The sequence below is a fragment of the Chlamydotis macqueenii genome, chromosome 13 (assembly GCF_036417535.1).
Source record: "Chlamydotis macqueenii isolate bChlMac1 chromosome 13, bChlMac1.mat, whole genome shotgun sequence".
Classification (NCBI taxonomy): Eukaryota; Metazoa; Chordata; class Aves; order Otidiformes; family Otididae; genus Chlamydotis; species Chlamydotis macqueenii.
This window is the reverse complement of record NC_141568.1, coordinates 20,573,616-20,643,490: the sequence shown is the minus strand read 5'-3', so window position 1 is coordinate 20,643,490 and position 69,875 is coordinate 20,573,616. Positions and strand designations below refer to the sequence as shown.

General features: G+C 39.8%; 2 protein-coding genes across 2 annotated transcripts; one reads left to right on the top strand and one right to left on the bottom strand.

Moving 5' to 3' along the window:
• The first annotated feature begins 9,790 nt into the window (after nucleotides 1-9,790).
• Nucleotides 9,791-52,496, top strand: ADCY7 (adenylate cyclase 7). Its single transcript, XM_086758198.1, has 27 exons — nucleotides 9,791-9,936; nucleotides 19,773-20,310; nucleotides 21,498-21,698; nucleotides 23,928-24,092; nucleotides 24,913-25,062; nucleotides 27,340-27,488; nucleotides 27,807-27,918; nucleotides 30,124-30,251; nucleotides 30,498-30,656; nucleotides 34,304-34,436; nucleotides 35,747-35,932; nucleotides 36,869-36,912; nucleotides 37,677-37,757; nucleotides 38,396-38,468; nucleotides 39,269-39,366; nucleotides 40,080-40,164; nucleotides 41,805-41,942; nucleotides 43,067-43,129; nucleotides 43,723-43,761; nucleotides 45,174-45,337; nucleotides 46,531-46,612; nucleotides 47,190-47,345; nucleotides 48,048-48,194; nucleotides 48,619-48,726; nucleotides 49,505-49,619; nucleotides 50,218-50,342; nucleotides 50,461-52,496. Exons 2-27 carry the CDS (start codon nucleotides 20,140-20,142, stop codon nucleotides 50,605-50,607), a joined length of 3,219 nt encoding a protein of 1,072 aa, XP_086614324.1. The 5' UTR covers nucleotides 9,791-9,936; nucleotides 19,773-20,139; the 3' UTR covers nucleotides 50,608-52,496.
• Nucleotides 52,497-54,408: 1,912 nt separating this feature from the next.
• Nucleotides 54,409-69,300, bottom strand: BRD7 (bromodomain containing 7). Its single transcript, XM_086758000.1, has 17 exons — nucleotides 69,155-69,300; nucleotides 68,526-68,734; nucleotides 67,614-67,743; nucleotides 67,150-67,207; nucleotides 65,371-65,515; nucleotides 64,317-64,427; nucleotides 63,781-63,965; nucleotides 62,753-62,876; nucleotides 62,084-62,159; nucleotides 61,093-61,200; nucleotides 60,403-60,535; nucleotides 59,394-59,505; nucleotides 58,191-58,247; nucleotides 57,044-57,155; nucleotides 56,758-56,901; nucleotides 55,590-55,733; nucleotides 54,409-54,611 (listed from the first exon to the last, which is right to left on the bottom strand). The coding sequence occupies exons 1-17, from the start codon at nucleotides 69,201-69,203 to the stop codon at nucleotides 54,547-54,549; spliced, it is 1,962 nt and encodes a 653-aa protein (XP_086614126.1). The 5' UTR covers nucleotides 69,204-69,300; the 3' UTR covers nucleotides 54,409-54,546.
• Nucleotides 69,301-69,875: the final 575 nt, after the last annotated feature.

Sequence of the window (69,875 nt, the reverse complement as noted above, 5' to 3'; positions counted from 1 at the left end):
TCTTAATATTTGTTGTGGTGAGTTGAATCCTTGCTTTGTGTTCACTGGATAGATTTTATTTTCAGCCATGATGTTGATAAAGCAGACATCTAGTATTCATAGTACACATAAAATATCCCTTGTACTTGGGATCTTGACTGCAGCTTCGATTTTACTTTATTTTACGACTTTTGTGTGTCATTGTGTCTAAGAATTAAGAATTTCATAAGTCAATGTTTTGGGTGAAGACTTCAGTGAGTGCTAGTTTCTATCTTCATTGCCCCTAGCTATTGTCTAAATATAAAAAGATTTTCTTAATGCTTTCTTAATTTGTGTTTGATATCTGCTACAGGCAGTGTACAGTTTGTTTCCCAATAGGGCGCTTTTTTCTTTTACCCCACTGATTTTGTTTTGGAACATCACTTGACCTGTTAATACCTTTCCTGCAAATCTGCTATGCCTCCTTCCCACCCATTTTATTTAAACTCCATCTGAAGCTGACAGTTTGTGTGAAAGACAGTCTTTCTGTGCTTGTCACCGAACATATTCAAGCAGTTGTGTCTTTTTGTATAAACACTGGAGTAACTAAAATGTTTTGAAACTTCAGTTTTGACTGTTTGCTTGTATTTAATTTCAACTTATTTTCTCATCAGTTTTTGTGCTTGAATATACTTGCTATATGTACAATTACCAATGAGATGGTGATGAAATTATTGGTATAGTCCAACATCTATGTGCCTGAATACATATATCATTAAACAATAACTACTTACACTCATTTTAAGGAGTGGATTAGATTTTTTTTTTTAACAGAAATACATATCAGACGTTTTCGCTTACATTTTTTCCTTTCCTTATTTCTGACTACTTGCAGTGTCTGTATGCTTAAACTTAACATAGTGATAAAGCAGTTGAAGTCTAGGTGTAAACCAGTGTTTTATGATTTAAATAAATGTTACTGCATTTTTATGTCTGTGTGTAATATGTTGAGTAGCTAAAAATGTAGATGTGCCTGTTTTATGCATGGTTTAGGTCACTGAAAGGTTGCATATGGCTTATGTTTTTCCTTACCCTGAACCATTTGTCTGGTAGCTCCTGGATGAAGTGGTCTGACTCAGTGATAGATATGAATACAGGATTTGTCATATTGTGCATTATATTGTAATTCAGTGGTTTCTGCTTCATTTGTTAAATTTTTGCCTTTGAGATACTTTCTCTTTCAAGCATTGTGGTATTTCATAGTGAAACTTTATGAAAGTCAGTTAAATGACTTTATTTAAAACCAACAGAAATATCTGAGGGAAGTGTTAGTGTAAAAGTGGGTTTGGGATTTGTAAGTATTTGGGGAGTATGTTACTTCAGAAAGAGTACACACACACAAATGTTTGTGGCTTCTTTCTTTGTCATTGGGAACTCGTATGTCTTTCTAGACTGGTAATCGAATGTAAAAATACTTGATTTTAAGATTTGTCTAGGGAAGGTGTGCAAGATACATAATTTATGTTTTATGAGCTCCAAAATGGTCACAATATTTTTTCAGTTTGTGTGCTTTTGACCAAAAGCATGAGCTAAGCTTTTGAAATGGTTCTTTTAATCTTGAAACTCCTTCAATTAATCTCCCCCCTTTCCTGCACTTACGTACAGATATTGTTGGTGTACATCTTGCCATGCAACAGTTTTAAGTTGGAAGTAAAGAGCGCTTCCACACCCCCCCCTCCTCCCCCACGAAATTACCGTTTTTTCAGACAGCAAACTTGAAGTGTGATTTAGAGGTGGAAGCATAAACTTGGCAGTCAAAAGATCTGAATTGTGTTTGTAGGGTGATTCTAGCAAGTCATAATTTGTTCTGGCTTTTTCTTTCTGCAAAGTGTTGGTAGAAATAAGAGTACGTCAGGTTTGATTTCCTCATCTTGGAGGCCCCCAGACAAAAGTGGAAAGCGTTCTGGACATTAACAGTAATTTGGCTGCTGGAAGTTGCCCAAAGTACTGGCAAAGTTCTTGCTCTTACTGCAAAATAAAGTAGCAGTTCTCTTTTTTTTTAATCAGCGTAAGTCTGCTTGGATCCTGCTCAGCAGCCTGTTGTGAAAGTCATCACTTCTAATAGCACAGTGCCCCAGGGACCGCCGCAGGGCATTGACTGGCTCACAACTGACTCAGAGCCTAAATCGTTGACACTGCTCATCTAGAAAAATGATGCAATTATGATTCTCCTCCCTAGTCTGGGAAAGCATCTTGGATCTCCTCATTCACAGCTCCAGTTTTCAGAGATGGAGTGAGCCAGGCTGTCTGGGGTGAGTCTTCCCTGCTTGCATATATTAAATTCTTGAATGTTTCCTGGAGATTATGGACTGCATATTACTGAACTGTTAATGGCTTTTGTCAGGGGTTGAAACAGAGAATTACAGACCACCCTGGCAAAGGTTTAGCAAAGGCATTGAGAGGTCTGTTTTCCCCCAAGAAGTTGATCTTTTCTGTTGCTGGCTCTTGCTTAGCATCTCTCCAGTCTCTCCCACATCTCAGGGCACATGTGGGAGCGCAATTCCTTCCCATGGTGGCTGCAGCAGTATTTTCAGGTTAAGGAGCTTGTTCTGCCTCTGCTCCACAGCCGGCCGCTCTCAGCTGTGCTGGCTGAGCTGTCCGCAATCACTGACCCATCTGTCTTTAGGCAAAAAGAAAAAAAGCTAGGAAACACAAATGGTTATTTTTGAGCTGATCTGACTGTGTGTGATCCTAGAAACAGCAACGTGCACTTAACGAAAGAGTGATGTGGTGTGGTGACAAGATAGGAGCGAGCGGTGGGGAGGAAGAAGGGAACAGGGGGAGAAACTCATTGAGCAAATATTACTGGAGAGGCCCCTGTTGTAGAGCCATAGGCCAAGACCTGTGGGTTTAATTGTTTAAAATGAGCAGCAAAAGATTCCTCTCTAGATTTCTGTTTGTTAAACTAATTTAAACTCCGTATATAGGGAGGGCAGGGTGGTGATTTATGAATACCCATGCATTTGCGGCAGTAGGTATTTGTATTTGAATACATCCCTGGTGGTGATACCTCTCGCTTCACACGGAGGCCCTTCCCCCGTTATATTAAGGTTTGTTTGCTCGAGCAGTGAGTTGTACTTTGGAAATAAGGAAGTGATGGTAATGATGCATGTGTCAGCTTGAACCATATGTTAAAAAAAAAAAAAAGTAGTGGTTGTGTTACAACCGTGTGCAAGGAATGAAAGGAACTTCATGATTTCATCCACTGTTCTATCTTGCCATTGCTCAGAGATACTGATTTCATTTGGTACTGAAAAAACCGGTGTTAAATGAAAGATTCCCTGCCCTTCTGTAACCGAATTTAAAGCGCTGATTTTCTGTGTTGTTTTTGTAACTGCCGTATCTGTCAGTGGGAGTTAAAAGACTGACATTCTGCTGTCCTGAACCTCATACATTCTTATTTAATTGTGTGTTTATTTTTTAATATAATAATATTGCACAATAACTTAATTATTATTTTATGTGATATTTAAAGCCCAGCATTGTGCTTCCTGCCACAGCTGAACAAACGTTCTCCTCCAGGGATTATATCAGTTTCTGGAAGTATGAGATTAAAGTCCAACAAAAGACTTAAATGCCAACGAAGATATTTACAGTAATGCATTGTTATAGTCCGAAATGATTTGTGTCTTATAAGCTTGGGACTACTATATTCCTAAAATGTCTTATGAGTATTCATTTATTTTGCTGGTACCTTTTGTGTGTGGATGATGGTATTAGGTCAGCCCCTTTGGGAGAGAAAAAGGGATGCCACACACTCGGACCCAGCCAGCAGGAAATGTGTGGGAGAACCAAAAGTTAGGAAATGGGTTTTGCGTTCTTTGCTTTAACCACAGTGGTCATCCTTCTCATACAAGGGCTAAGGGTTTCGGAAGGTTTTGAGAATTTGTGCACAGGATGGAAAGACAGGATTACAGGCGAGAAAAATACCTCTGGAATTTATTATGCTTTAACCAGAGGATGTGGTTGTTGAAATAACATTGTTGAGTTTTTGGCGATATTTTGACTTCAGGCCTGGTCTTAAACTGTGCTGAACAACTTCAGTGAAAGTTAAAAGTAACCAGAATTTTGAAAAGCAGGGTAATGGCTGTGACACGGATTAAATGGGAGATTTGTCCTTCCACTGAAGTTCCTTGTCTTACCAGGTAAGATTTGGCCAGTGAACTACTGAGCCTGGATTCTCTTCCCAGATCTGCTTCCGAGGTGCTTCATAGCATGGGTTTTGCTTGAGCACTTTCCCTCTCCGTGTTTCTCTGTAGAATGTGAAGTCTGAATCATGAACTATCTTTTAGGAAGCTACGAGTAGGTCAGATTTTAGGGCTGTGGCTTAAGTCCATTAGTATTTTGAATTTTGTTGATGTGTGGTGTTCATAAAAATGTATTATTTCCTCCCTCAATATTAAAAGGTAAACTCAGGGATTTGATGGAATTTAGCTGTATAGTTTAATTACATTTCATTAAAAGATATTGCTTTTTCTCGGTTTTGAATGACTGCCTCCTAGATTGTAATTTCTGAATTTGTCACTTTAAATTTTTTTATCTCATTATGCTATTTGACCTGCTTATAGGTGAATAGTTGAAGTCCACTGTTGCATTATTAGTTTGCAACATTTTCTGTCTCCTTTGGTTGATTCTGTAGGGTTTCAACTCTAGTGCTTTTCATTCAGGCTAGTTTTGGTGTAAATCCCTGTCACTACCAGCTCTGTCAAGGTGTATGTGTAAAGCAGCCGGTAGCTTTAGGTAGACCCACAATGAGTTTTGGCAAATAGCTTCTACGGAAGCTGGAGAGCTGCAGCTGCAAGAGCAGAAACCATGTATTCTTTGAAACAGCCTTGTAGTAACGATGATTCTGTTTTTGCATTTGCTTATTAAAAAAAAAAAAATTGCAATTTTAGATAGGAACAGTAGTTCATGTTTAAACATATTTAAACTAAGTTCTTAATTCGTGCAGCAGGTAGAAAAACTCTAATTATGAAACTGAAAACCAGTAGAGCAGTGCTACATAACCTTTAGACCTGTCACAGAAAGAAAGATTGTACCAGAAACTTTTGGAGACCTTCTCAGCAGAACTTTTAAGGTTGGCTCTGCCTGTGTGTGTGTTCTTAATTCAAACTTCCCGCATTCAGGAAGTAGTTCCTACATTAATTACATATTACTTTCAAAAACCCAGAAACCAGTCTTTGTGTAGAAATCCAGTTTTCCAGGTGTGTCCAGAGGAGGATCTCATTTCCTGTGAGTTTATAGCACAGGAGTATCCAAGTTCAAATGCAACAAGAGGTAAAATGAAGAAGGGAACTGAAGGCAGTTCAGTGAGTTGTAACACATACAGTCTGCATGCTCCTTCATGTTATAGTTTAGGAATTTTAAAATCCCTTTTATGGGAGGAATTGATACACTCTCGACTCGTCTTGTGGTTTTCAATAGAATTTTGCAGGTGATGTGGAAGAGGAAGTACATGCCAGTTTTATCTAATATTTTTTTTGCTTTGTTCTGACTTCATTTTTTGTTCCTGAGCATTTTTATAGCTTCTACAGGAAACTGTTGTGGACGATTTTGGATGAAGTAAACTTTAAGCTAAAGCTTCGGTTCAATTTATCTTTCCTTGTACTATCATTTAGGATAACATGGAACTGATTTTTAGAAGATCTGTAAGTGTTAGCCAGGCAGTAAAGCAGAAAGCAGCATCTTAGTCTTTGTAATAGTTTTAGTTTAATTTCTAAGTGAGTGGTTATTTTAAAAAAGACGACAAAAATATTTTTTAAACATTTTTGAAAAGTATGGAGAGTTCTTAAATATGGACTACATGTAGCTGAGGTGGAACTAACTTCAGCAGTGTTATAAAATGGTGTCTGAAGGATCTGCCTGTTAAGATACAGTTTAAGTATAGCATGGTATTTTAATAAGACAAATAACATTTTTGGTTTAAAATACCTTTTTTTTTTTTTTGGTTAAAATTATTGCAATGAAATGTATTTTTTACAAATTTGATATAAAATACTTCCAGACTTGTACCGGGTACGCATTATGCCGCTGTATTTTGCCCAAAAAGACTTCAAATGAAAGACAGTATTTCAGTTCAGTATATTTATTAGTGAAGTCGTTCAAAAATGATACAAGATATTTCCTGTTAAATATTTCACTTCTTGGTGTAAATGTGAGTAATTTGAATTTAATTAAGGTATTTCTACAATTGTGGATATTCAGGATGAGCATTCAGATTAGGGCTCCAGCAGTATCAGTGTTGCTGTTGTGCCGTTAGCAGGGTAAACTCTTGAGACTCATGACAACTTAGAAGTTAATAAATAAACTCGGTCGATAAGGAGAAACCCTCGGACTGCAGTGCTTCTTTAAAGAGGTTTGTGGAGGTGTCCACTGAACCAGTCGGAAGGTCTGAGTAAGGACAGCGTGAACACTTCTGAAAAGAGTAGTCAAAGCTGTTATCATTGGTAATTTCTACTGATGTTCAAAAGAGGAAGCTGCTGGTCAGAATGCGAAGTATGTGTCATAACTGGATCAAAAGAAAAAAGTGAAGGAGGCTGCTTTTTGAAAAAGGAGTCAAAACGGATGTTTTGTTAACTTCTGTATAGTTTCCATAACCACAGTGAAATCTGGATTTCCACAGTTTGTTTAATATGCTGGTGAATGATCAGTGAACAGATGTCTTGAATAAAACTGGGAAGAATCAAACAATTTTGGAAGTCTTTGCTCTAAACAAGTGTTACATTTGGTGAAGTATGATAAATCTGGGATTTCGCAATACAAAAATAATCCCTGTTTCCATTCTGCAGTTTCTGTTAAGTGATTTTTTTTTTTCCTTGAACTAATTAAGTTTCCCTAAAATTAGTCAAGAACCATTGTCATGTCCTTTTCTTCTTTGTGCTTTAATACTCCAAACCTAAAGGAAAGGAAAAAAGTTGAAAAAATAAAGCAACAGACAGATGTGTTACTAAGGAGCAAAAGGAAGACTTTTTTTTTAGTACTGTAGGGGTTTTCTTCCCCTTTTAACAGTTTTATCTTGATAAAGTTTAGATAATTAAAAAAAAAAAATCCACACTAAAGCAGATCTGTGCTGCAGGTGCAGCATTGATCCACCAGCTCAATCCTAGGCGAATAACAATTTGGTAGGTGTGAAAAGCAACCGCTGTTCTAGCAGCAAGGTGCAGAGCTCATCACGTAACTGGTTAAATGTTCTTCAGTCAAAATGAAAATGGCCTGCAAGCAGTTGCTAGGGAAATAGGTGCCTGTGGTTAGCGTTGAATGCAGAGAGGTTTGTCTGTCTTGCAGATCAAAAAATGGCTCAAACTACTCAGCCTGCCTGTCACTTGTGGAAACTTATCAGCAAATTGGTCTCAGTGCCTCTGAGCAGCTTCAGTTGCAAATATAGAGAATCTTTTTTTAGTTTTTTCTTTCTTTCCTTTCCCCTCCTTTTTTTCTTACATTTTGATGTAAAGTAGTTCTCCCACTCGTTATATTTGTTTAGAATGTATGTATATGATAGGAAGTATACTGTCCTCGGGACCTGATCCTGAGAACACTTCTTGGGGAGCGGCAGCTTGATCCCTCTGCAGCTGAAGTGAGTCTTGTATATAACAGTTTATCGGGGCTCTGGTGAAAGTTATATGTTTTCAGGCACATCTCAGAAAAATTAAATAATTAAAAATAAACCAGTGAAACTTTGTGAATTTGGCATAGTCAAATTCGTTCTCTAAAAACTAAGTACATTGCAAGTTTGAATCGCTACAATTAAGCACCTTCAAAAACATTGAAAACATCAACCCTAGGTCCTTCCGCTCCTCTTCTGAAATCCCTGAAGGCTATTGTTTCTGCAATTATTTTGAAAAATTGTCATAGTATATTTTTCTAAAATGCATTATGAAATTTCTGGGACACCCTAACTGTTTGGGCATCCTCCTCATTTTCCCAGCTGAATACCAGTAAACCAGTGCAACCAGTGTTGCTCTCCAGACAGCTCTGGTCATTTCAAAGGAACATGAGGCACCTCTCTACTGATTATCAGGAACTCATCCTTAATGCTGAATACATAAAATTAAAGAATTGGTTTATTTGGGCATTCCGGATTGAACATGTAACAGAGGTTAAACAAAGGCTTATTTTTATCTGCTTTTACACATGCACAGACACAGCAGATGTGTATCTGCCTTTTCAGATGAACTCTGCAAGATGTCGTATTGTTTTTTCCTCTCATCTGTCTCCAAAGCTGCCAGAAGACTTTGTCGGGATCTTGACCTTTTTCTTAAGAATCTGCTCCAGTTTCTACCTAACCTTTACAGATACTGATGCCCTTTGGGCTTGGCTAGGTAGAGCTAACTCCTGGCCAAAAGATAATGGGGCTTGGTCACAACTGTCCCAGGGCTTAGGTATGAAATGGACATTTAACCCACTGTGACAGAATAGAGTGCCTATTGTGAGTGGTGATTAAAGCAGTTTGTGTATCCTAGCAAAAATTTAACAAAGTTACTACAGCTTTATTTGAATTCTTTTTACAATAAAATACTTTTCATCCACTCTGATTTTGTGACAGATTATTTGGCAGTTTCACTTGCCTTTCAGCTTCCGAAGTGAGTCTCAAGTAATGGAGCTTTGGTGGGAACAACAAAGTAGATGTTGGTACGTTCCCTTCCCAGCACAGCTATTTACTTGTATCAAATTTCCCACTGACATCTTAATTCCAATTTCCTGCTCTGAGCCTTTTCTCCTCTGGGTCATTGTTCCAACGCTGCTGTATAACCATTTACTCCCCTTCTTGGTTCATGTCCCTGCTGAGCTTGTACTGGATTCCAACAATGAATAGTGAGCAACTGTGCCTCCTACCAGTGCCTGGTGCTTTGCTGAAGTATGGAACTTCTTTGGCATCTTGTCACATCTAAACAGTTGTTCCCACAATGCGTGTGAAGACAATAAAGTAGAAAGAGAGGAAAATAAAGCCAAGAGCTGTTATGTATGATGTGGATTCTCCTACTAGAGACCTGGTGTGCTAAATTCAAGGGTGATAATCTGGCCATGTCTTCTGACCACCTGCCTACCTGGAGATAAAATTTTCTGTTCACAACATCCTAGGAATATGCCTTTCTGCCCTTCTCATGTTCCAAGACAAGCAAACCTAATGGGCAAAATATCTTCATTTCCACACGAGCAGTAGGGAAGCCTTTATCCAGAGCTGCAAGGTGCAGGGAGGGAATTTATTTATTTATTTAGCTAGTTTTCCTGCCATATTGTGGTATTCACTGATTTGTGATCCAAAATCCCGAGCAATGTTTTATGCTGTTTTGAATTATATATTGTTTTATTCAAGTTTTTCTTCTTGAGTTGTTTTTTTAATTGCTGATCTTGTTCTAAAAAAATTACGGAAAAACTTAGGTCTTTCATTATCAGGCATGTTGTAAAAGTTAGTTAAAAGATTCTTCTCTGTTTTTAGCAGAGTATCCTTTGCTGTCAGACAGGCCTTGTTTGAAAAGGATTGGGATCCGTTAGCATAAAGATGATACCTCTCATCAGTCTTCAGCCGGCTTCTCAGACCTTTCCATCTATCATTAAGTATTTCAATCAAGTTACATTCATGCTGCAGCTTTCCACAGTATAATTAAGTACTTTTTCTTCTATTGATTGTCTAGGTAAAATGTTCATAATATGTGCAGACAGAGACTGAGTAGTTTTTTCTTCCTTGAACTACACGGGGAAGAAACAGAAGCGTTGTTAATGCTTACATTGTTAATTCTTGGAGTGAAGATTCCCTGTCTTGTTGCAGGTTGGTGTGTGTGATACGTCTAAAGATTTCGTGTCAAGGATCATACCTGAGTGGGCTGCACTCACTCTACTGCAGGAATTTCAAAATGATGGAACAGACCATCATGGAGTGTGGAAATATGACTATTGCTGATGAATCCTGTGGCCTGTAAGGTAAGCAAACAAGCAGCATGTGTTTTTTATCAGTAGTCTCAGTAAGATTGAGGACCATAAAACCCCAGAGCAATCTGTTATGCACAGCTCAGCATGCAGTCCAGGTAAAAGGTGCTGTCTCAGTGGTTGCACACAGCACTGGGGATCAGTTAGATACTGATCGTGATAACCTTCGCTAGGGTAGTGGCTGCGTACTTCGCTATTTTGGAAAGTTCTGCTGTGGACTTCGTGTTGCTCTGAGGCAGTAACAGCACAGCTTTTTAGAGAAGTGACTTTTGCCTATCCTGAAGTTTTGCTGTGACTATCATATTATTTCAGGTTTTGGTATTAACTAGTTCTGGTTTAGTACTAGTTAACTGGACTTAGTATCAGCAAAGAATAAAGCTGCTTAAGCAGAATTTAATTTGAAAGTGTCTGCTGAGTTTTGGCTGTTGCCAGGTGAGATACCCGTGTTCCTCTTGCTGAGTCAGTGCTTTACATGGTGCAGGTTTCCAGTAGCCTGTTGGAGTTGGGAACAGTAGGGGTGGCTGTCCAGCAAAGCTTTGGAAAGATGGTGAAACGAGAAGAATGGTAGTGATTAGATTTGTGTTCAGATGTTCCATTATCTTAGTAGACAATCAAAACTAAGCGTGGAAAAAAAAATATCCCATGAGGTGTGCTGGCTGTCTGTGGAAAGCTCTCACTTCTTCTACATGGCTTGGCTCTTCCCGTGTTCCAAGAGAGCTTATCCAGGCACTCATCAATGCTTGGCTCATGTGGGACATCATCTGGATCAGTGAAAAATATAGATACAACTCCTAACGATTTTGAAGTGTGTGTTGCTATCAAGTGTGACTGAAAATACAAGATTTGCATCCCAATATCTCATTGTTTTATTTCAGTGAGTCTGCAAAGGATCTTCCTAAACCCAATGTTACCTTTTGGAAAACTTTTTAAAAAGAATTGTGCATGTTTGACGGCTGTTGTGTCCTGAGGTAGGGTATGACTGTAGAAATAGTGCTTCTGTTAGAAGCATAGATACGTCTCTTTGGTGGTGTTTTTAATACTTAACCTCCAAGGGAGGGAACTTCCTTATTGCAAGTGTTAGTTTTAGGGTTTTTGGCTGTGAAGTACGGATGTGGTGGTGTAACAAATGTTGCACGGTTGACATGTGAAGAAGTTTGGGGAACATTAAAATTCCTCTGTAAAAAAAATCTTATTTCTATATAGCATTTAAAACATGTACTTGATAGGATTTACTCTTCAAGTACTAGTCGTTAAGTAGAGTGGGGATTGGATTTAATCTGTCTCCTTCCCTTCACCCCTGTTTCATAAATAGTATGAAGGCTTTGCCTTCTTATACTTAAAGGGTGTTCTATACCTTAACAAAAATATTTGTACTGTAGTATCACCCTGCAGTACACTGCTCCAAGTACTGATGCACAATCCTGTTCTTTCTGTTGTCCATCTCTTGGCCTTGGGCTGAGGTTTATTTTGAAAATGAGATTGCCAGCGGGTCTGATTGCTTCAAGAGGAATACTAATCGGAAGAATGTTACAGATGATGGTATTGAATAAGCAGAAAATCAGATAGAAACAATCACTTTGGCCTTTGGCAGCAGACACAAGTGATGATGTTCTTACATTATGGTTTACTCTTGCATTTTGATTGTGATGTTTGGCAAAATAGCTTTAAAAAATACTTAGTTCTGTAATAGAACTCTGTACTGATAACAGCACAGTGGGAATGTAGTGCTGATTTATACTTCAAGCAGCCTTAAAAGCCCATTACCTACTATTCAGTGAGACATGTTCAGTGTACATGTCACTGCTAGTTCATCTGAAAAATTAGAGATGGGGGGGCGGGGGGAGAAGCCAAAGAAACCAAAGTTGTTGTTGACGTCAGTGCATGAATTGGATTTCAGCTGCTTGTATGTATTTCTAGTAACTTCAGGAGTATGGAAGTAGGAGAGAGAGGTTTTATCTTTGAGCCTCCTTCTCTGTTTTACTGCGTTTAGTTGGACTGAACCTAAATAGAAAGCTAATTCTTATCTTGCTCAGGGTAGGTTTTATCTTCTTCCTGCCCACAGCGTGGCCCTTATCCCTTGTGATTGCACCTGTTCTGGGCAAATACACTATTTACCCTAGAGGTGGGAAGGATGCATGTCTATGTTGAACTGTAACACTCCCTCTAAATAACTAAGTGAGACAGGGAAAAAATAAGAGTACTGTATGATGCTCATTACATTCCTGTTCATAGTGATTGGGGTTGTTTGGTTTGGTTTTTTTGTTTTTGAACATCTGTCAGTATATCTAGCCATAGTTAGAAGGGTCAAGTTACAACCTTGTACTCTGGCTCTGGCACATCAGCAGTCTGTGCTTCTTGATTGCTTTAGTGAGATAGAAAGGTTGAGACATATTTAAAATATTGCTATACAAATGAGAGAGATTTCATTCTAGATGTAATTAAGTAATTGTATTGAGCTTAGGAAGTTTGCCAGTCTGAGAACTTCTGTTTGCCATATGCTTATAATTCTGTATCCTAAATGATGATGCCTGAAAAAAACTCTCAACAGTTTAAACATATCTTTCTTGAGGTGATTTTTTTTTTTCCTTATTGTTAATTTCAATATAGGCTGAGTATTACCTAGTCTAATTTTTTTTTCCCTGAAAAAAAATTCTGAAAATATCAAGGATTTTAACTTCTATAAAAAGAAGGGGTATTTTAGTAGAAATTATTGAGGCTTACACAGATACACACTCCATTCCTGTTCCTGTTTCAGTTGAAAACTCTGTTTTTCCCCATAGTGTTCCAAGTTAAATATTCTGTGTTTCAGGTTTTTTTCTGTATGAGCATTCTGCTTTTGATTTAGCGAAACTGAAATCACACAATGAAAAACTATAAATTTTAAATAGGTCACTGAAAACTTAGTGGAAGTGTGATATTGACTTTTGTAGTGGTAAGTTCAATTTTAAAGCAGCTGAAGTCAGAAAAATCTATCTGTAAGATGTGACAGGGAGTCTGAGAATCATGAAATAATCACGCACCTTAGACTTTGAAAGATGCAAAGCACAGCTCCAGTTCCCTTCTGGTGTGATATATCTTTTTACACCCTGGAGTTTGCTGCTTATGAAAAGCAGTATTATAAAAGGACACTTCCCCCACTTCCCTGCCTCTGCTGAGCCAGATCCAGCAGTTAATTATAAGGCTTAATAGATCTGTTGCTTGAACCATCATGTGTTTGCACAATAAACTACTTTAGAACAGCAGTAAACCCTCCTATGTAATTCAGTTGCACCAATCTGGTTATATGGAGTTGTCTTTGTTTTTTACTTAGCTTGTGAGCCAGGCTTAAATTAGAAAGCTTCAGCTTCCTGAGCCATCTTCTGTCACCATTTTTCTTTCCTACCTGGATCAGTAGCGTAGAGATTTCTTTCTCTGACTGTAATCTCTTTCCTCAAAGCACATCCTGTAATAATAGTGATATTTAAAAATGAGAAACAAACCCCCAAACTCTAGAAGTGCTATCTTGGTGTTCCTTTTCTTAGGCGGTGGACCTGTGAGAAGTGATGCGCCAATTTACCAACTCACTGCTGCCCTTGCTTTCCTACTTTTGGTTTGCCTTGGCTTTCCAAACACTAGGCCAGCTCTGGAGCTCGTCTATACTTCTGCTAGCTGTTGCACTCCACCACCCTGACAGAGAAGTGATCTGCCAAAAATAGCTTTATCTTGTTGTGTTTGGTGAATAGATAGGCTCCGAAGAGAGCCCGGCGGGTGCAGGAGCTGGGTGCCCGGGCAGGCAGGCCGCGCAGCTGGTGCGGGATGGGGGTCCGGGGGGGTGAGGCCTCCTCCTCCTTTGGGTGGTCTGAGCCAGCTGTTGGGCTCAGGTGTTTGTGAAACCGCAGCCTCTGTTATTTCACATCTTCCGTTTCTACTACTGACACAAAAACTGTTTTCAAATTACACAATTTGTTATTCCTATTTTAAAAGCTATTGTGGAACCAATGACCCAAGAAGAAGCAATCTACTGAAATAAGAATGTGAATAAAAAAAGTTCAGTTCCAACGCTTTCTTTGCGCTATCATTGCCATAGCTCTCTGTTCAAGGGCACAGCCCAGGTGATGTAGTGTTGTATTTCACCCTGATTCTGGCATGTGATGGGATTTCTTCTGCCTCATGATTTTTTTTCCAAATGACAGACTACCTTTTTATATCAATATGGTTTTTTTATGTAAATATAGTTTTGAATGATGATGAGTTGAAGTGGGTATGCTCACTTTTTAAAGAAAATAGAAAGTAAGTATAAGTAAGATTTTTCTGTATTGCAGAAGGAGCTCTTCAGAAATTAAATTTAATTAAGGAAGGTGAAATTTCACATTAAAACCTTCAAAATATAAAAATAAATATTTACATTTGTAAAGAAACTTACCTGTGCAAGTAATACTTAACACTGCTAGCAGATAGATCACTAAAAATGCATCTGTTGTCCATTTAGTATTTTTGAATGAGAAGAAAAAATTAAGGTGACTGCAGGCATTCAAAAGCAAAGTCTAAAAGGAGGAAGTGCTGTCTTTAACGTGAATGGTATTTCCTGCAGTGTACGTTTGGATTGCTAATGTTCATCTCCTAGCCTGAATCAGTTGTGGGGTCCACTAGACTGGAGATTGCTTTTGCCTGAGATTCATAATTCATCTACTGATCTCCTTCAATTATTCTACTGGATGTTTACAGATTCCTGATTCCCTTTTAATATCTGCTAATGGGTAATAACGGTCAGCAATCATTCTTGTCAGGGAAATTGCTAAAGTAATTTCAGAAACACTGTTGTCATTTGTGTGAAACAGAAGATGGAATGGAAATCAAAACTGTACCCTCTGTCTTTGGTGCTGTAGTAGTTAAAGATGGAAAAACTGGTTCTGTTTGCTTTTGTGCAGCAGTTATTGAGAGGAATAAAGCATTGTATATCACTTTACTGGATTCTTGCTATTAGGGTTTGGTTTAATATTTCCTGGGTGAGACTTTTTTTAGTGGACAGACAGCATTAGGTGAGCAAGGCTCGAGTCCCTGGCAAATGAGCAGCTAAGTGAAAAAATACTTTAAAAATGATCCAAGCGGTTATTGTGGATGTGTTTGTGAATACATCAGTGGTTTTGAATTGAAGAACAGAACTGCAGCATACTTGGATCCCATTCGGAAGGGCACTAGTTTGTTCAGTAGCTGCTCTGGGTAATTCTCCCAAGAGAAGGGAGAAAGGATGTGACCACTGGCTGTCTGCACATCCTGTTGTGCGAGTGAGAGTGGGCAGGAGGGTGCAGGTTTACCAGACCCACTCCCCAGCCTGCCACCGAGCTAGCACCTGAAAACTGCTTGTGCTCTGCAAGTACACGGAATAAAGTTCTTGCCATCGCAAGAACTGTTTTGCTGTTACCAGTCTGATTTTTGTATCGGGTAGCACATCATTCTTCCTGTTGCTCCACCTTGTACTGCCAGGGAGGAGAATCCTGTGTGCCACAGTTCAGGAGAGAAGTGACTGTGATTAGTGGCTTCTGCTCTGCTCTCTCAGTGCCTTCAGTGTTCTCCCATTTCTTCCTCCTCTGTCTGCCCTTGCCTTGCTCCTTGCAGACAGTTGCTGGGGAGGAAGGTGCTGAAGTTACTTCATGCATCAACACCCTTGGGCTGATGTGTGACTTGTAGTGCTTTAAAAAAAGGAAAACAACAACAAAGGTCCTAATGCAGTGTGCCTGAAACAAAATGAATTGATTTTTCCTGGCTATTCAGTGCTTGCCTCATCAGTGCTGGTTGGAGTATCACAGGTAGGGCTGAATGAATCGCTGCGAGGTAAAAATTACCTCCATCTCGCAAACATTTACATTATTTTACAGATGGTCACCTGACCAGAGAATGAAAGTTGAGGTGCTAACGAAATTATTTGGGTGACAGTTGGCTATTAGAATGGAAAATACAGTGCTGATACACCTTGGAAAGTAGTAATAGCCCATTTAGAAAATGGGAGGAAGAACGCTCTCTTTAGTAACTAGCCATATCATGAAAATATATTCTGAAAATGTGCCTGCAGTGCAAGGAAGGCTGTTACCTAGTGATGCATTGCATATTGTTTATGACAAGGCTGGAGATGGGAAATGAGGGCAGTCCTTGGTGCTTTGGAGACCAAAGGAATTGTGTTCTCACCTCATCAGCTGATTTGCCATGTCTGCTCTGAACTTTCTGCTTTGCCTCCATAAAGGGTTGGTCTGTGTGATGTGTGTTCCCCAATTAGTTTTCCACATTAAGAGACTTGCTTTTTTTTGGTAGCTACTTATCTTGAGCAAACTGCAAAAGAAAGAGGCTTCTCTGACTTCTGTAATACGACTTGTTAGCGTAGCTCATTATATCATGTTGCTTTAGAACACGTGATCTCTATAGGCTCTGTGGGACGGTCATGTCTGTTCTGCAAATGTTGAGCCCAGGCCAATTCTTAAGAAAACGTTCTGTATTGACACAAAGCGCTGCGGACAGTTTTAACTAGCCCGGGAGAACAAAAGCGCTTCAGTCCAAGCCTAGTAGCCTAATGAAATATTTGCTTTCATGTTTTTGGTAACAAAATCCTATGGCTTCATTAGTCGGAGACTGGAGAGTTTAGCAATGGTTGAACATTCCCATCTCTGGGAAGGAAAGCAGAGAGCAGTGAGAAATACCCAGATTTGTGGAAGATAGAAATGTTGTCTTTTTTGCTTGCAAGTGAAGGGTGGCTGTGCGTGTGTGCCAGGCCTTGCCCAGTTCCTACCTAGATGAGTTTCTGTTGCTGAATCTGAACACCGCCTTGTTCCTGGTGGCTTGAAACAGAGGAGATTTGGAAGGCTGTTGCTGTTCTGATTCATGTTCTGGAAGGAATGCTACTGTCCAATTTTTTAATGCCTATCACATGTCCAGTGTTTGTTCTTACATATTCATTGGGCAAATTTCTTTATCTGACCAAATGTTGTTCATGCTAATTGGCATGCAGATGGCTGTGGAGCTCACCCAGATCTGACTAAATCATATTTGCGTGTTTGGGAGACGTTCCTGTGGGTTCTCAGTGCAACTTCCAACCCATGCTGCTGGGCTTTGTTTCTTGTATATACTAATCTGATTGACAGATTGTTCCTTCTCCTTTCTAATTCTTCAGAACATAGTGAAAGCTTCTAAAGAAATGAGGCTTTTTCTCGGTTCAAGTGACGATCAGAGCGCCATGGTTTTATGGCAGCACCCCAGATCCAGTCGCCATTTGGCTCGGTGTGTTTGCTACTGCTGCTTCTGGGAGTGCTGTTTGGTCTTTGTGGCCTGTTGCTGTCTCAGCGTGACACCTCTCTTGTGGTGTCAGAAGAGCAAATCTCCAAGAAACAGAGCTGAATTATTCATTTCAAAGTAGCATTTATGCAGTGTATTATATATTCTTGGAAAATCAATAAAGTACTGTTTGAGAGTTTCTTTGCCTAATAGAGTTTTGAGAAGAAAATGCTGTGACCCAGATGTCATTCATAATTACTTGTAAAGTGTATCTATGAAGATCAAATGGATAAGGTAGCAATCTTTTTTTTTTTTTTTTAATTAAAATTGATTAAACCATTGAAGAGACATGTCTCTTCAACTTGGTGTCCTGTAAAACTCTTAAGTAATATTCAGAGATAGTTCCAAGCTGGTATTTGACATCTTTTTCATCTTTTGAACATTAGGTAGCTGAACCGTAGCCACACAGTTCAGTTCTGTGTAGTTGAGACTGTCCCTGGTATTGTTTTTTCATTGGCATAGTCAGAAGAATAAATTACAGAAAGCAAGCAGTGAATTAATTTTTCTTGGATTTCAATATTAAGTAGCCAAAGATGGGATTACTTGTCTCTCATAATTGCGAATGTATTACTGCTTAATGTTTATTTTTAGAAAATTGATTTGATTCTGCTAACTGGAAAAATAACGCTGCCTGTCAAAATACCTATTACCATAGAATTTACCCTCAAAAACATATTTCTGCAAGTATATTGCAGAACTTTTTTTTTTTGTTTCTGAAAATACAATTTTAGAGGGAACTTGGATAGGAAGCCTGTCGTCTGTATAGAGTGGATCGCATCTGGCAGTGCGTTCCTGCATTCCCGCCCTCGTGGTAAAGGAATTCTTCTAGTGAGTTGTCTCCCTCTCTGATGGATCACGGTTGTAACCATCCCACTGGCGATAGAGTGTTGTCTTTGTTGCTGAAAGATGAATTCCAATTAAAATGCTTCCCCCCGTGCACACCTTCTGATAGTTTTGTCTTCAGAAAAGACTGGTCTACACTCAGGTGAAGTAATTCTGCAGTCACTTCTATGGTTTGGGAAATGCGTTAGGGCATGATTTGAATGTTTCCATTGCTTCTTGACATCTCCTTTATTTTAAAATGCATTCGCACACCTTTGCAAGAGTGTTTTTGTATACATGTAGATGGTATGAGGGCCAGAATAATTTTTCAGGTGAAAATGGGAGGCCTTTTATTATGAAGAAAAGCTTTGTGATAACCAGTACAGATGAGAGAGTAGGTGTACCATTAACTATACACAGGAAAGATGTATTGAAAGATGTCTTCAATTTTATTTCCATTTTTCATACATATGTGTGTTTATTCTGGGTTTTACTGAATGAAAGTGATGCAGTATGGTCTCTTATCTTTTTGTGATTAATCCAAGTGTGGGCAAGAGGTTGTAGTTACTCATTTTGCTGCAAAAGTTAACTTTTTAATAAAATCCCGTCTTAGCATTGCTGTATCTGTTTTTGCTTACTTGGCCATTAATAATTGGGTAGTATGTGGTGTTTGGCTCTGTTTACGTAAGGTCAGTCACTCGGTATGTTTTATGAAACTTTTTCCTTCATTCACCCCACTGCTGGCTGTAGCGTGAATGCAGCCTAAACACGTGTTTAGAGCAACTGCCTAGGATTTGGCTTTTCTACAAATCTTTTAGTGGGTTCTTTCTCTCCAGAGCAATGGCCTTGGGCACCATGGTGATGGCAGCCAAGTGGCAAAGAAGCTGTTGTCCTGTTATCGTGTTCTAATGAGACTACTTCTGAAATCCTGTTTTTCATGCTTCCCTCTATCCCATCCCCTTGCTTTTTTTTTGTTTTACGTCTCTTGGCATTGAGTGAACTGTATTAATGGAATCTATTTGAAAAACATTAGTCATTAGTAATTAATAATACAGTTCATTCCTTAATGTTCATTGTTAACAGAACACATCTGTTCCCTTGGAAACACTATTAATTAGAGCTGAATGAAATATATAGAACTAGATGTTAACTATCTTTAAAAAAAAAAAAAAAGTTTAATGAATTTTGGCTTGGACAGCTATATTGTTTTCTCATTTTTGATACCTTTGAATTAAAGTGTGAAAGGAATAAAAAACCCGATTTCTTAAAAATTAAGATGCATGTTTTGCAAAAGAATACAATGTGTGTTGTGATTAAAGATTTTATATATATACACACACGTGTGCACACACCACTTCAAAAAAAGTTGTTAATATTCAGTTACAGAACATGCTAATGGAAACTGTCGTTTGCTCAAAACAAAATAAACTTAGTACATTTTTCATATGAAGATGTTTAATTTGCTAGGGAGAGGAGCAGTGGTGTACGCAGAGCAGCGATTGGCGAGCGCTGCCAGAGCCCTGTGGCTACTGGACAGCGTTGCCCATGCACAGGGCTCTTGGACTTTTACCCCACCAGCAAGGAGCAGCTTTTGCTTGCTGGTTAGAGCACACAGATAGAAAGTTTAAGGAATGTACTTTCACTCCGCCTGGGGGAACGCTGTGTACGCTAACTGAATACATGAATTTAATAATGCTGTCTCTCTGCAGAGTTCATCCCAGGAAGTGAGATTCAAGCCTATGGAAAGGAGTTACAGACTTGCAAAATAATTAAAAAAACCCACACGCCCAAACCTCCCATCTGCACAAACACAAGTTGATCTAGGGATTCATGTGTAGAGCTGATGATGAGTTGCCCGTGGTTTTGCGGAGGCTAACTCTTTTGCTTTTGGTTGCATTGGAAATCTGAAGTTAACACTCATGAGAAGTAAAATCGGAGAACGTGGGTTACTCGATGTGCCTAAAGATCACAGAGGCAGCAGCAAAAAGACAAGACTTCTCTTTGAAGCAGTAGCTTCAGCTGTGTCTTACTGTGTGCACTGGGAACTGAGAGACGTAGCAGCCAACCTGGGAGAAAATGCCAGCTAAAGGTAAATACTTCTTCAACGAAAACGATGACTGCAGGATATCAGACCCGCTCTATGAGAAGTACCGCTACACAAGCCAGCAGCATCCGCTCCTGCTGCTGCTGCTCTTCATTGCAATCATCTTCTGGACTACTCTAATTATAATCTTTTTTGTCACTGATGTGAGTATACTTTTTTCTTTGTGTTGGATGTTTTCAAAGATGATGAGGAATCTCTATAACAACACACAAAACATTTCTGGCTAAATAATTTTTTGAGCCACATGGTATAAAAGTTGCAATGTTGAAAGAAATCAGGTGTATGTAATGCTGTGCATGTTTGAGGAGACAGTGTTACCAGGCACACGCACAGTTACTGTAAGCATTGTTATTTCTTTCCTGTATGTAATGAACAAATCATAATCTATGCTAAATGATAGCTATGATAGTAAATAAGGAATAAAGGGGCCAAGGAAGGAACAAGAATGTAAGTTAAAATGTCCTGTATTTCTCATATTTTCTTTTTAGAGTAATCTAAGAAATGTAAAATAATGTAGTGATTCATTGGTTATGTGTTTCTGAGGTGATTTTTTTAAAGGATTTGTAGATATTCATTCCAATTCTTTTTCTTTTTCTTTTTTTTTTGTGGTAATAAAAGCACAACAGGAGTCTCCCAGTACAACAGGTGATCTGTTGAATCAGTAGTTAGTTAGCAAAGAACAGAGATCCTATAGGCATAGGAAAGTTGCAGCTTAAAGAAATTTTTGTTGTGTAGCATAATGGGATTTTCTGTAAAGAAATTAGGTGTTCTTCAAACCAGCCCAGTTAGGAGGAGTTGGTTTAAAGATAATCTTGTAGAAAGGTAATAAGGAAGCTGTTCTAAGCCTTCATTGTCTTCTAACACTGCTTTCCAAATACTCTGCTTCACAATGAAGTGTCTTTAAGTCTTAAAGCAGCAACACTATTTGTATGTTACAAGCCATCTCCTGTACAGCTTAGGAAAATAACTGTTACACTCCTTAAATGCATTTCTTTGGGTACATCTGCGTTGTACAATATAGGACAGGTAGAACTTAGCTTAAAAGATAAAAAAAAGTCAAAACCGAAACAACTAATTTGGGAAATAATGGTGGAACTGGGATAGACTGGGTATCTATAATAGTTTTTATTCTGTTATCTCTGTATGTGTGAGTATCGGAAATTGTTAATGCTGCCACAGCTAGACTACTTAGCTTTAAAATGTGCTAACCTGAGTTCCTATCTAAGCTGTTTCCACAACAGTATAGGTGTATTTTTCTTTTTCTTTTTTTTTTTTTTTTTTTGAAAGAGGATGTTTAGACCAAAAATAACATTTTGTTTTGCTTTTGCAGGAAGCCTATTATCATCTTGCCTTCATTATTGCAGTATGTGCTGCTCTTGTCATATTTGCAGTCATGTACTTACTTTTATGTATTGAATCCCTGTTTCGGAGATGGCTACCGTTATTTGGAGTTACGATTTGGATTTGCTTCTTAATCGTAGGATATGTATCTCTTTTTGAAAAAGGAAATGATTATCAGCTGTGGGAACAGGTATGTATATCTGGTTCATTCAGGTACTTACAGAGAACTGGTAGTCAGTATATGAATGTGTGTGTGTGCTTTATTCTGAATGTTGTAACTGCATAATGATTTTTTTCTTGAGATTTAGATTCACTTTCCTAAACTGACTTTATAGTTTATTATAGTAAATTTTAGTTTGTATTTATTATTATTGTGAAAATACAGTTCAACTGAGAGAATTGGATAAGTGCATAAATCTGTGTGGGAATTGCATCTTTAAGTTGTAGTTGAATTGTATTTTTAGTTAAGGTTTTTCTAAATCTTAATTGCTATGAATTCATCTTTGAGATAATTTTTCATTAATAATACTTGCTTTGTTAATTTATATGGGTCAAAGTGGTGTTCAAGAAATACGTAAAGGACTCTGGAGCTGGGTGTGCCCTAGGGAGCATGTTTTCAAATCAGTGGGAGAGGTGAAGTGAACAATAAGAATTAATGACACATCCTGGCATAGCTAGGTGTGGCTGAACTTCATGGCTTAGTATCTCTGATCAGAAGACAGGCGATCTCATGATGCCAAAAATATCATAATCTGTAGGAAACTCCTCCTAAACTCTCATAATGTAAACAGAAGAGTTTTTAATGAAATAAAAATGACTTTTAATCTTGTTTTACTGACTCTTCCCCTTCCCCTCTTTATTTCAAATAAAGATATAAATTATCAGTTAAACAGCCAAAATCTGATTTGTATTATGGCCTGGATCCAGCACTGTGTATTTACAGTTGCTGTTCAGTATTTTTTAACTTAAGGAAGAAGCTATTAACGTAGGAAAAAACAAAACTTACTGTTCTTAACTGTAAGTACAAACATAACGAAGCAAGATTTGGTTTTGTTGCTTTTGGTGCTTTAAGCCAATGTCTTGTGTTGCTGTCATGTGGTAATAACTCGTTAATGTGGATTTAAAGCCTAAAATATAAGGATGCTCTAGATTAGATAGTAGAAGTGAATAGGTTCATTTCAGACTTTTATCTCAAGTTATGGGTTTATGACTAATTAAAGCTACTATTTAAATTCAGGTATGACCTTTGCTCATCCATGCTTATAAAACTATTACACAGCGTTGAGAACACTGTGTGACAGGGGTTGTACATATGGCAGAAAAATATTTTTTTTATTTTTTTAGCCCAGCTAAAATAGTAAAGATTAACATGAAAAGATTACTTTTGTTGAGTGAAAACTTGTATTTGCTCATTTGTTTGCTTATTGTTGTCCCAACCAAGCTATCTATTCTGGCAACACATTAACTACAACTTAAGTACAGTCTGAGCCTTGTGACTTCCTTGAAGGAAGCTCGTGTCTGGAACAGAGCGAGTTGAGTTGCAACGGTGAAACCGAGCTGAGCCAGGGGCACTGCAATATTTTCCTCTGATGAGGGTTGTTAGTTTCCATGTATATGGCTAAACACTATAACAAATCTATAAACACGGATTTAAGTTTTATAGACCTTCCTCTGATCCCTAGCAGCTTAGTGGACCTTTGTGCGTTTTGTAAAGTCTGTGCAGCTAGATATATAGTTAGTGGCAGTAATGATTTTTCTCTTGTGTCAGCACCAGGAAGTGTTGGTTGGATTTTTGTTTTTTATCAAGTATGGAGTAAAAATACACATGTGATTGGGTGATAATAAAGTTAGAATAAGAACTTGGAGAAGGTGAGAAATCTGATTCTATTCAATATTGCTATCCTTGCAACACACTGTTCGTGACACATGATGTGCAAAGTGCATCTTCAGCTGTCACGGAATAATTAAGGATGAAGGGCAGGAACAATTGAAAAAATGAAAGGTGATATGTCATATTAAACTGTGTTATATATGAATTTATAGCTGCTAATTCCTTAAAGCTTTTTGGTCTACCACTGTCCTTATGTTTTTAATTGTGCTTTTGAACTGTCAATATGTAATTGTTCAACCTGAAGATGAGCACGAACCCTGCTAATTTCCTCCTTGTTCTGTAGTGATTTTTGACAGGTTGTTGTGGTTTTGTTAGTGAGGGGGGGCCTAAGGTGGTAGCAATTGGTACCTGTTGTTCCCCAACCTTCAGTAATCCCACAACAGAAGGGTCCTTTATGGAGTATAGCAGGCCTCCACCTTAGGCCCCCCCCCACTAACAAAACCACGACACAGGTGCCTAGTAACATGTATGTGTGATGCTTTTTTTTTTTTTTTTTCTCTCCCTTCCTTTCTTTTTTTCTTTCCAAAGGTGCCGTTCTTTCTATTCATAATCTTCACGGTTTATACCATGCTACCCTTTGGGATGAGAGGTGCTGTCATAATTAGCGTTCTTTCTGCTCTCTCCCATATTATTGTTCTAAGCGTTGTGGTAAGCATGACTTCTCGGGAAAACAAGGAATCCATTCTATTTCAGGTAAGGAAATACGGCTTGGTTAAGTAAATACCCTAGTCGTCTTACCATTTGATATTGGTATAACTATCCTGTTTAGATAAGTTCCAAGCTTCCACATGGATGTTTCAAATTAATGGATTTGGAGCTTGGACGCGATGTGTTTTGCTCACTTTTTGTAAAATTGCAATTATTTTAATCGATAATGCACTTTGGTTTTCTGAGCTAAGTGGAAGAAGCAGAATTATTATTTTAATTTTTTAACTGAGTTACTCAAAATATGACAAACTTTGTCACAATTGTTCTTCCCAACCTGTGCTGTTTCAGATGGGTCTATCTGACTTCATCTGGCAGTGCATACAGGGTGGATCAAAAGGGCCATTGCTGCCCTGGGGAGTCAGCAGAACCTAGGAGTGCTACTGGGTGCTCTCAGTGTTCCCAACACTTATTAACAGGGCGTGTTCAAAGAAGCACCTCAGGTCTTTTGATGCAGGTGTGTGTCAGACTTCACAGAGCACTCTGATGCATGAGTTTGTAGACTAGCTTCTCCCTAAATCAAACACTGGTGCCTGCAAATACGTGTTAAATGATATAGCAGAATTTTCTGTTTCGTTATGCTGCTGTATGTTCGTTTGTGCGGGAGTGCCTGTGACTCTGAAAGTTAGCTTGTATTTCCCAGGTACATCCTGGCTAATTGCAACGCTGATTTGGTGTGTGACAGGGTAAGAGAGTGGAAAAAAAAAGAATGTGGCCTTGGATTGATCATTTTTAAGGGACTAGCACATATATGAGTGACGTATCAATGACTGTTCTGCAGTAGGTACATATTTTTCTTCTTGTGCAGCTACTTGCCAATGCTGTCATTTTTCTGTGTGGCAACTTGATGGGGGCATTTCACAAACGCCAAATGCAGGTTGCTTCGTGGGATTTGTACAGATACACGTTAAAATGCATTCAGGTCCGAATGAAATTGAAGATTGAAAAGAGGCAACAAGTGAGTGAACTTATTCATCTTCTGAATTGCTTGTTTTCGTTTCTGAAGTCTGCATGATTTTATAAGGTTGGTGACTAATGCATGTTGAAAGGCTTGGTCCAATCTTTGTGATACCCACCTAGTGTCAAAAATAAAAGTTCTGCCATTTGTAACAAAAGAAGGAAGTTAAAGAGAGGAAGCTGTTCTCTGGGGCTTGTCTATAAGAAAAATCACAGTATTTGAAACAGGAATGGAACTGCCAGTTATTTTAGTTACTTTTTCTCTAGTATAAAAAATTACTGGGACTGGCCTGAGGTAACTTAAAAGAGAGGCCTTAATGCCCTGAAAAATACTTATAAGGTAATTTCAGCAGTTAGTGTCATGCTTCCCTTGGTCGCATTTTTTTTGTTTTGAATTCTAAAGTATTATTTGTTCTTGTATTTTCTTGTCTCACAAAGTATTTTCCCTTTGCTAGAAGGAAAAAATTGGAGCCTAAGGGAGGAAAAAATAATATAGAAGATTACAGTATTCAAGTATGACATAATTTATTTCCATAAACTCCAGGGCTACTTAAAGAATAAGCAAGGAACATGAATTTCTTACTGAGGAAGGATTGTAAAGAAGTATCAAAGCTGAAACTAGGGCACCTTTCCTCTTTTATCCTGGTGTAAGTAGGGTTAAGAGCAGCAGCTCTAGAAGGCTGATGTGTACCAAGTTCTCTGCCCACCAGTTGTTAGATAAAAGGAAGGGGCTGAAAAGTGACTGACTCAATCCAATTGAAAAGAAGAAAACGCCGCACTGCTAGTGCGATCTGTTCTCTGATGCTAATCTTGTGAGATGAGATGACAAACCTACATGAAAGTCCTGGCAGGATTTCCCCACGTAGCAGCCAGGGAAGCATCTAATCAGCTTACACAGGCAGTGTGCTCTCATTCTTTGGGCGATGCGGTAACTTGCATGGTGGGGTTTTTTTTATGGTTGCTTGTTTGAAGTGTAGATGTGCTTAAGTCTATGGACAGCTTTCTTTTCATCTGTGTTGTAATTTATCACACAATTTTGAGTCTCCTTTTTGCCACCCACTTTTTAGTTCAGGGTTCATTATCACTTCCTCAGAAACTGTGCAATGTGTCAGCCTCAAACGGCCCTGTTACACTCACTGGGGCTCTGCTGTCAGTTTAGATTGTTCCCCAAGGTTGACTCTCCTGGTATTAAAATGCTAGAGGAGGGGAAGGAGGTGTTTCTGTTTCTGGGAGCAGACTCAAACTAAACTGCTGTCTATACCCAGTGCAGGCCAGTACTTGATGCTCAAGGACTCCCTCTTTCCACTGTGATCCCAAGGCATTTCTTTTTGGTGGCAGGCGCTGGTGAAGTAACTCTGGCAGCTTACTGCCATCCGTGTACTGCTGCATCAGGTATTCGGGAAGAGGGGACAAAGACTTGGTCCAAAGGGACAGCATTTTACTCCGTTACACAATATGTTGACCTTGCTGCTTATGGCATCTGAAAAAGTTCTGCTTGTAGCTGCTCGATGCAACCTTTCCTCCTCTGTCGTGACTATCTCTGGGGCAGTACTTTAACCCACTTCCTGGGTTAAAAGTACTCTCTCCTTGTCTTCCTCTTCTGCCCAGCCACTTAGCAGGGTCTTTTTTGAAGAACGGGCTTTTTAAGTCAAAGCTAGTGTAAAACAGGGCACTGAATAGTCCAACAATGCATGTGGGTTTTGAAGAGTTTATTCTCACTCAGTTCAAGAGACTTTATTTGAGTGGCACCAGTTCCTGGTTCGTTTCAGCTATAGCAGCGTGTTGTTGACACTTTTGTATCTGTTCCTGCTTTTCCAGCATTTAAGAATTCACAAGGGTTTTTAATACTGTGTAGATTGTTTGTTATAGATTATAAGCTTTTACTAGAAGCTTTATGAGATGATGCTAGCGTAACACTGAGATCGGACAAAACTCTTCATTTATCGAGAAACTGTAGTACTGAATACGGAATACTGAATTTTTGTGTCTTTCATGGCTAGAGAGATGTCACATCTAGGTCACAAGGAACCTAAAAAAAAAAAATTAAAAAAAAAAGGCAACGCCCTTACTTAACTTCAAATCAGTGATTTTGAGAATGGAAATGTGAAAGTCTCTTCTGAAAAACCTGACATGCATTACTCAGAAGCTATTTTGAATAAACATGTTTTGTGTTTTTTTTTTTTTTGAATTTTTTCTTGCAGTCACTAAAATCCTGCAGTTCCAAATGTACTATGTTAATAATTTTGCATCATTAATTTTTTTTCCCATCTCCTTTTAGGAAAATTTGCTTTTATCCATACTACCAGCTCATATCTCCATGGAAATGAAGCTAGCAATCATAGAGCGACTAAAGGAAACTAATGATAACAGGCAAATGCATGACAACAACTTCCACAGCCTATATGTAAAAAGGCACCAAAATGTTAGGTAAGTGCGAACTCTAGAAGTAGCTGCATTAATATAAGCTACTGATTGTTAACAGTGTATCTGGTCCAGTGAAATTAAAATTTGGAGGCAGACTTTCAGGCTGGAGTGAGCTTTTTTCCTGTTGTGGGAAGATAAAGTGTCTTGAACTGATGCACTGTCTTCTAAATTGGTTGTGATGCTTGAACCCTTTTTTCTGGAGTTATTGTCCAGAGAGAGAGAGATGCCTTTGATTAAATGCATTTTAATATTTAAGCTGGCTGTGGAACAGACATATCTTTCTATTTCAGTTCTGTTGTTTTCCCTTTTGTTCTTGTCTAGCATTCTTTATGCAGACATTGTAGGATTTACTCGCCTTGCCAGTGACTGCTCTCCTAAGGAACTAGTAGTGATGCTGAATGAACTTTTTGGAAAGTTTGATCAGATTGCACAGGTAGGTGTGGTATTTTGCTGTGCAGTAGGGATAAAGCCACCATTGGAATAAGAAGTAGTCTTTTCTGCAAGACAGAAGGCAGTTGGTGTTAGTGCTTCTGAAGTCAGGAAGGGAAGACCGCTTTGGCTTTAAAGCTAACTAGCAAAATGACATTAAAAAAACCTGGGAAATTTAGCAGGTTGTTACTGTAACTCCAGTTCTTGAGTCTGGAGGTTTATCTGCTTTGTTCAGGGAATTGTGAGTATTATGAGGCAAATATGGCTTTAGGAAAATAAACCCTGCATTTTATTGCAGCCTATGTGACATAAAAAATAAACACATACCAACCCAAATTCTGATTGTACAGATGTAGCATTGGTAAAGCATAAGTCAAGACTAGTGACTACCTATCAGAACTTCCCACGGTTTAAAGATGTTGGTTTGATTTCATAATTGGCTATATTTGGATATACTGAATATAAATTAGAAAATTAATGGACTTGGAAAATCTTGGTTTTGTGAAATTCTAAAAATTCTTCAGAAAAAGTGGGGAAAATGCTAGAATTATTAATATTACAGAGGAGCGACATTGCTTTAATTAAACCTTTGTGGATGTTGTTGAATACATTCTTAAATATATCACCAATTAAAACCTGGCTAAAATCCTAGTTAACCTTTTTGACTAAGTGACATTGCTAATCTTTGTATTTACATGAATGAATTCAGTTGCTGTTAAAACTTCAAGTACTGGCAGAAAAGAGAGTCACGTAACTATTGTAGTTGTATTGTTGTGAAGCAGCTGTGAAGAACACACAGAATAAGGCATGTCATCTTAGTTACCACAAGCTTTTTATACCACAGGAGAAGCTGACATTTGGTCATTTTTTTTGCAACTCTTCATCAGATACAAAAATAGAAAAGATTCTGGGTTTTAAGAGATATGTTTTAATTTCTCACTCCTCCCTGCAACTTGCACTGTTTAAAAAATGTCTGGATTTAGTGAGTCAAGGTCTTTTGCAACTCTGTGGTTGAGCCATAAGAAGAGATTCCTGCTTTTTGGGCTATTTTTGTTCTGCCGCGGAATATTCTCAGTCATCTTTTCCGTAATATAAAAGTGTTGTAGGCTCCAATTTACCTAATAAAAGTCGATGGCTAACCTGGACACGGAGTTAACAGCTCTAATCTAGGGCTTAGTTCTGCTGTTGATCTCTGAAACCAAAGCACAGGGCTATCTAAGCGCATCGCTTGCTGCAATGCGTGGAACATACTGGATGGCGTAAGATGGTGGAGAAGCTGGAGGCTTTCATTGATGAGGGAGAACAGCTTAGTCTGGTAAATTGTCGCTGATCCGGGCTGGTTGTAAATTGGGATATTTTGGAGTTGATTGAAGAATTGCTGGGCTGTTCCCACAGCAGGGAGGGTTGGGCAGCTGAGGGTGTCAGCCCACCCAAATTAAGCCATCTCTACTCATCAGTCAGACACTATAGAGCCTCGCAGAATTAGCCCTGGCTTGCTTGCAGCCTTTGTAGTTCTAATTCTGCAGTATGAGGAGCTTTTTGCTCTTCCGCTGTCCTCTCTTCAGCCAGTAATGGGCAGCAGTATCCTCTGTTGCACAACTAGGAAAAAGTTTGCTGCTGCCAGATAGTACCGCTGTTTTTTTTATTAGTGATAGTAAACTGCAGTGTGCGCCAGCTTCCTCTTCAGTCATATTTGAAACAAAACCCCTCGTTTTGCTTCTGCAAAGATACCAGGTTGGGCATCTTAATTCCTAACTTCTCCCTAAGTTTTGTGCAGGTTTTACGACACTGCGCAATATTACTTACGAGGCTGCCATGCAAAAATTGAGGAAAAGGTGAACAAACTGCCTTTAATTCAAGTGTTAATAAAGATGAAGATTAAAAGATAGATAATTAAATTCATCTTCAGATGGCAAACTCTGTGATAGTTTTATTTTTATTTATGGTTTCTCATTTGCCAACAGTTCTAAGAATAAAGTCAGAAACTAGTGAGATTACTTTATTTTAGGATTGCTTGAAGTGGTCATTTCTATTACCCTCCGGGGAGCAATGTCCAGGCATTTGCATGTGGGAAAGGAGAAGTAAGCTTGGCTTCAGCGAGGATTGAATTAAGCCTGACTTTCTCAAAATGATACAGACAGTCCTAGTTTTGGTTAGCCTACTTGCAGTTAATTTTTTCCTGTTAAATATATTTACCGTCATTTCACAGGAGAATGAATGCATGAGAATAAAAATCCTGGGAGACTGTTACTACTGTGTCTCAGGCCTACCTGTGTCCCTACCTCTTCATGCCAGGAACTGTGTTAAAATGGGACTTGACATGTGTGAAGCAATAAAGTAAGTAGAGCACAGAAGACTATCTATGTAGTATCTATGAAGATACTGAATAAAGTCATTCTTAGTTTTCTTGTAAACGTTCCAAGTGTATATATGAGCTGTATTGGATAGTTATGCATCAGGGCATAATTTTGTCTCTTGTCTTTGCGCTAAGTGTGTAATGAGACTAAACCTTAAGGGATCTCCAGGAGGAGGAGAGAAAATCGGGAGTGTAACTGAAGCTCTAACAGCCTCCTCCCTCCACAGGCAGGTGAGAGAAGCCACAGGCGTTGATATCAACATGAGGGTTGGTATTCATTCTGGGAACGTGCTGTGCGGTGTGATTGGCCTCCGGAAGTGGCAGTATGACGTCTGGTCGCACGACGTGTCCTTAGCGAACCGCATGGAGTCTGCGGGCGTACCTGGGTGAGGATCTTCCCCGTCGGTGCTGATTCACTCTGTCATCACGGTTTCAATAATCCTAGTTTATGAGTTTGGAATTCGTAACTGTGCCATGACACAAACCCTGATAATGGGATGATGAAAATAGGACAAATGCATACTGCACAACACCAGAGCTGTAGAACGTTCATATTTTCTGGTTCTGTTTTCTGAACTATAAAATTCTATTCTTAAGCAAGTGACTGCTGCTTGACCTTTCCTTCATTGGAGAAACTTGTGTGTCTTCAGCAGTAGATTATGTTGACTTAGTTTAATCCATGTTGTGCACAGAGATAATACTGTATTTGTAAGTGTAGCTAAATAATAGATATGCTACTTATGTTGACAAGGCAAAGCTGCATATTTACCTACTGTTCCTACATATTTACATACTGTAATGTATCGATCAGTCCCACTTGATTTATTTTAACTCTATATTCACCACCACCCGCCACGAAAATACAACTCAGAAATTAAAGTGCAGCCTAATGAGGAGCATCCAAGCAAGGAGAGTTTGGAGCTGTTGGTGGTTGTGTAGTCTCTCTGCATAGCATTTGTCATGGGCAGAGCGGGAAGGAAGGTGAGTACCCCTGAGCAGAATAAGCTGAGGCAAAGCAGTAATGTAAGCTGCTGTGTGCCTGCCGCTCAGCAGTGCGGAGGGCTGGATCTGAGGTTGATGTCCATGCTGCCTTTTTGAAGATGTTTGTTGAAAAGGACAAATATAAATATTTTTTTTAAAACACCAGCATTTTGCATTTTCCTCATTTAGGAAAGTGTACTTTTTTTTTTTCTATTTTCAAAATTGAACTTGGGGATTAGAATTCAGCTAAGAAAATCTTCCTTTGTTTTGTTAGGTTTTTCGGGTTTCTTTTTTTGGTCATCTTCACCAAAAAAAGGCCGTATTAAGAGGTTTCCTTTTTCCATTGCTAAAAGAGACCATGATTTTGTAGGTTCGTGGTAGTCTGTGCAAGTTAGTGTTTATTAATTGAATGGCATTCATGTGGGTATATGTGTAAGCATTAACATAATGGTTTCTCTTGGGAAGTGATTCTAACCAGTGACACAGGGTTTATGATTTCTGTGCCTCAAAGTTTTTAGGTATATGCCTGTAACTTAAAACTTAATTTCTACAAAGTGATAAGAGGATATGAATATCAAATTATTTTCTTGCATTGGCAACTGAAACAGAAAGAAAACAAATTGGAGCTTAGTGAACAGTTGCAGTACCATCCAAGTTGAGCACTTTAGTGTGTGGACTCAGCATGATTAAACAAGAATACAGAGCTGTAAAGTTTCTTTTGTTGGTAAAGCAAACAACATGACTTTGAATGTGGCACGAAAACGTACTTTTCTTAGTAACATTTAGGACCATTGCCTAATCTTGAAAACTTTGATTAGTCCATTATGTTGTTTGTGCTTATGTTTGATAATCTGTTAAAGAATAAAGCTGGTTTAGGTTGGCTTGCTGATTCTGAAACATTACACTCAATACTTCCTCTATCTGTACGTGTCTAGCACTCATTTATCACGCGTTTCAAAACTAGCCAGAGGAAACCTTCAGTTCGTGGCAGACGGAGCCTTACAAGGAGGACGGTTTTCTATTTCTTATGCAAATGTTATACTTGTTTCTTGCTCTGCGGAAAAAAAAAGATGTGTCTGGGATTCCCCATTCCAATATCAGATAGTCCTGCTACTTTGGAAGCAGAAGTTTTGTCACTGGGAGCAGTTTGAGGTTTTTATTTAAAATAGGAAGTATCTGTATTTTAGGTTTCTGTAAATGCAGGAATTCTAAAGACTTTTGAAGGGATGTAGAAAAACTTCTGGCTTTATAAATATTTTATTTCCATTGACAGAGTATCCTTGTTTGTATTCTTTCTGATTTTAAACATTATTTGCATTCTTAGCAATTTAATACACTAGTAAAGCAGAAAGGACTAAAATTAAAAATGCATTTGTGACCAATTCTCTCTAACATGCGTTTGCCTGAAGATCAGAATATGTTATTCTCAGGGCTCTTAGCCTGGGCAGTTGAGTGCAGTACGTGAGGTATGCTGGACTGGCCTGGTAAGCGCAGTAGCGCGTGTCACAGCTTGCCTTTGAGAGGCGGCTTTAGCGGTAGCAGCTTTTGGTTATGTGCTGATCCTGCAATCCAGTACGCGCTAGTAACTGCTGAGGAATCATTGGCATAGCAATTTAAATGGAAAGCAGCTTGCAGTAAGGTCTGAAATGTACGGCGGTGTGTGATTTGGGGAAGAGGGGAGAGGAAGCTTGGTAAAATGGAAAATGGTGGGGAGTGAACAAATGTACTGCCTTTTGAGATAAGTGGAAAACCACAGAAAGCTTGCTGCAGTACAAGATTGTGTTAAGGCTCAGTTAATACAGACATCACCCAGTATGCCTCAGTTCCTATGGGAGAAATGATGCTTTAGAGCAAGTGTTAACATTTTAGATTTGAAGGTTCGCCTCGATTGCAAACTTGAATAATCAAGGTAACAATTAAAAAAACCCCATATTTTTGAGACAGTTGCCAATAAACAAATAAAAACATGCATCCTCTATATTCCAAAACTCTTACCTTTTGTCTCCAAAAGGACTGAGGAAATTTTTGTTCTTCCTGTGGGAAGCCATAGCCAGTGGTCTCCGGATCTTAGCTGAATTACCTTTAGGCAAACCTACACGCAGCGTAAGGAAGGAGAGGTGGATGGGACAGTGATCCCCTTGCCTCTCTAGTTCGGCAGCAGTGCTGCATGCTCTCAGCTTCCATTCTGGAAATGTTCTAGTCCCAGCTTCGTGCTGACGGATTGTAAGACTGACAGCACAGTGCTTAACCCCTCTGTGCCACGGAAAAGTGAGAAAAGCTGTGGGAAGATGAACAATGAGAAAACAGAATATAAGAAAATAAATGCTATTTTATGAACACACCGAAGTGTCTTGTTGAGAAACTCTGTAGAAAGATATTACTCGTAATTTATATGGCAATATGTGATGCAGGATACTGAACTAAGTTACATTTACAGGAAAGTGTGAATGGGTACAGAAGAATACTAGATGCTCTCTTTTTTTTCTATTTTCTAAGTTGAACTTGAGGATTAAGTGTGTTGCTGGTGTTGCTGTGTTATGATTGCTCTCTGATTGCTTCAGTCAGAAAAGACAGACTTTCAGAATTATCCTCCTAGTTGACAAAAAACCTTTTCCAGCTTTTTTCCAGACTTTGTAACCCTTTTCTCCCCTCCTCATGCATTTCTAGCGTGAGGTAGTAGTCCTCGCTGTTTGTGAGCTTTCCTTGCCATCTGAAACAACCTGCCTGCGAGTGACTCTGTCTTGTCAGTCATCAGATCTCCTTTGATCACATTTCTTCTTGTTTTTTATATGTCTATGCTTATTTCCATTTAATTTTATACTGATACTGTCTCATTCTGGGAAGCGTTCTTTAGTATACTTACATGAAAGATGTGCAACGAAGAACTGCATTAAAGGATTGCAAATATGGTTTATGAGTACTGCAGTTGGCTGCCAAAGCACAAGAGGCTGAAACGCAGAAATGTCAGCAGTAGCCATTGAAATGTAAATAGAATGCTTACCGTGACCTTTCTGTAAGTGTTTGGGTCTCTTGTTCTTTCTCCCCTTCTCAGCCGCGTACACATCACGGAAGCAACGTTAAATCACCTGGACAAAGCTTATGAAGTAGAAGAAGGGAATGGACACCTGAGGGATCCTTACCTTGAATCCATGAATATCAGAACCTACTTAGTGGTTGATCCAAGGGTATGTGTATGTTTTTAAACGTGTATATATTCAAATGTATACGTACATTTTAGGTACATAGGTGTCTGTGGTGCATATACCTTTTTAATTCAGGAACAGAATTCAAGCATGGCATGAGTCATCTGAATGGTTTGGATTTGGAACTTCAGATCTGAAAGCACATCCTTAGCTTGAAGGTAGTAAGTGTTATGCTGAAACCTCTTATGTGGTCCACAGAGAGTAAAAATACAGATTTGACTATGTACTGCATGAAGCGTGTCTCTCTTAAAACCAGGTCAAAAGGTAGGATGAAGTTATGAAAGAATACCTGTACAGTGTGACCACTTTCATAGAAAATATTCCCTGTAAAATAGCTTCTAACATCTTCTTCCTTGCTATTTTAGATGTGAGATTCACCTTCTTTTCAAGGTGTAAAGTTAGCAACTGCTGGTTACCTATCCCTTTAGAGCCTGGTAACTGCACACACCTGGAGTATTGCTGTTTTGTGTTGGCTTGTGGTTGATGACTAACATATTTCAAAAGAAAAAAGAATGAAAATTATAAACTTCTTTACTTTAGGATCTTTACAGGAAGGAACAGCATAGAGCCACTTCTAATTGGCAAGAACTCAGTCTTACCTCTGTGGGATGTTTGATGTCCTCAATACTGCAACCCTCCCTACCTGAGATATATATATATATCCCTACCAGGATATATTCTCAGAATGTGGATTTAAGTCTATTAAAGTGGTCCCCGCTCACTTGGAGATACTTGTGAAATATTAGCCAGTAACCAGTCATTGATGTATTGGTTTATTCTGTAATTTCAGCTTCCTGTTAGACCCACAAGGGTGTTGCTGTATACCCCGTACATACTGCCTGACTCTTCAGCTGTGATGTAGGGATATAATCCAATGTCAAGTCTGTAATTTGTGGGATCTTCTCCCAGCCACTGTTTTGATACGCCCTAGCTCAGGAATTGGGGATCTATTTCCCCTGCTGTTGTGCTGACAACAAGGAAATGGTATCTGTTCGTAAGATCCTGCAGTCTTGTGTATCATCGTAAATAAACCAGGAAGTTTGAATGTTGCAGTGTTACAAGCAAAGGCTTGTAAAGGCAGCCGAAGCAAATTCTTTATGGCATGATTTGCTTTAGCTCATAGTAATTAAATGAGGAAAGGAATCAAGGTTGGCTGACACATTGCTGGTACTTGTTTAGAGTCCTACTAAAGCTTGATTTTATAGTCCTAAGCTACTCAAGTACGCAGAGCTTAACTTCTTTGTAATTTGTGCCATTTTCTGTTTTCTAAAAGCGTATGTTTTTTCTGTTAGTCCAAACAATGCATATCAAATAATCATCTCCCTAAAACAAGAGTTAATGATGGGCTGAAAATGCGAGCATCGGTTCGGATGACACGTTATTTGGAGTCCTGGGGAGCAGCCAGGCCCTTTGCCCACCTCAACCACAGAGAAAGTGTGAGCAGCGAATCTTCCAGTTCACAAGGAAGGCGAGCAAAGGTGAGGTTTGAAGTAATCGTTGTCATCCTACAATTGCAAACTGCTCCTCGTGTTTATGCTGTGAAACTTGAAATCTGATGTGTGTGTTATGGCTGCGTTTCTGCTGTTACTCTTGCTGTTAAATGTGCACACAGAATTAAGAGCGTTACCTGTGCAACAACTACTTCTGTCAGAACTTAACAGTATTCAAACTCTGCCGATCTCTAGTGTGCTATACTCGTAGCAAACCTTAAAAGTAAAACTTTGAAACTGTCTTTTTTTTCCTGATATTTTTCCATCTTAGGGTCCTGTTTGCTGCGCCTGGTTTTGGAAGGAAGATAATTTATCCTAGCTTCCAGATGTACTGAACATTTACATAAAATGTATAGAAATAAACAGTCCCTCCACATGCTCCACCTGCAACAGGGTTTTATCAGTAAAGAATTTTCAAGATTAAGAATTCTTAAGATTTTTAAGATTTTAAAATTCAAGAAAATTATTTTTTCCTTCTATTTGGCCTTCCTGAAAGCTGAAACGAAGGAGATGTGTGTGCTTTTAGGTGTGCTCCTGGAGGCACAGCAAGGTTGTACCACTCCCTTTAGGGAGACAGCTGTAGGAAGTTTAAAATTAAGTATCTGTCCATTCCAGTTTTTGGAAGTAGTTTTCCAATCTACTTGCCTCTGCTTATGTTTGTAATTTCAGGGTGTGGAGAAAAATGTGAGGGAAGATGTGTTCCATTATTTTCTAACAATTTTTTTTGGTCAGAAAATGCTCACTTGTTAAAGCAGACAACATTGCTGAAAAGGATTGATTTTAATAAGCTTTTCTATTTGAGAATAGTTCTTGATTTTTATTTGTGAATAAAAATGTTTTTGGCAGCTTCCTGAAGTTTATTTTAAATAGTTGTTTGCCATTTACTGAGTGTGTAACTTATTCTTAATTCCTTGTTTGATTTAGGAAATACCTTTGTGTTCCACTGGGCGCCAGAAAACTTCCGACAGGTTTGTCAAGTACTTTCTTTTTTTAAGATACCCAATCCTGTGCTCCTCGTGCAGTTCAGTGTACTGAAAGCATGTGATATTTTGGTGAATTAATCACTGTGCGTGTGGAATTCCTGCATTAGAAAGGTTAAGCTGAAACTTTGGCCTCTCAGTCGTTCCGGTTGCATTTTGCGTTATGGGCTGTGGCAGGATGGGGGGGAGTAGGGAAGTAAGAGACCTGACGAGCAGTGGAAAACAAATCGAAACACCTCATATATGGTGCACACGTGTATATTGTAATCGCTTGTGCTACCTCAGCTTTTAATTTTCTTACTCATAGATGCTAATTTGTTTGTTTGCAAATATTATAGTACAAAATAAATAGTTTAACGTAATATTGTAAGTAAATATCTGTTATATTTTACAAGATGTGGCTTTCTTTAGTAGCGTTAGTATATGCCATTGTAGTGTAATAAAAAATGGGCACTGCATGTAGAAATGCTTATAATGGGACCTGTACCACTGAATTAACTACGTAGTTTATTCTCACTTGTGAAACTTTCTCTTAGTTTATCAAAATGTTATCTTGAAAAATGCTTGACTTGAGTAACTACAGAAGTGCATAGCAAAGTGCTTATGGGTGTAGATGTTTATCAGTTTGGAGTGTCCTTGTTTAGCTTTTCCCCAGTAGCTTATCCCACTGGTGTACTGGCAAAGTCTGGCCCTCTGTGGCCAGTAATTGTTTTTGAACAGCGTTTGTGACATGGACTTCGTTTCATTCTCAGAAATTCATCTCAAAAGGGAAGGACAGAGGAAGATATTTATGATGAAATGATGTCAACCATTGAGGGCCTAAGTTCAGCTAAGTATGCATTTTTTTTCCATTCATCTTTTCTTTGAGAATAATCTGCATTCTCAATTTTAAGTCTAAAAATTTACTTCTCAAATATGAAAAGTTACCCGGATTTTTGTCTTTGGTCTTTGTTTTTTGGTCTTTGGTTTTTTTTCACTTATTTCAGTTCTTTCTTGATTTTAATTGGAATATAATGAGAATATTACTGCATATATAAATTCCTATCAAATGTAAACCAGTGAATTTGAGAAGAAAAACTTTCTTTCATCTAATTATAGCAAGGTTGTTATCACTGTACCTTGACTATTCCGAGTAGGAGCCTGATGTTTAGGGGAATTTTTTGAAGGCCGTGAGCCATCTCCAACATCTGCTGTTACACTTTTGTATTTGTAAACCTTTGGAAAGTCTGGAGTTACATCTTGCACGTAACTGCCAGATGCTGCTGTCTGTGAGAGTGCTCTGGATCTGCCTGTCAGCTACATAAAAACGTAACCGCTCATGTGTGATGCCGTGAAACGTAAAGACCTTGCAGAACTGTCAAATGTGTGTACAGCAGTGGCACTCTCACCCTGAGCCTCAACGACAATGATGCTTTTGCGTTCTCCTTGGCCTGCTGCGTGCCTTTCGTAACATGTGTGTCTTTGAATGCAGCCCGTGGTGCGGCAAATCAGATGACTTCTGTGGATTTTCACTCATTTTTGCAGAATCCGGTCTTGAAAAAGAGGTTGGTAAGAGGAAAAAAAATCCTTCTTGGTCCTTGCTTTGCACTTCAGAGCAGCATAAGAATGTATTTGAAACTGTCTGTTTTAATTTTGAAACTGGATTCTGGAGGTGACAGTGCATCCAAAGACATTTTTGGTAACTAATGGAATGCAGATCTTGTGATTCGTTTGAGTTGGCCATTCTTCCTTGATAATGACAATTCTGTAAATGAAAGGAGATTGGCTTTAATCCATAGTTAAATTCTTGCCATAAGGGAGTTAGTAAAGTTGCCAAGCTCCTACTGTGTGAAGAACTTATCTCAAAAGTAATGAGATTTAAAAAAAAAAAAAGTGTTTCTGCACCCATAATGAAAATACTTTGCTTTCAGTGGTTGTTTCATTGCAAGTATAATACTATTATTTGTTAGGTACAGTGTGCTTTTTCTGTTTGAGTAACTGTTCTTTAATTTACTGTGCTGTGGTGTACTGTGTGTAGTTACTGGTGTGTGTGTGTATTTACACTTCAGGTTTATGTCTGTGTATATACTTTTTTATAAGGATTTTGACTACGCGCATCTGTAGAGGGCTTATTTACACACTCAGTGGATTTCCCGCTAGGTTTGAAATTATCCTTTGGACTGGCCTGTTTTTTCTTGATATGTTCAAGTGAATTCTATTTGGTGGTTTTCTTTGTTCTCTTTTAGACTATGTATATATTTAATAGTACACTATAAATTTGCATATATATGTCATCACAACAATGTAATAAAATTTTTTAAGACCCTGGAATTATCCTTAAGATTTATTATAACCTGTGTTTCAGTACCGCACCATTCCTATTCCAAAACTGAAGAGTTACTTCGCGTGTGCCAGCTTTGTGTTCCTCTGTATATTTGTGATACAGATGTTTATAATGCCAAAGTAAGTGTCAGTATTTTAATAATTTATAATTCAAATCAACCAATAGCTGAAGAGAAACTCATGTGCATGAAACTTCTGGAAGTCTTTTGTAGTTCCTGAGGATTTATATTTAAGAAATGTAAACGGCTTAATTTACCTCTTAATAAAGGAGTGCATTTGTATTATTGGGATAAGAGCCTAGGTATCGGTATGAAAATAAGCTAGAAATACTTCGTTAATGTTGTGTTTTTAGGGCACACAGGGAGATGATCAGTTCAGTGAGAAATACTATTTCGTAAGAATAGTTGGCTGTAAGCGCAGTGAGTGAGCAATAGAAAACTGGGTTAGCTGGTACAAATGTGCTCAGCGATCCTTTTGTCTGAAGAGATAAAGGAGGGAGCTTTGAGCTGCTTCTCCTACCTCCGAGAAAGCAGATGTTTGATAATTCTGCGCTTTATGGCAGATTTGTGTTTAATGGCTGTTGCAGTGCAATTTCCATGTAGTTTATGCGCCGGGCAGTGGTTCAGGCTGTCAGTGCGGAGTAGCGTATCTTAAAGTAGTATTTGTGCAACAGAGCAGCAATAACCTGTGCCATGTTACCGTTGTCCAGTGCTGTTAGAAGAAAAAATCGATTGAAATTTAGAGAAACACAGTTAGTAAACGTTAGTCTGAATTGCAGTTTGAAATTTTTTTCATTTAACACTGGTTTCTTTAACGCTTTCTCTTCTGTTTAGAACTGCAAAACTAGGCATTTCCTTTGGCATTGTTGCAGTCATCATTATGCTTATTTTGTTTGTGTGCTTTGCTGAGAAGTGTATGGTAAGTTTATTTTAAAAAAGCTCAAGTTTCCTATTTTCAAAAGTGGATGGATGTAATTCAGCAACTTGGTCGTTTAGGATGAGGAATTAAGCTGTTAATTTAAGTGGGAGTTGGAGGAGCCTTGAGCCTCAGGTTACCATAAGATTTCACTTTCTGAAACAGATTTTCATGGCGGAAAATTCTCACTGTAATTCAGAATTATTTGGGTGCCAGAGTAGATGGGTAGGAGGGAGGAGGAAGACATTAACACTTGCTGAGTGGGGTTGAGGTTTTGAAATTTATTTTTGTGTTTGTCCCTAACAGTAATTTTAGTTTTAAATCCTGATATTTTCTGTACTGGAAACAATACTAAAATCAAAATAAGTTTGAATGCAAGGTTGGTTTTCATAATCATTTATAAAGCCCCATGAAAATCACAAACATATGAATAATTTATTGGCAACACTTTCGTAGTGGTTAGAACTCCAGACTCACCATTACATCAATTATGACACTTTGCATTTGTAGTTTGGTTTTCTTTGCATTATTAACTGTATGCAATTACTGTTTAAAAATATATGGTGACATAGAGACAGCCCATAGAGGCACAGAGTTCAACGATACAAAATTTAAAAAAAAAAAAAAAATCCTTCTCCAGTCCAAGAACTGTCTGGAGGCAGGGAAGGGAGAGGGAAGGGGTTTTAGAGAATTCCTTACACTCATCAAATCCATGTTGTGCTAGATGAAGGGTGAGAGGGAATTCTGAAGCCCTATTAAGAACATGTCACCGTCATCCTATTGCAGAGTGGTGATGGTGGTCTCCCAGGAAAACTGCCACAGAAACAAATATTTGCTTACAGAGCCACGTTCATGTTGTGTAAAAGGGAAAGGAGAAGAAAATGCAGTCTGTACATAGGGTAAAGCTTTATGATTAATTTAAAAGCACAGTTAGATAGCATGTATGATGTTTATGTATATATATGAGTGGATGGATTTTTGTCTGTTTCTGTGTGTAATTTGTCTATGGAGAGAGAGAGAGACGTGTCTGTTTAGGTATGCATGTATGGTTTCTGCATATGTAAAAACTCAGCAAGAAAAGAAAAAGAAAATTCCAGGATTTCAATTGCATCAAACTTGAGTCTTACGCTGAGAGTGTTTTGGTGTAGCATCCTTGGATAATGCTTGCAATCGTTAGCAGTACGTGCTTTACTGGATGTTTTCCTCTGTAGCAAAAAATGGTGGCTATGAGGATGGCAAGAAAGGGGAATGTCTGTGATTGGCTTCAGCATAGTCATCTGAACAATGTACTTCCAAATATAACGTTATAGCTCTGTAACGAAAAAATGTAACATAGGTTGTCGCTATATTTTTGGTAATATTTCTCTGGAACTTTCAATCAGATCATAATTTTGTATTTTTAAAGAAGACATTCAGAAAATTTCAGCACGCAGCCCCTTTGAAATGAGTAAGCATTGTCTCCATTTTCAGTTGTGGAAAGGCATTAGGCATTTAATATGAATGACTCGATTCAGAGTTCTAAATTCGGATTCCACTGAAGACTATTGACACTCTCCTGCAGAGAAAAAGTATTTTGTGTTTAGCACTACTTCATGTATCAAAGTGCTATCCGTGTTACTGAAACAAGCTTATTTTGTTTACAGAAGCGCTGCTCAGAACAGCGGCCTTTCCTGCACCGCCTTTGTGCTATCTCAGAAAAGGTGGAAACGATGCCTTTACTTAGGCTTCCCTTAGCAGTCATTACTATCGCTGCCTTGCTGATTATAGCCATCTTTAATTTGGTAAGTAATCATTGTCTTTATTCTGTGAACTTACTGTAACATCTACAGCCCAGGTAACTGTATTCTTTTAAGTACCTTCTTTTTGCTGCATTTCCTAATATCTGATTCACAACATGAGTTGATTTACACAAGGATAATGCATGATGTCATGCAAAAGCATTAAAATTTCCCGGTCTGTAGAACTAAAAGTTCATGTAATAGACTTGAGTTCTATTTTACATCACCTTTTCTTGCTTTCAAGGTGGCGTTTGGAATTCCTGTTGATTATAGCCACCGTCACTGAGATTGTCTTCCTTTTTTTTTAATGTGGGTTTAAATGTTTGGCTGCAGCGGGTAGAAGTTTTAAGCAGTTTAATGTGCTATTTGCACTAGCTACTAATAATGCAGATGGGGAGGGAACAGTATAGCTTGGCTTTCTTTTAAAACCAAGACATTATGGGTAGTTACTGCTAGACTAAGATGCAAGTGGAGTCTGTACCTGGGGGACATCTGAAAAACAACCTTTTGGAGTAACCTCGTGTGGAAGGCCGCTCTGTTGTGGGTTTTTTAAACAAGTTTTATGTGATGTACCATGTTGACAGGTAAACCTATCCGATAGCTAGCTCCAGAAAGTGGTGATGTCCCCCTGATCCCATGCGCTCGGTCTGCCATTCCTTTGATTCCACAGGGAGTTTATTCTGAAAGCTATACTGCAGAAAATGCTTAATTTTCTTTTATCGGGTTGTTTTTCTGCTGGCGTAGGGCCTTGAATTGACTCACAGTGCTGTCATGTGGACATCAACAAAGATAGCCTGAAAGAAAACAGGAACAGCAGCTGTGAAGCTCCCCTCACTGGGGAGTGAGGCAGAACCACGTGTTTGTGCCAGTTAGCTGTTAGAGTAGCATAGTAAGTAAATAGTTGGCGATTTTAACCTTCTTGCACCTTGTGTGTGTATGTTTTAATAAAACCATATGAGATATCATTATATGTCAACATTTATATTGCAATAGCACTGAAAGGGCAACCAGATCAGGACTCATTGTGTAATACACAGAGAAAAAACTTAAAATGAGTGACTACTTGCTAACAAGTTTGTACAGTGGTTTTGTTTATCTGTTGTGGTTTTTCCCCCCTAATAAATCAGCCTACTGAAAAGAACAGACCTGCAAACTTCACTGGATCAAATGGCCTGTGTGCTACCACATATGTGAGTAGAGTACTGTCTTAATTTCTAAGGTTAAAATGAAACGAGTCTTGGATGGTGTGTATAATACAGATGAATGGCAGCATTTTAATTTCTTTTCATCTTTTCATAAAGATAGAATTTTTAAATCATTGAACACAAAGATTTACTTTTACCACAAGGCAATTCTACGGCTAGTTTCTATCATTAACTATGGCTCTCCTTTGCATCTTTTAGAGATTTCAAAAAATCTGGAGTACTCGTGGATAAAGTCTTGGCTTATTTTGGTTACTCAGCACCTTTTTAAAGGTGTTCTCTAGCGTTTCTGTAAGGATAGATTCAGCACTTAACTAACTACACAAAAGGGTTATTTCTGAGGGTTTCATTTTTTAGCTCTTTAATTCCAAAGTAACACTCTGTTTTGAGATCATCCACGTCTGGGATGCTCCTTGTCACCTGGCCACCCCTTTAGATGATGGAGATGTTTTTGAACAGTGCGCAGCAGGTTGTGTGAGGACTCTTTCATTCAAGTCCTTACAAAATATGCTCAGTTACACATATATAATGCACACTGTACTTACCTGGTGATTTTCTGTTCTTGCATGTCTTTAAACCAGCCTTTTGGAAACACAACTCAGTCCTGCGTTGAGGAAACTGTGAGTAGTGAATATGCGTTACCTTAAAACGTGTGTCTGAATGTTGTATCTATTACTGACAACTAGCAGGTTCTGTTGCTGTATAAAACCAGCTTTTTCAGGTATCTGGCAGCAGAATTGTTCTTCATGAAATCGAGATGTTTCAGCTGCTGTTGCTGTGCTGAATAAAGTATGGCTTTGCAATTTTTTGAAATTTCAGACTTAAAAGTAGATCTAGAACTTTGAGGGAAAAGAAGTAGAGTGGGACGATGATCGTGTTCGAGTCTGAGCGATGAGAGCGGGACTGTCAAGTGTCCCAGTAAAGTATCTTGACAGAGTGAAAGAACTCAAATGACCAACAGGCCTGGGTCAGCGTTCTCTGCAGAGTGGTTTCTTCTTCAGAGGTTTGGCTTCAGGGTTGCAGCTGTGAGTGTTGACTACCTTCTTGAAGTTGGACTCAGTGCCTTTAGGACGGCAGAGTTGGTATAATACGTTACTGTAGGGACTCTGGTGCTGAGTTGCCCCGTGCGTTGTTCTGGTTTCATTCACTTCAGCAGCAATGTTAATCGTTTAGCTAGGAATCTCCCAGATCTGTCTAGGTCTGTGCTATTATGTGTGAAAAACTGCTTCGTACATAAAGAAATAAATTCTTGAGGAGCAGAAGCTGAGGTAGTTTTGCAGTTGTTTGTACCCTGAAGTATGCTAGCTCAGCATCTTGTACCTGTTCCTGCAGCTTCAGGGAGCAATCCGGTCTGTGCAACGCACTTTGTACCGCCTGATGGTTTTAATGCTCCCAGCTGCGTGCTGACTGTGGACACCACACCCGAACTGTGATTTCTCTGGGAGATTTTCAGTAATTCCACTGCATAATGGCCCTAGCTTGATAATGCTCATTAGCATCAAAGTTCCTACAAAGGAGCTGTGTGTAAGGTTGGATAAGGTCAGGGTCTTCACACGTTACAGATAGGGGAGACAGGAGTGTGGTATCTGCGTAAGGTTACAAAGCGGGAGCACTGTCAAAAATAGGGCCAGGATGCTGGAGTTCCTGGTTCGGAGCCCGTTCACTGGACCGTGAACCTGCTTTAGGTTAGTCTTGAACTTTAAGTAAATAATCGCTTGAATTAATAGACTTCAGAAGATAAATTCTCAACGCTCTTCAGTTTTTATATGACACTGCTTATGTTGGTGTGATGCTTTTAATTTAAATCTTTTTGTTTGTCTTTAACAGATTTAAAAAGTAAATTTAAAAAAAGTGTTAAATCTAGCCTTTTGGTGCAAATAGAAAGAAAGCTTTAAGTGTATTTAGCAAGTGATTGTAGTTTCTTAAATTTAAATTACAATGATCATGAACTTAGAGCATTTGCTATGGTTTGAAAGTCTCTTATGCATAAAGCCTGAATAATGCAACCGATCTTTAAATTCTTCTTTTACAGTATTATGCTTACTGCTGCATATTGGGGTTCATTGCTTGCTCAGTATTTCTTCAAATGAGCTTTGAACTCAAAGTTCTCCTCCTGTCCATCGCTGTGACTGTGTACCTCATCATTTTTAATACCCTTCACCATAGACACTTGAACTTCTATGGCAACAGTACCAGGTGCAGTGTAAAGTTTCTTATAATTGACAATAATGTTTCATTAAAGGAGGTGTTAATTTTTTGTACACTTACTGGAATACTGAAATATCAAAATCGTGTAAGTCTGACACTACAAACCTTTCTATAAAGTTAATGACGTGGAAATCATATTAAACCATGTAACTTTTTTTTTTTTTTTTTAAGTGTGTGTGCTCTGAAGAATTCTGTAATATGGCTTCTGAGATCTCTGGAAGCTTAACTGACATTAAAAACTAGAGGGTAGAATTTTAATCTCATAATAAGGTTGATTTTTTGTTAAACTATAAAGGCAAGCCTTGCTAGTCTGATGCTCAAGCTGTGCTTGCGAGACCTTGCTAGTCAATAGGATAGTGAACTCACTATTTTGAAAAGTAACAGCAATCTACCTGATTTAGTTGAGGAAACTTAAAAAAAAATAATTTAGAAGAAGTTGTATGTGGAAGGGTTTTACTGTTCACTTGTAAGTCTGTTTCTCGGATTCTCTGGGTAGTCTCATAGCTGAAGACGAGGATAATATTTTGCAGGGGCTAACTGTGAGCTGTCAGCACAGCTTAAAAAAGCCTAAATTAGGTCTTAATTTAGCCTCTTAATCTCATGTAATGAGAATTTAGTTTGCATTTGTGAAAATTATTAGATGTAAGACAGACTGATCTTACTGTGAAATACTAGTGGCATCTCAGATTTGTATGGAACTATATCCAGGTGTGATTTAATGGCTGTCTTTGTTTTGGCAGTTCAGGTTTTTATTTGTTATCGTCTTTCCTTCCACAAATAAGAAAGTTTATTTTCCTACTTCAAGGTTTTGTTGGCTGTGTTTTGTGGGACAGAGTGGGAGGAAAGCTGCAACTCAGTGCGCTGGAAATTAAGATGGTGCCATTAAGATAAAGCCATGTTGAACATCTCACTACCGTAGCTCCGTAACGGGGTTCCAGCACCCGTTTTGTCATTACGTGACACGTACGTCGTGTACTGAGCTGAGTGGTAGTCCTTCCTCCTTGTTAGGATAGAGCCGGTTAACCGGACAGCCCCAGGCACAAATGAGCAGTGCCGTGGGTGGTGTACACCTGAACAGAGACCCTCTTCTGCTGTGCTCTTCTCCCTTCCCCTCCCAGCCGTCAGTCCTGTGGATGTTCTTAGAGGATACAGATGACTTTGTCTTGCTTTCTTGTTTTCAGGCTTTTCATCAAAGAGCCAAGGATAATGACTAATTTGTATCTGGTTCTGTTTTACATAACCCTAATTCTACTTGCAAAACAGGTATGCATTCAAAAAGCAATAGGTTAGTTCTTTTACTCGCAGCAAGTTGATTTAAAAAAATGTAAAAGTATTGTTCACTGAAACTGTACACTAAATTAGTATATATTTTAATCTTTTTTTAAATATTCTTGCACTTAGTTGTAGATAATGTACTTACTTGTGCTTAGTTGTAGATAATGCAAAAAATTTTAATGTGAAAGGGTGGGACTATTTTTTATATTTTCCAATAGTGTTTGCATTACAGAAGTCAGAACTTACAAATTCTTTCGATTTGGATCTATCTGTATTTATGTGTCAATATTAATCCTAAATCAAGGCAGTATCTCAAGACAAAAATAATCGCCATATTGTTAAAATGTCATTTTGGTAAATACACCTGATGGTACCCAAATGGCATTCGTTCATGCTGACTCCTTCATGCTTTTCTGATCTTCATTCTCGAAGCACATTTTTCATAGCTATATGGACTCAAAAGGCCTTGAAGAAACTTTGCTACTACACTTTTTGAATAAATTGCCTAGCATTTTTCAGCCAGACATTATGTGGATTCAGTTTATCAGCTCTGGTCCCTTTGCAGATTGACTATTACTGTCGGCTGGATTGTCTGTGGAAGAATAAGTTTAAAAAAGAACATGAACAGTTTGAAACGATGGAGAATGTTAACAGGCTTTTGCTGGAAAATGTACTTCCAGCACACGTTGCTGCCTATTTCATTGGTGAAAAACGAAATGAGGTATGTTTGAGCTCAGCCGTGTGAATTTGGATTTCTGTGACATGGAATGTTATGCTTGCAAGCACAGAAGACTGTAAGATGCTGCGCTCTTTGCCTCTTGTTTGTATCCCAGGACCTTGGGAAACTCCAGAATCTTCTACCCAGACTGCCTCAAAAAAAATGCTAACTTTTAGTGTCAGTCTCTGAAATCTGTTTTCAGAACTGGTAGTTCAGCTTCAGGGCACAGTTTGAGTTTGGCAAATATTTAAAAAAGATTTACTGCTTTCCAAAGGCCGTACTTTACCAGAGAACATAGGCCTTCTTTTTACAGAAGGTGGCTGAGGAACAGATAATATCTCCTGGGTAACAACCCAGGGAGAAGTTCATTGAGAATGATTTTTTTTTTTTTTTTTTTAACTTTTTTTTTTAATTTTATTTTTAGAAATCTTATTCAGCCAGCATGTCATCAGAATAAATACTGTTGATTTCATGTGGTAAGCGGCACAGGGCTGGCAGTGTCCAGAACAGATGGGAATCTTTACAATACCTGGATATCTCAGCTCTTCCTTAGGCGGGTCAACTCTGCTACTAATATTTCTGATAAAACAAGAGATGCCCGCTGTACTGTAGTTGACTTCATAAGAAAACTGTAATTTGGTTACTAGTTACAAACAATAATTATAATTTCGAATACCAATGTGTGAATGTATTGTTTTCCTGTAGGACTGGTACCATCAGTCTTACGACTGTGTCTGTGTCATGTTTGCATCGGTCCCGGATTTTAAGGTGTTTTACACTGAGTGTGATGTCAATAAAGAAGGCCTGGAATGCTTGCGGCTGTTAAATGAGATCATTGCTGATTTTGATGAGGTAATTAAACTTCTTGCAAAAATGGACCAAAATACTTACTGCGAAATAAAATGTTTCACTGGATCTGTGAGCATTAGAGGGGGGAAGAAGGCTGTTACGCTGAACTGATGTTCTCAGATCTGCCTTGCAGTCTTGAAAGATACATTTCCATCTGATGGGGTTTTTCAGTTACGTCATCGAACGCATTAGCAGTGTGGTTTGAAAGCCCTGAGTTTCAGCACTCTGTTTCGGTACTTCAGTGCTGTATTTCTCCTGTGAGCAGGTAGGGCAGAACTCAGTATTTTCTTAGCTAACCTTCACGTGCCTGATAGCATTCCTAAAGATGTTCAGTGCTCATTGTAGACAGTACAAGATTTCTGGTTAAATCCCACACTGAAATATGGTGTTAAAGTCTCACGTTTCTGTTTTCTTTCCCTTCCAACAGCTCTTGTTAAAACCTAAATTTAGTGGTGTTGAAAAAATAAAAACCATTGGGAGCACTTACATGGCAGCAGCCGGTCTCAGTGTTACGCCAGGCCAGGAAAACAACCAGGTACGTTGTCTCCGAGATCTGCCCTCGGTGTTCTGTGTGTACGCAGGAGCCTTTCAAAGTGACAGAAGGTAACGTGATAGGAAAGAGAAAGCAAATCGCCAGGAGTGGCTTTTGGAAATGTGGAAAAGGATGACAAAAGTGTGGTGTCTCCTGTTGAATTCACTGTTTATCTCCTAGTTCCATTTTTTTCCTAAGCAGATATTAAGTCTGTAACCCCACTTTTTACATCTTTAATCTTTTATTCCAGTAACGTAACGTTTCTAGCTGTGTAACAGACCAGCACTCGCAATAGGGAAGTGAGAGAGTGGCTGCCAAAGAGAAGGCCATCTCGGAACCGGACAGTAAGCTTTTAGTGACGCCTAAGAATTGGCACAAAAAGTGCCACGTTAGATCTGAGTCTGTTTGTCACCTAGAAGAATTAAAACCAACTTCTGTGCTCAGGCTCACTTTCACTGTAGCAGGTTTGTGTATGGTGTTAAGATGCACGTATGTAGTACATACAAAACGTACAATTAAATCTGGAATCCTAAAGGACAGACATAAATTCCCGATAAAATTTAATCATGTCATACTTGTCACTTCCTAGCCATTCCAACTGAATTTAATGTCTTCTTTTAACTGATGATGAATGTTTGAATGGCTGTTGAGTTGTGCAATTCTGTGTGGTCTCATAAACACATACATACTTTATTCACTGATCACACTGGTTTGGAATCATTGCCTGACACAGCCTTCTGTGTTGTTGTTTGGTCGTTGATACGCGTTATGAATTTCGCAGGATAAAGACAGACAGCATGCGCACATCGGGATTATGGTGGAGTATGGAATCGCCTTGATGAGTAAGCTGGACGGCATCAACCGACATTCCTTTAACAACTTCCGCTTACGCATCGGTAAGTTCGCTTTGTGAAAAGCGTGAACTCTGCAGCTCCGTAAAAATGAAAAATGAGGTAGGATGACTTTGGTGAATTGCTGGGTGCTTCGGAGCCCTTCGTAACACTGAACAGCGTGTGGATTATTGTAAAACTGAACAGCTGAAGGTAGCGTTCTCTAGTCCAGCTTCTAAAATGTGCCCGGCCCCGTCATGGATGGGCTTTTCCGATCGCTGGAGGGAGCAGCTGGATGAGTTTGGAGAAAATCGTAGGTACGGATCAATAGTGCAGTACACGGTTATTAACTGCTGACTGAAGGCGGTGGTGTCGTTGTACAAGGTTTATTTCTAGATATTAGAAGTAGAAAAGGAAGAATTTTCCTTTGGCATGAACTTTGCCCTAGCTCTTTCTCGGACTTCCCATTTTACAACAACCCAGTCACTTTGCATCTCCTGCGCCTCAGGGTTTATGGAACAGTGGTAACAGGGATTGCCAGGGACATGTGGCAGGGTTAAGGTTTGGGTTTTTCCCCTGGAGCTCATGATTTCTGGCTAATAATGAAGCTAGGTATCGCGTAACTTTCTCCTTCAGTAACGACACTGCTTTTGTTTATACTAAGGGATAAATCATGGCCCTGTGATTGCTGGTGTGATCGGCGCCCGGAAACCTCAGTATGACATCTGGGGCAACACTGTTAATGTTGCGAGCCGGATGGAGAGTACGGGGGAGCTTGGGAAAATCCAGGTAAACGGATCACCTTCGGAATGTCTAAGAAATTATTTCTAATTGGTTATAGATTTTAAAAAAAAAAGTGAGCAATCAGGAGAATTTCACAAGAGTTTCTAATTCTTTTCACACACAGGTCACGGAAGAGACGAGTCGAATACTACAGGAGCTGGGATATTCATGTGAATGTAGGGGACTCATCAATGTCAAAGGCAAGGGAGAGCTGAGGACTTACTTTGTGTGCACCGAGACTGCCAAATTCCAGGGTATGGGACTGAACTGAGGCTGCGCTGAACTTAACCAACAGACGCTTGGGACTGCCTCCCTTCTGTGAAGACTTTGAATTTCCCTCCTTATGTGAAGGACTTTATGCTGAAAACATAAATATACTGTTCTGATTTCTTCTGCTTCTCGAGAGAAGAGAATGTTCGTTTGGTTTTTTTTGGTTTTTTTTTTTAAACAAAGTTCTGGAAAGTTCCTAGAAGATGCATAACCACCAGTCTGAAAAAGACTGCCTGTTCCTGAAACAATTGGAGGATTGACGTGGAATTGCCGCGAAGCATTTTCGGATAGCTCCTTTCCTCACCCGCACTGTGGGAGTCTTTCCAGCCCCAGTGGGTGCGCTGTAGGACTCGGTACCAGGCTAAAAAGTTCCACTGCTGCGTTCTCTGCCGCACTGCTGCTTACGTCACCGCCGTGTGGGACGCTGTGCTGGGCAGCGCGCATCCTGCTTTCAACGCTGGACGGACCTCACAGCAGAGGACGGCTGGATAGGGGAAAGGGGAGCGCAAGTAAACTCAAATACGTCGTATGATAATTATGCTGAGCTCCTTTGGGGGGGAAAAAAAAATAATTGCACAGTGTTGGATCACTTTTATTACCTTTGCCTCCCCCATGGCAGTACCTCGTATTACGCAGATGTTTCATGACCAGTAGCTGTTCAGAAATAACTTTGATCTGGTTCAGTGTTGACATTGTATTACATGTTTCTCCTTTGTATTTCTGTGCCTCTGTGTTTAGGATCCGCATGCTCATTTTATACAGTGACTTAAGAGATTGTCTTTAAAATCCTGGCTTTAAATTTCTAAAACTCTACTGGCCCTTGAGGAGCGCTGCGCACCGGCAGTTTACCTGCGTGCTTGTGAGACGGGCTCTGCTAACAGCTTGTGTCGCTGGCGCTCGGCAGGAATCCTGCCTGCTGGCTGCGTTCTTGAGGGCGTTTAGGGAAGGAAAAATTATCTGTTCTGAGATGTTTGGAAACTGAAGAACAGAGCCGTAAGATAGTATTAGAAACAGTAGCAGGTACTGTCTAAACAGAACTGTGTCTGAGGTGGGTTGGGGTTTTTTCTCTTTTCTTCAGTGTGAGTAGCCGCTGGCTGCTTTATGTGCCTTTTAAAGGCAACGCAGTTTATGAAACAAATGGGGTTTGAAGGTTACAGGAGGATGTCTGGGACAACGTACTCATGGAGATGTTTCAGCAGGGGCTCGATACTGAAGGTATGCGTAAGCGTTGGTAACAGCACCGCAGAAACCGACTCGCTGCAAGGCAGTTCAGTTTGTAACGTTTCTAAGCTGTTAATGGCTTTTGCTGATTTCTAAATTAGCGTTTTTCTACTGACTGCCGTCACTCGCTCTGTGCTGTTGGTGGAGAGGGCAGTACCTTGTGAGGCTGGCGTCTTGTGCCCAGTGCCGTGTGTTAACTGAGGGCGGGTTCCCCCGATACGCCGCGTGCAGTACGACCGAACAGCACTGATCAGGGAGCTCCGCGTCTGGTTCGTTCAGCCCTACTCTTCTGCAAAGCAGCATTTACTAATATTTCTGGGTTTAGAACTAAACCATACTGGAAAAGTGTTTAACAAGCAGTCCTGTGCATCACTGCCGCTTTCTAATTACTGTGTAATTTCTTTAGAAGATGAAGTGACTATGTTTCAAGACAGAAACAAATCTAAATATTGTCCAACTGTGGATTAAACATTGCGCTTATTTGTGAATTTGGTAGGTCAAACCTGTGTCTGTAGTAAGCCTCCAACAGAAAAGAGCGCGTTGGAGAACCTTAGTTGGAGGTTGTCTGGTTCACGTATGGACTCTGCTGAAGAGGGAAGTTTCACACTTGGTGTCTTGTCTTATCAGTATTGTAGTTGAGTAAACTTTCAAACAGCTTTTGCCACTCCCGTATGTTGTACATGTGTAGTAACACATGCTCAGCACGCATTTGTTTTGAGATATTTATTGTTTTGTAAGGACCACGCGTGTGCCGAAGGCTCCTTTCAGCAGCCTTTGTCACGTTAGGTGAAGTGACTGTTTGCCTCGTGAGTGTATTTGGAGAAGTGCCTCACGCCGAGAGACGGAGCTGTTCACGCGATAGCAGAATGTAGATGTGAGTATCTAGGAAAGAAAACTTACTGTCTGTAACAGCGTTTTGAAATGCTTTTGTTTACGTCATGTTGCCTGTCAGGCGAGTAACTGGCTTGGGCATAGCTCCAGTTTCAGCTCCTTCACTGCAGGGGTTGAAGAGCTGTAGCTCGCAAACTGGGACCAGTAGGTGGCTGCTGCAGTTTTCAGAGGTGTTACGCGCTTACACTGCTCGCTCAAGACCGTGCACAGCGCAAGGCGTATGTGAAGCAGTGACAAACTGTGTCATGAAAAAGGGGCTGTGTCTGAGCATGACTTCCTAATTTCTCATCAGAACTGGAGCCACGTTCAACCACAGAAAAAGCTCAGTTTAAGAAGCAACTGTATGCCAGTCACTGTTTTCAGCAGTCCTTTCGAGAGCAAACTGTGAAATTTGAGGAAAAAAAACTTTGTTAGAAAAATCTTCCTGACAGCATTATTGTTTTCTTAACTGAAAAAATGGCACTGTATCTAATTTGAAGAGCTAATACCATTGTGAATTAGCTGGCCATTTGAAAGAACAAATTTTTGGTTTTACCATTAAATAAAAAAACTTCCTGAAACTTGTGTAGTTGTGCAATTATTTTGATGAAGGTTCGCATGAGAAGGGACATAGTTCTTCTACCCCTGTAGAGTTAATGAGATTGGTTTTACTCATATTTGTATTTAAAAAACAACTGTGTAAGTGGAAAACATGTAGTGTGACATACTTGAGTTGAACGGCTGAAGAATAATTTCAGTGCTTGGTGTTCTGTCACCTCTGCTGCGCTGCATGAATGGCAAGTGATGGGAAAGGAGACGCTCCGGCGTGAGCCAAGGGTGGTTGGGCTGGCTCTGTGGTTGTGCACCTTGTGTTCTCTTGTAGCATGCAACTGCTTAAATATTAATGGAAGAATTCATTCCCTGGAGAAATAGTTCAGCTGCAATTACCTAGAACTGTGAAAAAATGCCAGTGGTGATATATTAAGAACTATTCTGGGACAACTGAAACTATTGGAGAAAAAAAGCCAGGCTGGCAGGTCAAGTTTTCTGGAATGAATTTTAATTTAAGAAGTGTGAAAGCTGAAGAACAATTAAGTAAACACCTCTGCAGCTGGTTTTGGAGAGGAGGAAGGAAAGGAGTGCAAGGGTGATGTTGGCCGTAAGACTGGGGGCAGAGGGTGGAACTGATGATGATGATGATGCGTTGCCTTTGTTACCTACTTGTTTCAATCCCCTGCCACTGCACCCATGAGCAGTTCCTGGTCGGATGGCACTGTCCTTGCTGTGCGAGTCCAGTGTCACACTGGAACCACGGGGGAAAAAGGAGCAACATTTAAAAATCTGTCAGGGTGCCTGTGGCAGAACCGACGTGTAGCACAGCTACATCAGGCTCCAGCAGTTTTATTTAAAAAGTTTATTTCTCTTCTGAGAGTTGCACAGTAACTCTAAAAAGGGAAACGTACCTGTTCAGACACTAATGATTGCTTTGCCCCAACGGGAGTCAGCTAGAGGCCATACACTGCTTTCAGAACTCTTGGTGGCTCCCTGCGCCATCTGTCAGCACAGCTGCACTTACACTTGGACTTTCCCAGACACTGGCAAATCCAGGAAACCTTAACTGCTGCAGAGGTGCTTTAAAATGCCAAAGAATGCAAAAAGAATAATTTAGTGCATTGATGGAGCTGAAGTAACTCTAACACAAACCATTCCCTTTCAAATGTCATCAGTTCCAAAGTTTAATAAAAGCAGTTTAACACTCAATATACATACGCTCAGTGAATGCACCTGAGGGGAGTTTATCTGGTTCTTAAATAGAATCAAACAAGCAGCGGCAAACTCGACCGCAGCTTCAGACCGGAACTGGACCACACTCATTTTCAGGGATGGTGGCGGTTGTCTGGGGTTCTTGGCAGCCTGAAATGTTACAACAGAGAGCAGGTCAGGCAGCAGATACACGTGTACAGAACAGCCCTCCTGAAGTCATCTGCTACTGCTGCTGACAGGCCTGAGTCAGCTGCCTGTTCTAAGGCAGGCCAAGAAAATCCTGTGTCAGCTGGTTCTGTTATATTCGTGTCTCTTGTACAGTGCTAGGACAAAGAAATTGCTCAATAATGATGAGAGAAATGGAAATTTCTTGAGCAGTTTCCTTGAAAACATGAGTTTGTTCCTGAAGTAATCCTGCTCTTCTCACTAAACAACATCTTAGCTGAAACTATTTATAAACCACACATTGAGTACAGCTGTTGTGTGAATTACATTTCTTGAACGGCAACTCTTACCTGCCTTAAAAACTGGGGATGAACACAACCTCCAGGTGTGCGTTTACCGTTCGTGTGCTGCAAGGGGGAGATCCAGTTCTGGCACTTTTTAGTGGCAGATTTTCCACTGCCCAGTCTCCTCCATCCAGCAAAAGCTGTGCTTACGTTTGGCTGGAGGAGGCGAGCTGAACTGACACTGCTAACTTAAAGTGCTGGAGCTGGCCATGTTGAAGCAAGAGGAGTGAACAGCCAAAAGCTTGGAGAAGAAGGAAGCGTGATGTCCTGGTTTGAGCAAGTGAGGAATTTGAACTCTTCTCACTTCAGACTAAATGGAAAAACTAAAATTGAACAGACCGCCAAGGTTCAAAGTGGGGCAGTGCTGTAAGATGAATGGTAAAATGACTATTTGATGTAGCTGAATCAAACTTCCATGCATCCAAAGGATTAATTCTGGACTGAGACCAAACTTTCCATTAGAAACAGAATTTTTTAAAGGGGAGAAAAACTGAAAGTTGGAACTAAGTTATGGCAAGTTCCACCACAAGCCAGTCTAATGATTTGCAGATGTGCCGAGTTTTAGCTGTTTTTGCAGTTTTAGCTGAGCAGACTCTACAATACATTTTTGTATACTCACCCTCTGTCAAATCCACCCAGCTGTCTTCTGCATCAGGTACAGGAACTGAAATTCCCATTGCTTTCCGGATTCCGTACGTGCTGACAATATCACCTGGAGTCACTTGCTGTGCAAGTTCCTTCAGGTTATTGGTTACTCTCTCCGCTTAAAAAAAAAAAAAAATTAAAAAAAGCTGTAGCTGGTATTGCACAAGGCAGTTTTACTTGCAGAACAGACACCCGCTGCGCCCTGTCCTATCTTAGAAGGTTGCCCTTAACACATGCTGTATAACCAACCTGTGAGAGAAGCAGCTTTGCTCAGATAATTAAAAAAATGTGTGATTGGTATTAATGGATAAAATAAAACAGACTGAGACCTAGACCAGACCTGGAATAAAGCTAGCCTTACGGTAAGAACATGGGAATACTTAAACAACCCCTGTTCAAAGACACGGTAAAAATCATGGAGAGGCATTCGGCTATCAGCTGCCCCATGGCATAGAGAGAGCTCCCCATCAGTTCTAGGGTGTCCTGGTTCTGGCCAGGATAGAGTTAATATTTACCTGAGCTGGGTGGAGAACTGAAGCTGGTAGCCCCTATGGCTGGGATAGTTAACTAATTAGCTAACAGCTGGGGTTAATTTACCCAAATTAGCCAAAGGGCTATTCCATCCCATCTGCCATCATGCTCAGTATATAAGTGAGGAGGGTGCTGAAGGCAGGCCCCCTGCTACTTGGAAGAGACTGGATGTGGAGATCTGTTGTGAGGTATTGTACTGTATTTGTGTTCCATCACTGTCTTGTTTTCTTCTGTCATTACTGTTAAATTTACTTTTTGTTCAATCTCAACCCGCGTGTTTGGTTTTTTTTTTTCCTGGTTTTCTTTTGTTTGTCAAATCTCCTCCTATTCTCTCGGAGAGTGGGGGGAGTGAGAGAGAGACTGCGTAGTCTGGTCCCCGTTGGGGCTGAACTACGACATAGGGAAATGTATTAATGAAGAGGAAATAGTAATTACTGTTCAAAACCTTCATCTGGCTTTATGTAGAAAAAAAAAGTTTAATTAATTTTCTAGGCCTAACAGGGCACTTATTCTGCACTGGAACTGTTGAACTTTTGTCCTTACTGGAGTTGATACAATTGATACAGCTGATGCTTGGTGAATTCTGCAGGGCCGATCAGAAGTGTATTTACCCAAGTGCATCTCTCGGTAAGACGGACCCAGAAGGCAAATCATGTTCGGGGGCGGTTTTGTACTTAGTCGTTCATTTTGAGCATCCTGGAGTTCTCTCAGGAGCTTTGTTGTTTCATCAAGTTTCCTCTGGAAGATTTCAGCCTCTGTTTAACAAAGAAAAGAAAGTCCTAACTAGTAAGAGTTACTTGCTGACACTGTGATATAAGATCTGGCAAGGCTGACTGTGTGAAGGGACGGAGAAATTGAAACAGTTACAGACATAAGAAGTACCAAAAAAAATCTTACCCTCAGAATCAAACTCTTCCATGGGCAAGCCAAAGTTTGTCACAGCTTTTAGTGCCGTCAGTCTGTCGTTATTAGCAGAGTCCAGCCTGGCAGCAACGTCAATTTCCAAAATCTGAAAAAACCAAACATACAAACAAAAAAAAAACCAACAAAAAACCCAGCAGGTAACTATTTAGGATAATACTTAGATCAGCCTTGAAACAACAGAAGTGTCTGGGGAAAATCAGAACACAGAGTTGGTTAAAATTAGTCTGCTCTACAAAAAAAAGTGAGCATAGAGAGGGAACTTAAGACCAGCATCCTCATTTAAAAAAAAAAAAAAATAAACTCTGGCTTAGGTGACCTCAAGGAATTATCTAAGGCCAAAATTCAAAACCAACCTCAGAACTGGCTGCAGCCAAAGGCTTCAGGGGAGCAGCTGTTTCCCTAGAACTGCCACCGTGCTTTGTGTAACTGAGCAAAGTTTGGGTGGAATGATTTTAGGGATACTTGCATGCCTACAGGAGCACAAGGTATCTGAGAAAAACTCCTCAGAGACAGCTATGTACTGTGTGGGATTTTACACTTACTTATTACAAGTTCTCATTAAACCAAATCAGATTAAGATAGGAATAAAACTATAGCTGCCAACCAGAACATCTTGTTAAACAATCACAAACAAAAATATACAAGCATTGTTTTCCAGTTCCCTTGTTTAATGGCTTTTAACTAGAAGAGGGTAGGTTTAGATTAGACATCAGGAAGAAATTCTTCACCGTGAGGATGGTGGAGCACTGGCCCAGGTTGCCCAGAGAGGCGGTGGGTGCCCCATCCCTGGAAACGTTCAAGGCCAGGCTGGATGAGGCTCTGAGCAACCTGATGTGGTTGGAGATGTCCCTGCTCCTGGCAGGGGGGTTGGAATAAGCTGACCTTTAAGGTCCCTTCCCACCCAAACCGTTCTGTGACTAAAGACTTCAGTTTTTGGAGATTCTTACTCTCTAAATGCCTACAAAATAGCATGCTGTTGTCACGAGTCGCATACATAGTGTTTGTGCACAGCTTGTCACAGTCTCAGTGTGGCTGCGTAGGCCTTACAGTTGTAGGCAGATTTACAGCTGTGGGGTTAGCAAGTTTGTTAGGGTAATTAATTGATAAAGAAAAAGCTTACCTTTACATCTTTTATTGCATCACTTCTTTCATGTGGGCCTTCAGCTTCCTCCAACGGCTGAATGGAGAAAGGATTTTTAAGGAAGGCATTAAAATTAACCTTTTCTTTAGGTTCAAAGTAAAACCTTACACAAGGCAGTATTTTTACACTGAGGTGAATACAAAGTGTCAGAAGGAGCTTTCTCTGTACACAAAGTTACAAAGTAGCTATTTTAGAGGGCTTTCTTCAGACATTAATTTTACTAAAATACATGTTTACAGCACACATCTTATTGCTCCTTGCAAAGCCCACACGCTTTTCCCCAGTGACGTCACACGGGAGATCAGTTACAGTGGGGCAGGAAGAAAAGGACGGATGCTAACTAAGGCTGAAACGTGTCCTGTTTCTATACAGAAATGTGTTTCTCTTAATACCTGCAACAGTAGCGGCTGAACCCTCTAGGTCAGTGGCACTACTGGGCACCAGAAAGAGCTGAACTGGTAACGCTAAAGAGAGGCTGATCTTTGATCCACAAACTATTTCTAGTATTAATTCTGCTAGTATTTGATCCACTAGTAATAAGGCTACATTCTCTTTATTTCAGTAGTTTACATTGCTGTGAAACTCAAACCAAGACTTTCAACTAATTTTGGGGTTGTCAATTAAGTTAAGATCGTCGAACCGGCCCCTTTGATTCCAGCCATGCTTGGCGTATACGGGTGCTGAAATCTCCTAAGAATCTGAAGAGCAGCTCCTTACTACTTTTACACAGCATGTACTCGAGTTTAAATGCAGTGCACCAAGTCAGGGGAAAAACTAGTTACTAATTCTCCCGAACTAAACAGTGGCTGCTAGGAACATGGGAAACTTCTCACGGAAACAAGAAAGCCCATGCATGGTCACCTCATTTCTAAACAACTGCTAATTGGTATTCTCCTACCACATGGAGCAGGAGCTAGTGCTAATGGTAGTGGGAGGGCAGACAGAGAAAGAATGTATAACTGTCTCTATCTACAATATTTTGTTAATTTTCATGTTTCGCTAATTAACAAGTCAGAATAATCCCTTTGCAGAAAACCCATCCACTGGAGACAAAGATCAGTCTTTGCTGTCAAATTTTACCAATCAAAGGGAGCCAATCAACAGGATCAGCATCATCTCTCTCTAGCTTTATAGCCTGTGCGCCAAAACCAAAGACCAAACAGTACCCAAATCCACCCTTACCATTTCCAGTTCTCTGAGAGCTCTAGAATGTCCTCCTTTAGTCAGAACATCAAGCAAACTATCAGCCATTAAGAAAGGATAATCTTGTGACTTCATCAAAAACTCATGAGTACTAGAAGATCAAAAGACAGTTAAGGTAACTACTTTCATAGCAAACAGTCAGTGGAAGCAAGTTACGTAAAGTCAAACCAGTATGTACAGCACATAAAACACAAAAAGTAGCATAGAATTTGATCTAAACGGCTTGCTTTAGTTTAATTATCCGTGCCTTTTGTAGCTGAGGAACCCATTCAGATTCCTAACAAAAACTGAAAAGCTAGGAAAAGTATACTGCCTCGGGCAGCTGCAGCAAACAAAGCAAACTTCCACCGGCACTTAACATTGCACTGTACTTGAGTGTTCCCACATTCCATACGAATTTATACCACCACTGCGTACGCTATTTTTGAGATTCTCATAAAACAAAAGGATTAGAAAAACTTCAGCATTAAAGTCAAGGATAATAAAAACATTGATAAATAATTATTTTTACCGCAGTAAGTAATACTAAAATCAAGCAGTATACACGCTGCTTAAGAATGGAACTGGGAATCGCTATCTCTGGACTCAGCTCTCCCTCTCTGACCACAGTGTTTGACATTAACAAAGACGCATCTCGCTCAAGGCACTAAGTTCATTAATGTTAAAAAAAAGGCCAGCTTCTATAAAAGCTTGTACCACTCAACATTTTTCTGACTTTTAACACTATTCCTTCAGAGTTAGTTATAAATACTTATGTTTAGACTGTACGTTCTTATGTATCAGCAGCATCAAAATCCTTCAATGTTTGCTAATTTCCCTTTCCAAGCAAATTCTGTTGAAGTATTTGCTTCTTAAAACAAACAACCAAAACCAGTAGGCTATAAAGACAGTTGTGATATCAGTCAACAGCCAAGACACAGCCCATACTGCGCAGAGGTGCACATAACTGCTTCTGCACGTGAAAGCTGAACCCTAGTTGTTTGATTACCTGAGAGATCCTTGATTAGAGTCCTCCCCATACGTCGAATAGATTAAGTCAGAATCTTCTTTGCTTATGTTGGCAAATGTAGAATCGTACGTTGGAGCATAGGAACTATAGGGTCCGTAATTCAAGTACGTCACTAACAAACAACCACAGTACTAATTATTGTTATCTGATATGCACGTAGTGAATAAAGACGAGAAGGGGTTGTAAAACAACCCCAAAAAATAAACTTTTAGGAATGTATTTCTTATGGTGAAAACAAACTTTCACAGAATCCCATCTGTGTAAATGTAACATGTTTCAGAAACATGGATATCAAATGCACTTGTATTAACAAATGCTGTACTAACAATACTGTAAGCCTTCATACAATACAAAAATTCAGTCTGGTGCTGGTAACAGGTTCCCCGGCTCCTCACTAGCTCTTGCCAAGCTAGCAAAACCTTTACCTATAGCTCCTCCTCTCAATACGGAGCAACATTTTATTAAATATGCCTCCCCTTTTGTATGTGCCAATCAAGCTTTTGTGGTGTGCCACCCAGTTGTGTGACAGATACACGCAATAATGTGCTTTATCATTAAAAACCCCTCCGTTCCAAACTATTTGTGTCCTAGTAATGAGATCAACATATTTTGTTTCTATAAGGAGGAGGATTTACACTAAAAAAAAAAAATTAAAAAATCAGCACTTGCCTGGAGTAACCTTGTTTCTTTTATCTTCTTTGAACCCTTGTAATGTATTAACTCCCGACTGAAGTCTTCCTGCCGTCATACCCAGCTTCACAGGGCAGTAACCAGGTTCTACAATCGGATATATCCAAGCACAGAAGTCAGGAAGGCACAGTTCAGTGACACAGGAAGATATCCAAAGTCATTTAACACTCATAGCCAGAAACTTCAGTATAAACAAGATGCAACTCCCAAAGTGTGTTTTCCTCTCCAAACGCTTCATAGTAAAGACTGTGTGTAGTCTCAAACGTGAATCCAGACCAAGTAAGTGGTAATATTAGTTAAGTATAGAAGATTTATCCGAAATGTTAAGCTTTCACTATCAGTCTTCCCCCTTCCTCTCCTGCCCTAACAAAAGGGAAGGGCATCATTGAAGAGGAGCTGACTCTTAATGCGGAAGACCACACTTTGTTTATTCTTGCTGATGTTTCGTACTGCACAAATAGTGGAGAAGGGAGAAGCCAAGTTTTCGGCTCGGTTTCCGTCTATTCTAGACCTGGTCAGTTCAGCTCTGTCATGAGCTGGCATTTAAACAGCCAAGCACCTGCACTCTTTTAGCTAGCAGCACTACGACGACAAAACGATTTGGGACCCAGACAGTTCCCAGTGGCCAATTCTAGCACATCTGTGACCTTCTGGGTCAGAGACACTGCACTCTGTACATGGACCAGTCTTAAGGGGAGTCCAGGAATTAAATGTGCCCAAGTATACAGCAAGCAGTCTCTTCTGCCATGGCAAAAGCTTCTTCTTGCGGCTCCCACAAAAAAGAGCAGCAACAGCCACCAAGGGCTCCCTCCAGCTGCTCCTAACAGCCACAACTGGTCCCCATCTCTGTGCTCCCTCAGCTGCAGCTCTTTAAATCCAGTTCTTGGCCAGTGTTTGCTGATCTGCCCCAGCAAAAAAGCAGTAGACCAAGCAGGTGAAAGTGGCTTGTTACCAAGCCATGCCAACTTACCTCCTGCAGTAAGGTCAACCGGATTAAGAAGGCCCAGAGTTGTCGTACCATCTGGTTTTCTTCTTTCAAATTCACACTGAAATAAGATCAGACCATTTTAATTGACATGTTAGTTGCAATTCGTGGCCCTTAAACTCATAAAAACGTCTAATGAAACTGGGGTTCCTAGGATATCCCTAGGAATCAGAAAGGGATTTGGAAAGATCAGTCAGACTCAGAAGTGAGTGGTGCTCTAACTGTCCTATTTTCACTTTTTATTGGCATAGGCTCAAGGAATTAAGAAATTACAATAAATATTAACACTTCTGCAGAGGCTAAGAAATAAAATATGTAATTCATGTATAAAAATTAAATGTGCCCAGTATTACCAAACTGGCTTCCTTCTCCTGTAATATTAATAACCTTGGATTGGCTATGTGGCTGTTTCAGAACTGCGGGTTTTTGTGCAGGTCAGATTTGAGATATTTTCTTGAGGTTTTTACTGTTCATGCTTTTCTACTACCTTGTCCAAAATTTCTGAAAATTCAAGCTGAACTTGCCCTGCTGATCAAATTCGACATGCCTTTTTTTTTTTTTAAAAGCATACCCTGAGTTTCAACCGACGTGAACTCAAAAGTATGCCAAGCTCATGACAAAGTGAAGTGAGTTACCAAATACACAAAGATTTACCTGGCTGTTTGCAAGGCGTCTCGTTAACTTTCCTCCAGATTCTTTAACAATACGATCAATCTGCTCTTGTTCCTTTTCCAAGCTATTGTTTCGTAATTTGTCTTCAAGTAGATCTTTGTCCTTCCTGTGAATGAAACCCAGGCAGCTTCGTTACTAACTTCAACAGATAGATTTAACAGACACCAATTGGCTAAATATCATGAAAGGACATAGTGAAGAAATTGGTTTTGCCAGCTATGCAAACTGCTTTTGTAAACAAACAAACAAACAAAACTAACCAAAAAAAGCGCCATTTAATATTGACTGTATTTCATACAGCTGGGAAAAATAGGTGACAAAGATTTCTATCAGCAAATGCTTTATGTTAGTAACTGTAAAGGTCTTTGTGTTTAGCTTACTTAAGCCATATTGATGTCCTAATTCAGCACGTTGCCAGATTTTATGTCATCACTCCCATAAAACTAACAAGGGTATTCTGGTAAAATAAAATACGAGATACTCTGAATTTTACCATCTGTATTTTCAGATCTGTGAAATGAAGTCACAAGTATTTGAGAACAACGAAAGGGTTACTTATAGATACTAAAAGATACGTAATACTTTCTATAGCTACTCATTTACATCTTTCAAATACAACTACTACGTAAAAAAAAAAAAGTACTTGAAATTTGTTATATAGTTATTTGTACCAAAATGTTTAAGAGATCATGTTTGCAAGCTTTCTCCAAAACAATACTACTTATGTGAAATAAACACTGAAATAGAAAATAACTGAAGGAATAGAGGTGATGACCAGTACAGGGTTACCACGCTAAAAAACGATGGTATCATAAAAGATTCTAAACTTAGTTTATTTTTGGTATAAGAGGACGCTTTCTATAAACATTGCTCCCTTGAGATGAAGAAGTCTTAGTGTCTATGCAGTACCTGGAAGACAGAAACCCACACCGACTGGTCCCTAAAAGTCATCTTGTTTCAGCAGCATTTAAAGGGTGTATCCTATAACTGTTACTGAGATAATACTTCACTTTTTGTGTTCTTTGCTGGGTGTTTTGAACGCTTTGGTGTCACCATCCACAGGTTCTCCTTTGTCTTTCCCAGGACCATTTTCATCTTCCCCAGTTTGCTGCAGTTCTGCCTTGTCCTTCTCCTTCCTTGTCTTCTGTAGGTCAGCCATGAATTCTATACTTTGTTTCAGGCTCTGAATTCTCTCCTAAAAAACACCGGTATCCTTTTATTTGCTACTTCAATTAACTTTTTCCTAACCTACCCATAGAGGATGATCTTATTTCAGCTCTTCCTTTCGTATACTAGCAAGTGTAAAGTCAGTTTAGAAAAATAAAATATTAAATGCCAATATTTCTTCAATAACTGATTGCGTAGCAGTACTAAAGCATAAGCCTTAAAACAATGTACCATTTAAATTCTAACATGCAAGCATTTAACAAATATTAAGCAAGTTTTTATTAATTTTCATGAGATCCCTGTAAGAAAAGTGGAATTAAAGAGGGATCAAAAAGGAACAAGTACATTTTAAGACACTTTGGTTTGTATTTTCTATTACCTGGCTAAGTATCTTCATCCCTGAGTGCAGCAGTTTTTTTGCAGCTTTGTAGTAAATGGTGTCTGGTTTGTTGTAAATCATTGCATTAGTACACATCAGTTTGAAGTTATCCTGTACAGACATTAATAATTTTGTAATGAAAGTTAACATTTTATAGCATACTGTATTAAAATCCTTGCAGCAAATGCAGTGTCTTGAGGGAAAAAAAAAAGAAAATAAAGCTAACTTTAAATATAGAAAAGCCACAATTCAAAGTTAAATCATTGTAAGGAATACGCCAAAGTTTCAGCTACAATGAAGAAAAGAAATGTATGCTTGTTTGAAGTTCATTTCTTGAATCACTGAGCTAGGAACTTAACTTCTAATCTCACTGCAGAGCCTACAAAGACACAAAAAAAAAAAAATCAAACTGAAAAACTAACCAGAAACAGCTGAAACAACAGGGAATACTACCCTTAACTTTTGGAGCTCTAAAGAAGAATGTGCAAGAAGATACAACCAATACTATTAACTAACATCTGCCTAAGTTCAACTGTTAATCACACACAAATTACACTTCTCAGGTCCTCATCTAGCCCAGTAAAGACCTAGAGAATATTTCTGCTGGGGAAAAAAAAAAAAACAACAACAAAAAAAAAACAAACCACAAAACAAAAGAAGCTCCACAGCTTAAAAAGCTTTAGGGGCCCCCAAGTCCACCAGATGCACTACAGCACAGGGTTAAGCAGCTGCTGCCAACAGGACTGAGCTGACCTTGTCTTCCCTAGCTGTGGAGCTGCACGGCTCGGTAAGCCTGGCTAGCACTGAGGGGAGGCAGATGGCTAAGTGGTAACGGACAGGCACAGCCAATAAATCCATCCACGACTTCTGGAGATGCATATTTACAAACCAGAAGTGTTTTCTCTTTCACATCCAGAACTTATTTGCTCACAAAAATTCAACAAGAAACATTTCTTGAGGCAGAAGTTCTTCTGGCATCTCCATATTCTCATAAAATACCAGAGTTCAGGTCAATTGAGCATAACACATCTTTGTAGTAAAAACGTGCAGTTACCTTTAACTCTTCTATGGACTGGTACCCATTGTTCTTGATCTTCTCTTTCATGGTACTAAAATCCATTGGGTTTTTAATGATCATGGAATAGCCAGGAGCAATAAAGTCAGTCACAGGAAATGAAAAGAAAGAACTTGGATCTTTTCTGTTAAGAAATGAAAAGACATTTTTTTAATGTTTCAACTTAAAACAAAGAACATATTGGGCTTGGAATTAAACAGAAAGGAATCAAAACCATGAAGCTAGAAATAGCTTTTGTCAGCATAATCTTTCACTTTTGAAGGTTGAAAAGATCCCATACGCAACCCGCATACCAAAAAAGTGCTACAATCGTATTTCAGAAGGTAGTTCTACATTTTGATAACTACCTGTGTTCCCTAGAATATTAAAAAAAAAAATAAAAAAAAAACCCAAAAAACCCCACCTTTTTTTTTTTAGGTTTTAGCTTTTCAAAAAGTGGTTTTACAACAATTAAGCCACTGAAAACTAAAGGGAACAGAGGTCGTACGAATTTATACTTGTCATTCATCGTGTACTCTGAAATTAACACAGGGGAAAGCTTGTTGCTAAGAGCTGTGATAGAAAGTGTGTATTTATGATTATGTTACTTTTCAGGTTATGTAATGTTAACAGTTTTTTTACATCAAAATTTCCTAAGGCTTTCGGTGATCTCTGACATACACTGATGTTCCTAGGTGCTTCTAAGAGCATTAAAATCAAATACAGTCAACTGGTATTTTCTCCTTAGGATCAGGCTTAGTTGATAAGCTGGCCAGAGTCTCTCCTCCAGAACCACTGGCTTTTTGCCTTTCCCTAAACGCTGTAGCTCGAGACTGGCCTCCCACACCAACATTCCTCGCTGTCACTACACACACCGGGGAAATCCTTGGCGTTTCAGGCCTTTTTCCCGAGGCTTATTTACAATTTATGGATTTCTACTCCCAAGTTGCAAAGCTGCTACAGAACAGTGAAAAGCATTTTGCTACCCATACTGCAGAAGCACTCAGTGCAGATATTCTGCAACACCTGTGGAACACTTGCACAACAGCTTCCACCTGATAGGCAGGGTTCAAAAGCAAAAGGGGCTTCTTCCTGTACGCATGCAAACGTAGCCAAAACAAACACATGCATGCTTTGACAGCTGGCTGGTAGCTTCTTGGAACCAACACCAAGGTCTTGAAAATCTAAGGTTAACAGAAAACTCACAAAGCTGCAAGCTTCATCTGGTGAGACAGGTAAAGGGAAAGATCTTTCGACCACTCTTGTACAAGACGTACAGATTTTCTTAATACTTCAAGAAAGAATATCTTAAACTATTGCCTACTTGAAAGAACTACAAATTCTGCAAGCCTGATTGTTTTAATTAAAAGACATCTGGTTAATAAAAGAGTAAGAGAATGCGGTTTAAGTTTGCAAGTCTGTACTTCCTTTCATAGTAAATAATGCTAAAAATAGGAGAACTCGAGGTAAAAGAAGTTTTGGCTAGTTGATTGCAAACTCTTGTGCCTCTCTGAAAAAAGCATCAAACTATTGAAAAATGGTCCTATTTTTGAAAGTTTTCAAAAAGTACTTTAAAACTTGGAACCGGAGGTGTTTACAAGAAGCCTAAGCTGAGAAGTAGTAAGTATGCATTCTAAAACTGGTACTTAAATTCCTAAAATAGTCCTGTTAGTAATGTATTTAGCAATAATATTTTCACTCAGCTTTTTATATGCCTCTTCCTTCAGTGTATGTTACTCTCATTCCATAGCTGTGAAAGCCTGTAGCACAGACATTTACCTCTGCAGCTGTCTCATGAGTTGATTCAGCGCTTCCTGAAGTGGCGTCTGCTCCACCTCTAGACCAAAAAGAAATGGGGGGAGAAAGGGTGTGAAACAGAACTGACTGCAAGAGGGACTAAGCTTCCAAGATATTAGAAATCAACCCAACGAAACTGATGCAACTGGAGAATTCATCATAAATGAAAAGAATACAGCGGCAAAACCCACAACATTTACAGGGGATCTACTGTTCTCCTTGGCCTTACTCGACATTCTGACACAGGTACCAGGTACCGTTCTGCAAAGCAGCACGCAGCCACATAATTCAAATATTTGAATACTTGAACACATATATGAGATGGGGAAAAACACTGAGACTGCAAAAAATATCAGGTCACTTGATAAAGAAACAAAGAAAAATGAAATGTGAGTCAATTAAAGAAAACTGGAATCAGCAAAAGAAATTTCTTTTATTTTTCCTACCCTCCTGTTTTGCTAAAGTACTCGTCAATGGTTTCTCTGGTGGCAATTCCAACCTGATGGGGGTCTGACATCTCATTTCCTGCTCTCCCTCACTGTCTCCATGGTCTCGATCCCGTTTCTTTTTATCCTCCTAGAAAGAGAAAGATTGCTATGGAAATTCAGAGAACCTGCAAAACCAGCATTATTATGGTACATAACGCCTTCTGGATTTTTCCAAACAACTTCCTAGAGTTTAAAAAAATAAAAAAAAAAAGAGTTTGTAAGTGTTTAAAACCCTTGTATTCTTTACGCGCTGTCTCCATCTGCTGGACAATAAAGTAAATCAGCTATACAATGCAATGTATCACAGAACTACTTTTTTAAAAACGTGATAGACATTTTTACATGCATGTTCCTTACAGCATGACAGGAACAACTCTGCACCATTCTCTGCACAGAGAATTGTCTCCAGTGAAGCCCCAACAATTATTTTTGAAAGTTTCAGAAAAACTAGTAAGAAATAATCAAAACATTTAAAATCAGAGGTACTCGTAGTGCTTCAAATAAATGTGTTAAAATTACTTATCATGTTAAGAACCCCTAGAGGGAAGTACATTTTTTTCCTTTTTAATTAAGAACTTGTAAAGTCTTCATTCTGTTTTATATAAATAGTTTTATTTAAACACAGAATTCCCCCCCTTTTATTTTTCTGTGCTCTTATATGCACCAATATTTTTTTGAAAGATGAGACATGTCAGATGACTTCACTTACCTTTTTCTAATGAAAGGAATAAGCAAAGCTAACATACTGCATTCGAATGTATTCCAATTTAAAGATGCAAGTTGCAGTCATACCTGCTCACCTTTTGGGGTGAAAACTAGAGAAAGTTGAGTCTTTTTTTTTTGCTAAAATTCACTAGCATCAATACATACCTTAACTTTTCTCTTTCTTTTCTCCTTTTCTTCTCCAGGAGATTGTTTTTCTCCTTTCTTTCTCTTTTTCCTTTTTCTGTCCTTGTGTTTTTCATGTTCAGATTTGTCTTCGTAGAGGCTGGAATCAAGTCCTGGACTTCCAGTAGAGAGTTCAGCAACTTCATTTCCTCCAACTTTCAGCACCAGCTTCAGGGGCTTTTCTACATACTCTAAGAGCAGAGAAGGAAGCCGCGTCAGTGCGGCAGAGAACACCCTCCCAACGCAGCACAAGCTCCCCGCTGCTCTGGGGCTCTCTCCAGGACTGTCACTGACCTAGATCTCACTTTTTTCCAGGACTGTCACTGACCCAGATCTCACTTTTTTCCCCAGCCCCTGCAGTTGCTTCTGCTCCTCCCTCACAGAGGAGCAGAGCCGAGCCCCGACGGCCGCCCGCAGCCTCCCCGCCCCGGGCTCACCACGGCCGCTCTCCCCGCTCCCCACACGGCCTCAGCTTCTCCCCTCAGTTCCCAGACCGGTGGACACGGCCGGGCCGGGCCGGGCCGCCCCGGCGGCGGGGAAGGCCCAGGGCCCGCGCCCGCTCTGGGGCCTTCCTCCCTGGCGGCCCCCTTCCTGCCTGCCTGCCCACCCACCCTCGTAGGGGTGCTTGTCCGACTTGTGCTTCTTGTGTTTCTTCCCCATGGCGAAGGCGGCGGCCCGCCGGCCTGGGCCCCCGTTTTGTGGCGGACACCGGCCCCCGCCGACGAGCGGCGCCGCGCGCACCCGGAAGGAGCGCGGAGGGAACGCGGCGGGAAAAGGGCGGCCGCGGCCGCGCAGCTCCCCCTGGCGGCTTGGAGGTACGGCTCTGCGGCCCGGCGCCGCGGCAGGCGCGTGCCAGCGGCGGGAAGCGCGCTGGAGGTTGGGCGGCTTTCTGTGGCGGGCGGGCCCCTCGGCGCTGCCCGGCCCGGGCGGGGAGGTGCTGAGTGGCCGGCCCAGCCCCGTTCCTCGGGCTGCCTTTGCTCGCCGGAGCCCTCGGAGCCCGCCGGGCCTCTCCCCTCAGACAGCCGCCAGCGAGCCCCCTTCGGCCCCCTTGGCGGTGCCCTCTGCTGCCGGCCCGCAGCCTTCACCCTCCTGTCCCCACCTTTTGGTCTCTGGGGCAGTGCAGCGTTTCAGTGGCTTTGCTTGAGTTCAGCCTAAGTACTCCTGGGTTTCCACCGGCCTGTGCTGCAGAATCTCCCTGGCTGTGGCCATAGTGCCAGGGGACAAGTGTGGTGCCAGCAAAGGGGTGCTGGGGAAGCCTGCTTTCCTGAAAGTGTGGTTTACGTGGCACCCGGAGGGGCCCGCGAGGGTTGGCTGCGTCCTGGCCGTGACCTG

Bases quoted from the DNA above. Each gene is read 5' to 3' on its own strand.
- ADCY7 (XM_086758198.1), top strand. From the start codon at position 20,140: ATGCCAGCTAAAGGTAAATACTTCTTCAACGAAAACGATGACTGCAGG. The intron at 21,699-23,927 runs GTATGTATATCT...TTCTTTCCAAAG, and splicing joins ATTATCAGCTGTGGGAACAG to GTGCCGTTCTTTCTATTCAT. The intron at 46,613-47,189 runs GTATGCATTCAA...GTCCCTTTGCAG, and splicing joins TAATTCTACTTGCAAAACAG to ATTGACTATTACTGTCGGCT.
- BRD7 (XM_086758000.1), bottom strand. From the start codon at position 69,203: ATGGGGAAGAAACACAAGAAGCACAAGTCGGACAAGCACCCCTACGAG. The intron at 67,208-67,613 runs GTAGGAAAAATA...TTTTTGGTCTAG, and splicing joins TACTTTAGCAAAACAGGAGG to AGGTGGAGCAGACGCCACTT. The intron at 56,902-57,043 runs GTAAGATTTTTT...TTTGTTAAACAG, and splicing joins GGAAGAGTTTGATTCTGAGG to AGGCTGAAATCTTCCAGAGG.